Source organism: Zea mays, chromosome 5 (assembly GCF_902167145.1).
Source record: "Zea mays cultivar B73 chromosome 5, Zm-B73-REFERENCE-NAM-5.0, whole genome shotgun sequence".
In the NCBI taxonomy this organism is placed as follows: domain Eukaryota; kingdom Viridiplantae; phylum Streptophyta; class Magnoliopsida; order Poales; family Poaceae; genus Zea; species Zea mays.
In genome coordinates, this window is record NC_050100.1 from 119,259,193 (window position 1) to 119,331,281 (window position 72,089).

Below are 72,089 nucleotides of genomic sequence, written 5' to 3' on the forward strand. Positions count from 1 at the left end.
AGCTCTCCCTGGATACGCCGCCCTTCGGTGGTCGATGGTTCCGGCATCGCGCAGAGTAGTATTGCTGCCGCAGCCAGGTTCTGGCCGACCCCACTGGAAGCCAGTGGCGGCCTTGCCCTGACGTCGTCGGCAATGCGGAGCTGGATGCCCTGGGGTAGATGATGCGCTTCTCCGACTGAAGCTTGGTCTGCCCATTCCTGCCCGATGTTCCGTCGGAACGGCTCAAGTGTTCCTGCTCCCTCGTCGAGCCTGGCCTGCATCTCACGGATTTGCTCGAGCTGTGCGTCCTGATCCCCCGCAGGGACTGGGACCACAGCTAGCTCCCGAAGGATGTCAACGCGAGGCACAAGCCTAGGGGGATCGCCGTTTTCCGGCATACCAAGATGGTTGCCTTCACCGGGACTCCCTAGATCAACGTGGAAACATTCACGACTTGGGCCGCAGTCCTCGTCGCCGAAGCTGCGGCTACCATCGGAGCAATCGGAAAGGCAGTAGTCGCATGCGGTCATGAAGTCCCGCATGGCACTGGGGTTGCCGAGCCCGGAGAAATCCCAACAAAAGTCGGGCTCGCCATCTTCCTCGGAACCCGAGGGTCCGTAGGTCGAGACGGCCGTCAGTCTGTCCCAGGGCGACCGCATACGGTACCCCGGAGGGTTGGTACATGCCTCTATGAAGGCTTCCACCGAAGCGAGGTTGCTTGGTGGGTCGAGGCTGAATCCAAAAGGCACGAGATAGGAATCGGTCGGTACCTCTTGGTCGACGGGCGGTGACGAAGTCGCGTCGGGGGCGGACTGCACCGTTGTCTCGGGTACGAGGGCGACGCCCAGCGAGTCTTTCGCGAGCATGCTAGCATCGTTCGTCTGCTTCGGGTTGGCGTGTTGCGGGGAAACGGCGCTCGTCTTCGTCTCAGACGCAATGTCGAAGCCCGACGTGTCCCCCGCTGGGGCGCCGGCGTCGTCGACTTGCTCGACAGCCGACGAGGTGCCACCTCCTGCTTGGCCATGGTTGCCTCGCCTCCTCCTCCGTCGGCTGGGGAGGTGACAGGACAAACCCGAATGTTGTTCTTCCGCCACGTGGGGAAGACGTCGTTGATTCCGCCGCCGGCGGGCGGGCTGACGGCCGCCGTTGTCGCTGTCGCGCGGTGGAGGAAGGAGTATCATGTCGTAGCTGCCGTCGAGGGACATGAACTCAAGACTCCCGAAACGGAGCACCGTCCCGGGCTGGAAAGGTTGCTGGAGACTACCCATCTGGAGCTTGACGGGAAGTTGTTCGTCAACACGCAGCAGGCCCCTACCTGGCGCGCCAACTGTCGGCGTTTCGACCCCGGGGGGGTCCCTGGATCGACGAGTAAATTGTCGCCGCGTGTCCCAACCCAGATGGGTCGGCGCGAGACGGAGCACGAAGGGGGGAAGGAGACATGCAAAAGGGGAAACCCGCGGCCTTCGTGTTGTCCTGCGCCCAGGTCGGGTGCGCTTGCAGTAGGGGGTTACAAGCGTCCGCGTGGGAGAGAGAGAGAGCCCTACGCGCCGGCCCGTTCTCCCGCGCGGCCAACCCTCTCGTACGAGAGCCCTGGACCTTCCTTTTATAGGCGTAAGGAGAGGGTCCAGGTGTACAATGGGGGGTGTAGCAGTGTGCTAACGTGTCTAGCAGAGAGGAGCTAGAGCCCTAAGTACATGCCGTCGTGGCAGCCGGAGAGGTTTTGGCACCCTGTTCATGTGATGTCGTGGCCGTTGGAGGAGCGCTGGAGCCTTGCAGAAGGACAGCTGTCGGGGCTGTCGAGTCCTTGCTGACATCTCCTTGCTTCCATAAGGGGCTGAGAGCCGCCGTCGTCATGGAGCACGCGGGGCGCCATCATTATTTGTTTACCGGGACGAGCCAGATGGGACGCCGGTCTTGTTCCCCATAACCTGAGCTAGCTAGGGGTAGGGTAATGATGGCCCCTCCTATGACGTGGTCAGTCCGAGCCTTAGGTCGAGCGAGGCGGAGGCTCCTCCGAGGCCGAGGTCGAGTCCGTCTTCCGAGGCCGAGGCTGAGTCCGAGCCCTGGGGTCGGGCGAGGCGGAGTTCGTCGTCTTCCGGACCTGAGGCTGAGTCCGAGCCCTGGGGTTGGGCGATGCGGAGTTCGTTGTCTTCCGGAGCCGAGGCTGAGTCCGAGCCCTGGGGTCAGACGAGGCGAAGTCCATCTTCCGAGGCCGAGACGGGGGCCGAGCCCTAGGGTCGGGCGAGGCGAAGTCCATCTTCCGAGGCCGAGATGGGGGCCGAGCCCTGGGGTCGGGCGAGGCAGAGCTTCCTATGGCACCCGAGGCCGGACTTGGCTGCTGTCAGCCTCACTCTATCGAGTGGCACAGCAGTCGGAGCGATGCAGGCGGCGCTGTCTTCTTGTCAGGTCGGTCAGTGGAGCGGCAAAGTGACTGCGGTCACCTCGGCTCTGTCGACTGAAGAGCGTGCGTCAGGATAAGATGTCAGGCCATCCTTGCATTAAATGCTCCTGCGATATGGTCGGTTGGCAAGGCGATCTGGCCAAGGTTGCTTCTCTGCGAAGACTGGGCCTCAAGCGAGCCGAAGGTGTGTCCGTTGCTTGAGGGGGCCCTCGGGCGAGACGTGAATCCTCCGGGGTCGGCTGCCTTTGCCCGAGGCTGGGCTCGGGCGAGGCGAGATCGTGTCCCTTGAGTGGACTAAGCCTTGACCTTAATCGCACCCATCAGGCCTTTGCAGCTTTGTGCTGATGGGGGTTACCAGCTGAGATTAGGAGTCTTGGGGGTACCCCTAATTATGGTCCCCGATAGTAGGCATAATCAGTTGCCCTATCTGTTGCTTGCTCATCAGACTCATATAGTACAGTGTTGTCTAAGAAATAAAACTGCACACATGGAACCTTACATGATTTTCTATCAGATAATGTCTACGTGAATTGGCATCTAAAACCAACATGGATATTATCTGTCAACTAAATAGAATTTCGCTTAGCCTTGATCAATGCTTGCCCGTCTTAATCACATTTGATATGACTAGTATGATACATGCTATATCCACTAGAGAAGCAAATGTCTAGGAATCCCTTACCTACGATCTGAACTACCATATGCTTACTAAGAATCATCTCGCTTAAAGCAACCTAAAACTGAATTCCTTTCAACAAAACAATGCTTCATAGGAGTCAATGAAGGAAAATTCTTCAAACATAAAGATATGCTGCTAATGTGACGTGAAAGACCAGAAAGTGGTCCTATTCTAATTAAATCGCATCGAGCGTGCTTGAATCGAAAAGACTAGAACCACCGAGATGATCAATAAGACAATCACCCTTTGACATCAACTTTTCATTGTGAGCCATTAATAGATCACTTAGCCTTGTTAATGATGTGAAAACCAATTAGCCTTAAGTTGTCGCTACATCTGAAACTAGAGTTATATGCTTCTTGAAAGTCGCCTAGAGGGGGTGCATAGGAGGAAACTGAAATTTACAACTTTAAACACAACTACAAGTCGTGGTTAGCGTTAGAAATAAAACCGAGTCTGAAAGAGAGGGGAAAAACAAATCAACCAAAGAAATAGAGCGGATGACACGGTGATTTGTTTTACCGAGGTTCGGTTCAAAAGAACCTAGTCCCCGTTGAGGTGGTCACAAAGACCGGGTCTCTTTCAACCCTTTCCCTCAAACGATCACCTAGACCGAGTGAGCTTTCTTCTTAATCAAACGGGTCACTTAGACCCCACAAGGACCACCACACAATTGGTGTCTCTTGCTTTGATTACAAGTGCTTTGAAGAACAAGAATGAGGAAGAAGAAAGCGATCCAAGAACAAGAGCTCAAAGAACACGAGCAAAACTCTCTCTCTAGTCACTAGGTGTTTGGAGTGTATTTGGGACTTGGAGAGGCTTTGATTCTTTTGAATTGTGTCTTGTATTGATTGCACTAGCTCTTGTATTGAATGAGATGTCTGAAAAACTTGGATGCTTGGAGTGGTGGTGGTTGGGGGTATTTATAGCCCCAACCACCAATTCAACCGTTGGGGAGGCTGTCTGTCGATGGGCGCACCGGACAGTCCGGTGCGCCAGCCACGTCACCCAACCGTTAGGGTTCTGATGGTTTCGACCGTTGGTGCTTTGACATCTTGGGGCACCGGACAGTCCGGTGCCGTACCGGACAAGCACTGTTCACTGTCTGGTGCGCCTTCTGGCGCTGCTCTGACTCTGCGCGAACTGTCCACGCACTGTTCACGTTGCAGGCGACCGTTGGAGTCGACCGTTGCGCTCGCTAGCCGTTGCTCCGCTGGCACACCAGACAGTCCGGTGAATTATAGCGGAGCGGCTCTCCAGAAACCCGAAGGTGGCAAGTTTGAAGTCGTACGGCCCTGTGCACCGGACACTGTCCGGTGGTGCACCAGACACTGTCCGGTGCGCCAAACCAGGGTTCTCTTCGGTTTCTTTTGCTCCTTTATTTTGAACCCTAACTTTGATCTTTTTATTGGTTTGTGTTGAACCTTTAGCACCTGTAGAACATATAATCTAGAGCAAACTAGTTAGTCTAATTATTTGTGTTGGGCTTTCAACCACCAAAATCATTTAGAAAAAGGTTTAACCCTATTTCCCTTTCACTTTCTACTCTTAAGGGTCTTTCGCTTCGAATCTCGTGGTGAGATTCCTTTAAGGGGGAGGACTGTAACACCCCAGGTGTTTGTCACACGCTAAATGACAGTTTCGAACCTAAACAATTAATTTAGTGAGTATAAAAACAAGTCACATTCATTCCGTTTATCTTGGTAATATCAGAGATCTTGTGTGATTTGAATTATCTCGTCACAGTAAATAATGAGTCCGAGTCCCGCTCGACTAAATCATAAAGTAAATATGAATTCGAAGAATCAATCATATAATTTTACTCCAGACGAATTTAATAGAACTCGACGACATAAGTTATAGAGTAAAATAAACTGAGCAAATAAATTGAATCGAGTCCGAAGTAACCGAAACCGATTTAGTCATTGAATGTTTTGGACCCGTGTTCCAAAAACCAAATTATAACGCCGCATTTAAAACGCACTCGGTTTTCATAATCCAAGTCATGCAGGTTACTGGATTAACTCATGTACACAGTTATTAATCAACGTTGAAATAGTTAGCAGTTAAAAATATTGATTTCAATAATCCTCGCTTAATCAAACTAAGAAAAAATAAATTAGTGAAGCCCTTTGAGAGATTTGGGTCCAGCTCATTTAAGCCCATTTAGGATCTCCAAACCCTAACCCTAGGAGCCTTGTATAAATGGGAGTTCCTTCACAAATTTGGGGAAAATCCCTCTTCTCCCTACTAGCCGCCGTGCACATTTTGGCTCCCACCTCATGGAGTCCGCCAGCACAACCTTCTCATCTTCCTCGTTCACTCCGCCGCTCCTATCCTCACGCCAGGGACACGCGTCTCCTTCCCCTAGGAGCCGAGCTCCTCTCCTTCTGCCCATCCATGGCGCTCAGCACCTAGTGCCCCTTCTCCTCTTCCTTGGCGGCCGAGCGGAGCTCCCTCCATGGACGAGCCTCCGACCTTCCCCTGTGAGCTCCCTCAAGCCCAAGCGCAGGGCGCCCCCGCGAGCTCCATGGCCGCGCGCGCTAGGCCTTCTCCATCCGTGGAGCTCGGCACAGCTCCCTTGGCCGCGCCTCCATGCCTCTGCTTCATCTTTCCCAAACAATAGCTCCATGTCGAACCCCCTCACTTGATGCACAATCATACCGTTCTCCTTGGCCGCCGCACCATCCCACAGTTGAGATCCTCCAGCGTTGAGTTCCAGCAGCATCGCAGGATCTGCAGCCGCATCGTCCTCAAGCTCGACCCCAAGACGCCCAGTCGTGACCTCGTTCTTCACTGCTCCAATCGTGTCGAGCCATAGCAGCAGCCCTGCGATCTCTACGCCGCATGCACCGATCCGATTTGCGCAGCCCCGGCCGTGATTTCGTCGAAACCCCAGTGAGCACCTCGCTGTCCTAGCTGTCTCGTGCTCTCCGATTCGATTAAATGACTAAACCGTGCGTCGTTATTGCTCGCAGCCCACCATCGATGTCATGCCTCGCACATCGCGTGCTCCACAAAAATCCGAAGCCCATGACAGCACATGCGCAGCTCAAATCTTATCGATCAGGTTGTTGATGTGTATTTTACTCATTGCGATTTAGTTGATGATGTGTTTGTATGCGTGGGGTGATGGGAAAAATAAAGGAGATGGGTCGCTCGATAGTAAGGATGAAGTTAAGATGTAGTTTATGGTGTGAAGAGTGCGCCGATAAATATGTATGCCATGTGTGGTTGAATAGTTGATGCGAGTGATGAGGTAATAAAAATCCATCGACGTCACCTGTGCTTAATTGATTTTTGTTGTGCGGTGGGAAAAGAGTAAAGCGAAGAGTGTACTGGTTTTATACATGTGATTTGTGATTGTGGGAGTCGATGCGATTGAGAAGTATAATTGGTTTTGATGGAGTCACTTGTGTTGTTGATATTGATTTGATTGTATTAGTGGGTAAGAATGTGGTTCCATGGAATTCTATGCTCTATGTTTTAGAGCATAGAAGGATGAGATGCCTCTTTAGTTGATGCACTAAACAAGTAAAATTGATGAAGGGAATTAGAGAGCTAGTTAAACTATGCGTAGAGCTAGGTCTTGTTAATTTGGAACATAAGCGATACATATGTGTGTTACATGTGTGCTGTAACTCTAGTGCTCCAAAGGAATTAAAAGTACTTTGAGAGTCGTCTTGTTGGTTCTTATTTGGTTGTTTTAATTCTAATTAATTATAAAGTGTTGAAGTATTTCAAGTCTCAAGAACATGGTCATTTTAGAAGCTAAATAGGAGCTAAATTTTGATAGTTGTTGTTTTGGGCTGCATGTACTATTTTTGCCGTGCCATTTGTTTGATGAACTAAATTATGTTTTCTGTAGAGAAGTCATATAGAAAAGTTGTAGATAACTTTATTATCTTGCTTGTGTTAAAATTTGACAGCCATAAGTCTGATAGTTTAGGAGTTATGCGTCTCGCAAGTGCAATATCAGAATCTGTTCAGGTTCTGTCCAGATTTTAAAGATTGCACGATTCGACCCAATAAAATATAGAATCAGCTCTTAGTAATTATAAGACAGTTATAGTATATTTCATAAGCTTTCAAGAAAGTTATGGATCACTATTTTTGGTGGTCTAAATCTTCAGTTAGAGCTGTTTGAAGTAGGAGGACTGAATCTATCCAAATCTGGACAGCTGCACCTTCTTTGTATTGTTTGACTTTGTTAAGTATCGAACCAGCACGAGATGACTATAGATGTTTTGTAGATCATTTTATTATCTTTCTAGAAAGTCTTGAATCGCATATTTTGGATGTTTAAATCTCTAGTTATGGCCAAAACAAGCACGTGTTGTGCTGCTGTCCAGAAAATGAAACTGTGTAGTTAATCGCTTAGACTTACTTCGATTGGCTAAATAGACTTAGTTAGTTCTTAATTGACGAACACTTGCAGTTATTATACTTAAGTTAGCATGTGTCCATGATTAATGTGCTTGCCATTTCTTGTGTTATGTTGTACACGAACTAAGTATAAGTCTGTACCCCATGTCTTAAATAATATTAGATTCGCACGCCCTATGTTATAGAACTAGCTAGCGCTTGTGTATGAGATTTGTGATGTGTTGCTGTTTAAGTGCTTACTTCATTGTCACGTGGCACCATATGGTCTTGTGTCACTTTTATTTATGTATATGCATCATGCATCTCAATAGGTACGCTAGACGTGGAACACGTGGATGTGAAGGACGTGATGTTGGAGACAAACCCAAAGACGATGGACTGATCAAGGAGACGTTCATCGAGCGGACGTCGTCTAACAGAACACTAATGTAGTGTTTGATTCCAGGCAAGCCCCGACATCTATGTCCCATGGTTTGCAATAATTATTTTATTCACCTACCTGCCTATGATTGTTGCATTAGGTTGTAGGAGTTGTTTGGAAACAATTGCTGCATTTACCCTTAATTCTCTTGTTATCCATATCCTTGTCACCTGGGTAATTTAAGTACGCTTAAATGCTTAGACCCGCTTAGACGTTAGAAGTCAGGTGATTTCCTGTCACCTACAAGGTACTTGTGCTTACCTTATGCTTGACTGGGTAAAGTCATCGGGAAATATCAATGGATAATATGAAGTTAATATGAGACCGGACGGGATGAAGATAAGGAAACACAAGGCATGGAGGTCTTGGTGTCTACTTATACCCGTATGTGTCGATTAAGGACCGTACCGTTGTGGTCCCTCGAGTCATGTTGAACTTATGCTTATACACTTAGCTGGCTAGATAACTCATTCCGACCGTGAAGCCAGAATACTATTCCAGCCAGATTTGACGTTGCAGTGCACCTACTGGTGTGGTTGAGGAGTGACGGGGACACGACGAGATGACCCATGCTGGATGGTACGCCCTAACCCACTGGTAGTCGGGCGGTCCCTAGGTATGCTGGCCCCTATGGAATCCGCGATGTGCAGCGAGGCTGCTACTGGAATGAGTATGGTGGTGACCGTATCCCACGAAGTATTGTGGGTATGGTTTGTGTTAGGAATACCCCGCCAGCTGGTTAGTAATCGATTCGAATCGTCATCGCTCTTGGATAGTGAGCACTTGACTTGAGCTATCTCATCGTAGTAAGAACCACACCTAGAGAACCATGAGAATGGTTATATTGATATTGATTAATGACGATGACATGATTAATTATAATCAAGGGTTGGGTTACTCTTGCTTGTCTATTAATGATATACTTGCTGAATTTGAGTAATCACTAAAGCTATACTAGACATAGCAAATTGGCAAATGTCACTAGCTAATCAGGTGTTAACCTACATGTGCAGCAGGATAGGTAATAATGCTGAAATGCTAAAAGATGATTAATCATTATGATGCCCCTTAAGATGATAATAACTACATTAATTCATGTACTCTTCCAAAAGAAAAAGCCAGCTCCAGATAAAGCCTTGCATGATCCTTGGTGCCTTTTACTTTCTTATTTCCTGGTTTTGGACGGGTAAGTCTAACTGAGTACATTCGAGTACTTAGGGTTTATCCCACCATGTTGCAGGTGAAGATCTAGGCCTGCTGATGATGGTGAGTAAGTGCCGATGGGCTCAGCCTTCTATGCAATCCTCATCTCTGTTGTTTCTGGAGGAAATGTCACTGAGCTAGCTTGTATTTCAAAACTCTGGTTACATTTATAGTGTACAAAGCTATATTCTTTCAAACTAAGTTTTGTACTGACTCTCATTCCTTATTTGTAAACTTATTGTAATATTATTTCCGCTACCAAAAACTCCGGTATGTGATTGTGAATTTACTTGATCTACGATCTGAGTTGTGAGTTGATTTAATGAAGTCCTTCGGGATGCTCGGCGATCTACCGGATTTATATGGGCTCAAGTATGCAAACAACTGTGGAAGCAGATGTTTTTGGTACTTGTGCTCTTATAAATTGGGCGGTATCGTTCACAACCATCTTTTGTAAAATATCCCATCAAAAAGTTCACTTGGTTTTAACGCAACAACAAAACCACTAACAAAAAATTGTCTAATATCAGGTTTTTGGATTGTTAGAGAATTATGCATTTTCAGTTTTAATTTAATTTAATTTAGAAAACTAGTGTGATGTATGTGCCGACATGTATGTGCATGTGAGTATGAATACTCACATAAGCAGTAAACAACAGTTAAACATGCACAATTACTAAGAAGAATGTACCCTGTGGAGAGACCGATGCTCAAGGCATCAGTGGTTCCATTCACACGAGACATCTTGTGTGTATGTTCGATGTAGTCGTACGCAGTCGATGCAGACAGATGTACGCAGTGCAGTCCCTCGAACGGCGTCGGCGATGAGGAACATGATCAGCGCTGGTCGAGCGGACGAAGCGAGCAGTCGTGAGTACGCTCCCCAAAAACCTGATAGCCCGCACACCCGTGCAAGTGTAGCTCTGCAGACGACGATTTCGGAGTCCTGTTCTCCCACTTACTCTGTGTTCGCAGAAGGTGGGACAGGAATAGACGGTGTGCAACTCGTCTGAGAATCTGTTCTCGTGTAACCAAAAGCAGCCTCACCTGCTCCGTATTTGTACACGCGCAGAGGGAGGCGAACAGACAGTAACAGTCGCCATCAGAGCTATCGTTACAGCCAGCTAGAAACTAACGCTATTGGAGACATCCGTTACTAGTCGACGACCATTACAGCTCGTCCGTTACTAGCCATAACACAGGAAACGGCCAGTAACAGACGACAGTAATGGACGGTCATCACTCCAGGCAAAATGCACAACTGTTAGGAAGGAATATTCGGACCAAAGTCCGATCTGCCACTGCCCGGCCTAACCCGGCGGCGCGCGCGCGACAGTCCTTCAACATTTTCTCAACTTCTCAATAAATACACCAATGATACACATATTTAAGTTGATTGATTTGTACCTTAAACTTTCGGTATGATACTAAATTATTAGTACACTGTAGCATTAAAATGAGCCTGTAGCATTGATTATTATTGAATATTAATTTGGGACAGACCCACATTAATCCAACACATGATTCAAAATGTTAATCTTAAATATGTATACCGTATAAGTTTCTTTAGAGATAATTTTTTATTTATGAATTTTGAAGGCATTTATAAGCCTATTAAAGTTTTATACTTATCTTTTGTAAATTAGCCATTGATATATGTGATGCAAAAAAGTTGACTGATTTTTCTAACTTTAAATTCTTAAATTCTAGATTCGCCACTGATACTGATCAATGCACTGCAGCTACTGTGGGAAAATCGGAGCACAGCTCATGAATTACTGTTTATTTACCTGAGGAGAAGTTGCTGCCTCGATTAATCTCATCTATTTCAGTTTATTTATGTAAACCTGAGGCGTCCCGAGCATATCGGAACAGGCCACACGTGTTAGGCTAGAACCATACCCTCCCCGCGAATCCAACGGCCCGCGAAATGCCTCTTCCCACAAGCACGAATCATGAGGTGAGAAATGCGCCACGGGGTAAACACGTACCGAATTCAAACGGCCGCGGGCAATCCCCCAATTTCCAATTCCAGGGAGGGTCGCGAACCCTCCATTGGCCATTGCTCGATCTCTGTCCCTCTCGTCGCACCTTCGCAGCCGTCGTTCACCGAGGCCGCGGATGGCGAGGACTTCGGGCCCGCCGGGTCCCCCGGAGCCCGGCCGCCACGACGCGCCGATGCTGCTGCGCGTGCACGTGATCGAGGCGCGGGGCCTGCCAGCCATCTACCTCAACGGCTCCAGCGACCCCTACGTGCGACTGCAGTTGGGGCGGCGCCGCCCGCGGGAGACCACGGTGGTGAAGCGGAGCCTCAGCCCCGTGTGGGACGAGGAGTTCGGGTTCCTCGTCGGCGACGTCGCCGAGGACCTCGTCGTGTGTGTGCTCAACGAGGACCGCTTCTTGGGCGCCGAGTTCCTAGGGCGGGTGCGGGTGCCCCTCACCGCGATCATGGAGACGGACGACCTTTCGCTCGGTACCAGGTGGTACCAGCTCCAGCCCAGGAGCGGCGTCAAGTTCAGGAAGAAAAGGCGCGGTACACCCTACTTGCATCCGATCTTTCCTCTTGCATGCCATGGAAATCAATGCTTGATCTGTGTGATATGATTCAAAGCAGTCGAAACAGACACCAAGGAGTTGTGGGTAGGAGAATGGATGCTTGCTCTACACATGGATTACACCTCATGATAGGCGTGCTAGTGTGGTACCTGTTCAGGGAAATAAAAATCATAGGGCCTTGACTTTGATTCTGTTGTTTATAGCCAAGATTTTTTTCTACTTCCTATAGTCATGCGCCAATTCTTCCTTAGTCGAGAGATTTTCCATATCACAAGTCTTTGTCCCCAACCTGCAGCTGTTTGTTGTATCCCCATTCGGTTGAATGCCAAGGTTATTAAAACGGTAAAACGTTGGAATGCTTATGGGTGAAATTTTGACTTTTAAACATTTAAACAAAGTTTAAACGTAGTTTTAAACAACACAGGAAAAATACCAATACATCGTAATTTCAGACAATAATATGAAGTTAAATACCAAAATAGAGAGGTTAGTGGCTTACCAAAACTTCACCCATGAGCTGGATTGAACCTCAAAAGTAACTAATAGACTGGACCCAAAAGTAGCTAATGGTCTAAAATGCATAAAACACTGCGTTTTACAGTTTAGAACGCCAAAACGCTAAAACGTGGTTTCAACCTCTAATTAGAGTTTTGACGTTTAAAAACATCGTTTAAACGTAGTTTTAATAACACTGTTGAATGCTTTACTGTTGGGAAGACCCTTTCAAATTTCTGCAGAGCAAAATGCTGTGACGACTGAAGCTAGCATTATTCACTGTTCAATCATATTTCCTTGCAGGCGAAATTTGCCTGAGAGTATACTTATCGGTTAGGGCCACCCTTTGTGATGACGCACATCAAGCTCCACCGCAACTTATCGATGATATATCGTGCAGCTCACACAGGTCAATCGAAACTAATGAATCACCATTATCAGCTACTGTTAACAGTCTGGATATGTCAGCCTGTGCCAGCATGGATCGGACATCCCTCAAAAGTTCGGATGGCTTCAACCAAAGCATGACGGAGGTCCGAGGTCCTAGAAGCACAGGGCCACTATCTTGTGTCAGCATAGAGCAATCAATTCTTCTGGAGCCTGAAGAAGATGATGGCAGTGCCATCGTTGATACATCCTCAGTAGTGGAGGTCATGTCTCGGTACTTCCGGAAAACTGCTGATGCTACACATTCTGTAGCATCAGATCCTGTGTCCCTAGACCAGTTTCGAAGCACACAAATGAATTCTGAATGTCGTGAAAATGAAGAGGGTTGCACACTGCCTGAGGTCAGCCTTGATGAACTGCTGAAAAATATGGAGTCCAAAGACCAAGCTTGTGAACTGCCAGGAAACTTGCCTGGTGGTGTACTAATGGACCAATCTTACATTATTGCACCAGCTGAACTAAATTCTTTGCTGTTTTCTGGAACTTCAGATTTCTGGCCAGAAGTTTCTGAACTTCAAGGAACAAGTGGATTCAACATTGAGCCCTGGAAGCATGACAATAATGAGAACTGTTTAAAAAGAACAATAACTTATACAAAAGCTGCTAGCAAATTAGTTAAATCTGTTAAAGCCACTGAAGAGCAGAAATACTTGAAGGCAACAGGAAGTTCTTTTGCAGTTTTGTCTAGTGTTAGCACTCCTGATGTTCCCTGTGGTAATTGTTTCAAGGTGGAGATATTGTACCGTATAATATCTGGTTCCCAGTTGCCATTAGAACAGACCACACAAATTACTGTAAGTTGGCGTCTGAACTTTGTTCAGAGTACGATGCTGAAAGGAATGATAGAGAATGGAGCGAAACAAGGCCTTGCAGAGGGTTATTCACATTTCTCTGAAGTACTGTCCCGGAAAGTTAAAGTAGCTGAACTTGCCGATGCTAATACGAAAGATAAGATTTTAGCATCACTGCAGACACAGAAAGAATCGAACTGGAAACTGGTTGCTCGCTTCCTTGGAAGCTTTGCATTCATATGCTCTCTCAGTACAGCACTGTATATCACTACTCATCTTCATCTAGCCAAGCCTAATGTGGTGCTTGGCGGTCTTGAATATTTTGGCATTGACCTTCCAGATTCCATTGGAGAGATTGTGTTTTGTATTATTTTGATCATCCAAGGGCATAATATCATGAAAGTAGGGCGACGTTTTTTGCAAGCCTGGAAACAACGTGGTAAGCCAGTAATCATCTCTATGTGGTGGCTGATATTTACATGTCTTTCTGATGGCCGATCTAGGTATTCTGTAAATGCTAAGGAATTAATCCAAAAAAGAAGCAAATATTTTGTTTGCAGTAGTCCTTGTAAGATTGCCCTAGTCCTCTAAATGGCTTTACTAGAAAAATTATTTATCTTTAAAACTATTATTATTCATTTTCCTGTAGCTTGCAAATTATCCATTCCCTATGGACATGCATCTAATTTGCGTTTTTCTTGTCTCAACATTAGGTAGTGATCATGGGGTCAAAGCTCATGGAGACGGTTGGTTGTTGACTATTGCACTTATTGAGGGAAGCGGTGTAGTAAGTGCAGGTACACCTGGGGTTCCTGATCCTTACGTAGTTTTTACATGCAATGGAAAGAGGAAAACCAGCTCCGTCAAATACCAGACTTCTGAACCTAAATGGAATGGTAAGTGCTGCTTCTACATTATAACTTTATTGAATCCCACAAGTTAAAAAGGAGAGCTGGAAACACCTTCATCATCTTGACCTCTGAGATTTTCCTGATTCTTCGATTTTTCAACTTTACAGAAATATTTGAATTTGATGCGATGGACGACCCGCCAGCAAGATTGGACGTGGTTGTGCATGATTCAGATATACCAAACAATGAAACTCCTATCGGTCAAACAGAAGTGAACTTTGTGAAAAACAATTTGTCAGATTTGGGTGACATGTGGGTTCCTCTTGATGGAAGGTTTCCCCAAGGGCACCAGCCCAAATTGCATCTGCGGATCTTTTTGAACAATTCGCGGGGGACTGAAGTTGTTATGAATTATCTGGAAAAAATGGGGAAAGAAGTTGGCAAGAAGGTATGGGTTGTCCAAAATTTGATCTTGGGAAAAGTTTTCTGAATTTCTTTTAATGCTTGTGCAATGCATTCTTTTACTTAACTTGCATAACTGAATGTTCAGATGCACTTGCGCTCATCTCAGACAAATTCTGCATTCCGTAAGCTCTTCAGCCTTCCCCCCGAAGAATTTCTCATCGACGATTTCACCTGCCATCTAAAACGGAAAATGCCACTTCAGGTAATCAGATGTTCTGACTTGGAATATGTTGATTTGTCATTGATTCATTTGTTCTGGTACTACTGAAATTGTACTCAGAATAGTTAATACTCTCTCTGTCCCAAAAAATAAGGCATATATTTTTTTTGGAAAAGTCTTTGAAGTGAAACTTTGACCATTATTTTTTTAAAAAAATATGAAATCAACAAATGCAAATTAAGCATCATATTAAAGTATTTTTGAAAATGAATTCAAATATATAACATGCATACACTAAAAACATATGTTTTTTTGCTAAGTTATTGGTCAAAGTTTTAAAATGTTGACTTTTCTAAAAACATGCGCGCCTTATTTTTTGGATGGAGGTAGTAGTATTTTAAAGGAAAAATTTGCTCGTGGACATTGAGAACGGCCCCCTTTGCTCGTGGACACTGAAAATAGTGAGAGTTGCTAGAGAACACTCTGCTTTTTATTAAAGGTCTGTTTGGGAGAACTTCACTTCAAGAATTTTAGGTTCGTTCTAGCTTCTTTCATAAAATCAGGTCTTACTCCACGAGCTCTAGCTCTGAAAAAAAATTAAAACTAGAGGCCAACTTCATGAAATTCACAATACTCCTCTAGAGGTGCTTCACAAACAATGCTTTTATACCTCTTCATGAAGTTGCATGAAAATTACACACCATGACATCGGTTACCTAACATATCGCTTTAGTTCTCTCGTGACAACCCACTAATCAATTGTATTACAGAAGCTGGAGTCTATATGCAAGCCAAACACTACTCGAACCCATCTCAACAATTTGATGAAGCTGAAAAACTAAAGCTGATATATTTTAAGTTAAACACTCCCAAACAGTCCCTTAAATACTTAAACTTGGTGGTTACCACACCCAACAAAATATCTGTTTTCCAACCATAACTCATGCATGCTATGTTTTCTAGACATGATATTTTTACTTAAAGTGTTCTATGCATAGATAAGCCTATTCTTTAGATTTCAACTACTATTTTGGATACGGGATGCAGCTATTAAAATTACTGAGGAAGGAAAAGCTAGCCTTATGGATATTTCACTCATACAGTTATCTCGGGCTAGATTTCTACAGTAGATTACTACTACGATGTATCAGTTGGAATGAGAAATCCTAACCCTAGAATAGGGTTGAGCAGTGTATTAATAGACCAAATAACTGGGCCAGGCCCATTACAAGAGACGGGTATCTAACACCCCTGCCGCAGTCACAACTCTATCCTGTACAGATGTTGAGATTGGACCGAAAGTCTAGGAATACATTGGATGGCAGCCCCTTGGTGAAGATATCGGTGAACTGCAGTGTTGTGGGGACGCTGAGAACACGCGCCTGCTGTGACACGCTCCCGGACGAAGTGTAGGTCAATCTCCACATGCTTCGTGCGCGATGCTGCACGGGATTAGTGGAGAGGTAGACGGCGCTGACGTTGTTGCAGTAGACTAGGGTGGTGCGCTGGAGGGAGCTGTAGAGCTCGTGGAGTAGCTGGTGCATCCAGGATGCCTCTGCCCCCGGTGGATAACGAGCCAGCTCGGCTCGGCTCGTTTACGAGCTCGAGCTGGCTCGTTTAGCTCGCGAGCCAGAGCAGAAAAATAAAATGTACATAATAATTATTTTTTAGTTAATTTCAAACTAATTTAACAATAGAAAATAGTAATTATACTCATAATTTCACAAACCACATCAATATAACAACAAATTAGCACAATTCATCACTCATTAATTCACAATTCACATACATGTTCATCAGTTTAACCCATAATTATATTTGCATAGACCAAATTAACACATAGACATAATTCATTAATCATTAGTTTAATTCATAGGCCATTGACACCTCAGATATATATAACATATTCATCAATTATTCTGCAAATGATATGCATATAGTTTCGTTTTGCTGGAATATGGTAGCTCGTTTAGCTCGCGAGCTGGCTCGTTAACGAACCGAGCTAGGATGTTAGCTCAGCTTGTGAAAAAATTCAAACGAGCCGATCTGAGCCGAGTCGAGCTGACCATGAACCGAGCGAGCCAGCGAGCCACGAGCATTTCGTCCAGCCCTACCTCTGCCACGCCGTTGGCCACAACGCGGTACTCAGCCTCGGCGCTGGAGCAGGAGACGATGGACTGCTGCTTGGCGGTCCAAGAGACGAGGTTGGCACCCAGGAACACGGCATAGCCGGAGGTGGACCGGCGCGTGCTGTAGCCGGGCCTAGCAGCGTCGGTGTAGACCACAAGTTCCGACGTCGAGGATGGTCGGAGAAGGCCGTAGTCGAGGGAGCCCCGAAGGTAGCACAAAATCCGCTTGAGGGCGGTGAGGTGGGGCTCCCGTGGTGTGTGCATATGAAGGCACACCTGCTGAACGACGTAGGCGATGTCGGGCCGGGAGAAGGTGAGGTACTGGAGCGCGCCTGTCAGGCTCGGGTAAGACGTCGCGTCGGCGATTGGGAGCCCGTTGTCCTCAGAGAGCTTCACCTGAGTATCAACAGGGGTGGAGTAGGGCTTATAGTCGGACATGCCAACCCGCTCCAGAATGTCGATGGCATACTGACGCTAGTGCAGGAAGAGACCCTAGGGCCGACATTCGGCAGTGATGTCGAGGAAGTGATGGAGAGGCCCTTGGTCCTTCACCGCAAACTCCCACTGGAGGGCGATGATCGTGCGCTGTAGGAGAGCGGTGGTGGATGTCGTGAGCACAATGTCGTCGACGTAGAGGAGGAGGTAGACGATGTCCTCGCCCCGTCGGTAGATAAAGAGTGATGTGTCCGACTTGGCCTCGACAAAGCCGATGGAGGCCATGTAGGTGGCGAAGCGGCTGTACCAGGCTCGCGGCGCCTGCTTGAGGCCGTAGAGTGAGCGGTTCAGCCGGCAGACCAGGTCTGGGTTAGTGGCATCGACGAAGCCAGTGGGCTGGCTGCAGTAGACAGTCTCAGTCAGAGTGCTATGAAGGAAGGCGTTCTTGACGTCGAGCTGATGGATCACCTAGTTCCGGGAGAGGGCGAGGAAGAGGATGACGCGGACGATGAACTTGACGACGGGGCTGAAGGTCTCATCATAGTCCACTCTAGGGCGCTGGGTGAAGCACCGAAAGACCCAGCGGGCCTTGTAGCGGTCGAGGGAGCCATCCGAAGTCAGCTTGTGGCGAAACAACCACTTGTCGGTGACCCCATTGGTGTTGGGTGGACGCGGCACCAGGTCCCAGGTGTGGTTGGCCAGCAGGGCCGCGTACTCCTCCATGGCCCGATGCCAGTGTGGGTCAGCGAGGGCGGTGCGAACGGAGGAGGGGACCAGGGAGGCGTCCAGTGGAGTAGTGGTCGTATCAGCGGCCAGGATCAGCCTTTCGACAGGCCGAAGAACACCGGCGGCGCGGCGAGTTAGCATCAGGTGAATGTGTCCGGGGTCGCGGTGAATGGCGTCCGGGTGGTACACCGATGGCTCAGGGGCCGCAGGCGTGGCTAGCCCACGGCGATGATAAACGACGGCCGGGTCGGCGAATCGGGCTGCGATCGTTGAGGGGCCCGGGTCTGTGGGTGCCGACGGAGGAGTGCTCCCGCGGCGGTGGTAGACGAGGACGGGGTCAGCGAAGTGGTTCCCGCTCGTCGATGGGGCTGGAGTAGCCGAGGCCGCGCGTTGCGCAGGCGTGGTCGGCGGGGCCGCGTGTGGCGCAGGGGGGTCGACGGAGCCACGCGTGGCGCAGGCAGGGTTGACAGGGCCGCTCGTGGTGCAGGCAGACGTGCGAGCAGGGGCATCAAGGCCACGTGTGGCATGGACGGGGTCGATGGGGTCGCACGCGAGTACGGTGAAGTTGCGCGAGGTGCTGGCAACGGTGCGAGGCGAGGTGCTTAGGAAGGATGGGTACTCGGATCAGACTCAAGGAGGGAGTCGAGATCGGTGGGTGGGGAGGAGCCAGCAAGGTGAAACATATCTTCGTTGAAAACGACATGATGGGAGATGATGATGCGCTGAGAGGTGAGGTCAAGACAACGATACCCCTTGTGGTCAAGAGAGTAGCCAAGGAAGAGGCAGCGAGTGGAGCGTGGAGACAACTTATGGGGAGCAGTAGTGGAAGTGTTAGGGTAGCAGGCACATCCGAACACTCAGAGGTGGTCGTAGGACGGGGTTGTGCCGTACAGGGCGAAGTAGGGGGTGGGGTGGCTCACCGCCTTCGATGGGAGACGATTGAGGAGGTGGGTGGCGGTGTGCGGGGCTTCTGCCTAGTAGCTAGCAAGGAGAGACGCCTGGAAGAGAAGGCAGCGGATCATGTTGGTGGTGGTGCGAATCATGCGCTCTGCCCGGCCATTCTGGGCGAAGGTGTAGGGGCACGAGAGATGCAACTGAACGCCACTGGTGAGGAAGAATGATCGAGAGGTGTGGTTGTCGAACTCGCGGCCATTGTCGCACTGCAGTGCATGGATCGGGCGACGGAACTAGGTGGAGACCTAGGCGAAGAAGTGAGTGAGGGTAGTGAACGTGCCGGACTTTAGCCGAAGGGGGAAAGTCCAAAGAAAATGGGAGTAGTCGTCCAGAATGACCATGTAGTATTTGTAGCTAGAGGCTGAGGACAGGAGACCTCCAGAGATCACAGTGGACAAGATCAAAGGCCTGAACAGCCCTGGACATGGAAGTGGAAAAAGGAAGACGGGAGTGACGGTTGAGCTGATAAGCATGACAGAGGCGCTCAGAAGAGCCCCGAGTTTAGGATATGTCTGAGTGGCTGGAAAGCAGGGACATTACGTCAGGTTCAGGGTGCCCGAGGCGACGATGCTAAATGGCGAAGGAGGTGGTGGTAGTAGCAAGAGAATGTGATGTGGAGGTAGTAGTAAGTGCAGGAGATGAGGCTACTCTAGTGGGGGGAGTTGAGGGCAAGTGAAGAGAATAGAGGGGGTCGGAGCTGTCACAGCGAGCGATCACAACATGTGCGGGAAGGTGGCGTATGGTGAGCCCCAGGGGTCGAACTCCATAGAATAGTGGTTGTCACTAGTGAAGCGACGAACCGAGAGGAGGGGATGAGTCAGACCGGGAGCAACAAGGACGACAGAGAAAGGATGTGAGGGTGTGGTGGATGGCAGTGGAATAACGAACTAGTTGTGGGAGTAGTGTGGAAGGAGGCTCCGGAGTCGACCACCCAATCGGTGGGAGAGGGAGACAGTGGGGAGGCTGCAGGGTGCGCGGAAAGAGCCAGAGGAGGAGCTCTGACGTGGTTACTAGGAAGGGAGGGAGACAACGGGGGCCCGATCGCAAGGGAGGCGATCACAACACGTGGGAAGATAAGCGGTCCAGGCATGTGACGACCCGCCTGAGGATGTAGCTCGACGCAGTCTTGGACAACAGGATTCCAGGCCGGATCGAAGGACACAAAAGTGCCCAACACAAGTTGGCCATCGTAAAGTAAGACGCGCATAGTGATCCCGGCAGAACCAGGCGGAGCTAGGAAGGAGGGGGTGCTCGCATCCAGTACGAAGGTGGGGCCGAAGGGGCCAGGGGCCATGGGAGCAGTGGAAGGTACAGGTGCTGCAGTCAGAGGAGTAGGGGCAAGGACGGATGGGGATAGGTCGTACGTGGTGGCGCCGTAGGAGTAGGGGATGGGTACCGCCATGGAGGGAGCAGTGCCGCGCCGAGCGCACGGAGGCGAGAGGCAAGGAGAGGACGACTGAGGCACGAGTGAGACGCAGTCGGCGAGGTCGCAGGCCTAGGGACGATGACCGAGCATGGAGAGAGCAGCGAGGCAAAGACCACTAGCGAGGTGGCTGGGTGCTGCAGCTGCTTCGGCGATGGGCGGCGGCGGTGGAGCTGCACAGGGTGGGGAGAGGGCCGCCTGCTGGGCGGTATTGCACGGGGCGAGGGCTGCACGGGGCAGGGGCGCGACAACTGGGATGGAGATGGTCGAGGCTGCGCGCCGAGCGGAGGCCGCGCTCCAGCGGGAAGGGACCGCGCGCTGGCGGGGGCAGGAACCCAAGGGGGCCGCACGTGTGCTGGCGGGAACAGACCGCGCGCCGTCGGCAGGGGACCCACGGGAGAGGCGGCGGCCTGGAGATGGTCTCGGCAGGGCAGATCCGGCGGGTCTGGACGCCCGACGGCGTGGGGAGGCGCGACATCGCGACGACCAGCGAGTGGCGCGGCTGCTGGCTCGACCTGCAGCGCCACGTGCGACCTCCAGCGGCTGGACGACGGCGGCTGGCGTCCTAGCTCCCACGCGGGGGGAGGGAGGGTTAGGGGAGCAGCAGGGGGGAGGAAGGGGAGGGCTGCCAGCCGGTGTCCGTAGAGATGGCCGGGGGTCGGCGACGGCTGTGGGGTGGGGTGGGAGAAGGTAAAACTGGCTCTGGTACCAAGTTGGAATGAGAAACCTTAACCCTAGAATAGGGTTGGGCAGTGTATTAATAGACCAAATAACTGGGCCAGACCCATTACAAGGGATCAATATCTAATATATAGACCTCTACTAGATTGTGTGTTGTATTGCACTGAGTAGCAGGATCATAATATATAGACCTCTACTAGATTGTGTTCCACCTTATTCATAGAAACAATGACCAAGGAGTCAATCAGGGAGATCTCACACTAAATAGGAAACAACCATATAGAAAAGAATCACCCATTAGTAGGCCTGGGCAATCGGTTAACCGTTTTTTTCGGTTCGGTTTTTCGGTTTTTTATAAATTCGGTTTCTGGAAAACGGTAACCGAAACCTCCTACGGAAAATAAAAAACCGAACCTTTAGTTACCGATTTTTTCGGTTCGGTTTTCGGTTTAACCGAAAAAACCGAATAGAATAAAACTGTTACGATGTTGTTATACAACTTAGTCCATCCTGGAAATATAAAAATGTGAATACACAATACAGTCATACAAATACACAATACAAATGTTTCCCTGGTTATACAAATACAACTTAGTCCATCCTGGTTATAAAAATGTGAATACACAATACAGTCATACAACTGAGCACCAGAAGATCCAGAGTGATTTGAAAAACCAGAGTGCTATGGCACTGCATAATGGACCAATTGGTATGCCCCCAATGCTAAAACAGGTACCTTTTCTGAAGTTTGGACCTTACATAACTGGAAAATACTAAAATTTCATTTCTGATAAGACACGCACATATATTCCTAATAGACCAACTACTACTCTCCCAGTGCCAACAATGGTTATTATTCTTGGACTAAAATATGTTTCCACTTTTGAACAATGGACCCGGACTAAGCAAGATGCCCAGAATGACCAAAAGCTCTTTCTTCCATCCTCCACTCCGCAGCTGTCATCGCCACAACTACCTCCTGTTAATGAAGAAAACAAATCTTGCTATGAAAAACAGTCACTCAAAATTATAAGTGCTAATGTACCTATCTGGATTAACACATTGTGCAAAACAACCTATGTTTTCAAGCGACGAATCATTAAAATTTAAAAGTAAGCTTTAGGGGAACAAAACTATCCAAAAAGGAGTCAGAACTTACACCAAATACTTCACATTATATGTTTCTAAGTGCCCAGTCAAACTTAAAAATGTCTATGCTGAAGAAAGCACTCAGGCAATGGCAGTGACAACTCTGGAATTAGGTAAAGACAATTCTATCAGTGAAATTCAGATTATATAATAACAAACTAGTAGTAAACTAAGTTACAACTTGTTTAATCATGAGAACACAAACTTTAATCATGAGAGCAGTAAAACAACCATGCACATAATAGCAACACATACCTTAATCATGAGAAATAACATCTGAACTTGGTTTGGTTATGGATTTACTTTTAGCAGCTTTCTCCATAGCCTTTGCATCATTATGTTCTGCAATTAATTCTGAAATACAAGATAAAAACAAATAAAAGTGTAAGTTATTTGCAGGTAATAATGTAAACAAGTTAAAACATATTCACAAAGAAGTAGACAAGCTTGCCTTCTTCTAGTTTAGTTAGCTCTTCCACATCTTCCTCAATGTTGATTAGAGTTGATCGTCGCAACCAATCTTGTGTACAAATAAGAGCTTGGACCATGAACGGAGTTAGAGAGGATCTAAAATCATCTAAAATCCGCCCACCTGTACTAAAAACTGATTCGGATGCAACCGTTGATATCGGAATTGCCAACACATCACGAGCTATACATGCCAATATAGGAAATCTAGATTCATTCACTTTCCACCATGCAAGAATATCAAATTTGTTGTTGTCATCTTCATTGTCCTCACTAAGGTATTTGTCAATTTCAGATTTGGTAATGCATATGGAACCACTGCCAACCTTCATCTTTTTAGCAATCAACGATCTCATCATTCTTCCCCCTCTTTTTTGAGTTTGATCTTCATTAACTTCTGCCATCGAATCATCATTTGGAGAATACATGCTTCTATATTCTTCAAACAAATCATAGAAACATTGCCTCACTGCATTCCAAACATTTTCTCCTTTTTCCTCACCAAACATTTCCCCAATTGCTAACTTGGTGTAATTAGATAGCTTGTACCTTGGATCAAGAGCTGTGGCAACAAAGATGAGCAAGTTCATGTTCTCCTTCTCCTTCAACTTGCCCTTTCCCCTCCCCTCATTTGCATTCTCATTGTCATTCTCATTGTCATGCCAATTTCCCCAATACTTGTTATACTTATCCTTCATTCTCGTAGCCATTGTTTGGCGCAAATAATCGTCACTATCAGCCCATTGTCGTAGCAGCATCTTCACTTCACCAATCTCATGAAAGTACTAATTAGTTGTCATAGTTAGTTGAGTGGAAACACGAAGAGTGATATCATAAAAATGGCCAAGAAATTCAGCCATCTTTTTTGCATTTTCCCAATCATCTTCAAGTGGAATTCCATAACCTTTGTCTCCACATAACTCAATAGTGTAGGTTGGATCATCTTCCTCATATTTTGCAAAAAGCTTTCTCATAACTGATTGCACTGTGTAAGATAAGATATGTTGAATTCCACCTAGTGCAAACATCTAGTTTCAAAAAAGCACTGGTTTGTACATTCTCCTCCTCTGCAATTTTCTTAAACTTTGCCAACCTAGAAGGTGAATTCTTAATAAACCTAACAGCAGCCCTTACACGTTTAACTGAGTCATCCATTTCTTTTAATCCATCAGAAACAATCAAGTTAAGTATATGTGCAGCACACCTCATGTGAAGAAACTTGCCCATAGCAATGCTAGTTTTTTTTTATTATTCATTTGTCTTCGAACATAATCAACACCAGAATCATTAGAGCTAGCATTATCAACTGTAATTGTCATGATTTTAGTAATCCCCCATTCAACCAAACACCTCATAATGTTTTTTCCAATATCATCACCTTTATGACCCTTCACTAAGAAAAAACTAATAACCTTCTTGTGCAATTTCCAATCAGAATCTATAAAATGTGCTGTTACAGCCATATAACTATCTTGTTGTTGAGAAGTCCAAGCATCAGTTGTAAGACAAACTCTTTCACATTGTTGCTTAAAAAAGGTTTTGAGCTTTGCTTTCTCTTCAAAGTATGTAGACACAGTGTCTCTAGTGAGGGTTCTTCTAGATGGCACATTCCAACGTGGGCAAGCAATTGACATAAACTTTCTAAAGCCTGCCTTTTCCTCAGTAGTGTTGCCGGCGGTCAGTGCTGATTCCTTGGTGGCATTAAGGACCTATATTATAGTGGCCACACAGACACAAATAAACATTTGAAGCAAAAATCACTAAAAAGAAGAGAACACAGAGACAAAATCAAACCATACTTCATTAGAGGACTGCTCCGTTGGTGTTGACATAGGACTGCTGTGTGCGAATGGCGAGCCTGGTGGTGAACTAGCGAGTGGCTGACTGCCTGGTGGTGCCTGGTGGACGAGGACGCTGGACGCTAAACGGTGGGCGCCGGTGGTGGCACGCAGTGCCGCGGTGGTCGGCTAGCCGCCAGGCGCCCAGGCGGACAGGCAGTGTCGCGGTGACTCGACAGTGGCCAGCGGTGGCACGACTCGACAGCGGCTAGCTAGGGTTCGGCGTGGCGTCTCCGCGTCTGGGCTCTGGGCGATGCCACGATGGGCGATGCCGCGATGGCGTATTGGCGTCTGGGCGATGCCGCGATGCGTGATGGCCTGAATGCCTAATGGGCCGGCCGATAGGGAATGGGAAAATATGGGATGGCCCATGTGCTTCCGGTTCGGTTTAAACCGAAATTAAAAACCGAACACCGAAATTAGTTCGGTTTCTGCAGATTGGTAACCGAAAAATAATCTGGTTTTTTCGGTTCCGGTTTTTTGGTTTCGGTTCGAGTTTTTCCGGTTTCGGTGTTCGGTTTTCGGTTTTTATGCCCAGTCCCCATTAGCACATAATCAGGGGTAACCAACCAACGACTGATAGGGAAGTGTATCACCTAATTAGGGTACCTAATAGGGAAGGAAACCTCCTAAATATGGAAGGAAATAGGTTGTCTAACATATAGTATTAAATTGATGATTTATTGCCAATTATAGAAGCCGACACAAATTAGCAACAATTACCTACAACTGTTGGTCTACACCATTAAACTTTATTATTTCAAGCTCTTATTTTTACCAGCCATGATTTAATGATATACACATCCTGTGATTTTCCCAAGAAGTTTAGTGTTCTACAAATATATGAAAAAATTAATCATGGCTAACTTTGTCTATCTATTTATAAAGAGGGGCAAAATGGTCATTTTACTACAAAACAATATTTTTACTGTACAGTTCTCATCATGTAGAGTATAGAAGATTTTATAGTAATTTTAAGCACTTACATGATTTTATATCTATTTTGTAAAAAAATATTGGCCACAGTGTCCACCAGCAAATTTGATAAGAAATATAATGTTGTCTAGTAAATCTCACTATTTTCAGAGTCCACCAGCAAAAACATATCATTTTCAATATCCTGTTGCAAATTTTCCCTATTTTGAAATGTGTTTATTTTTATCATCCAATATATATTTCTATACCTGATAAGCTTGCATCGTCGCATCATTGACCGGGGGCCCGTCGTCCTCAGAGAGCTTCACCTGAATATCGACAGGCGTGGAGTAGGGCTTGCAGTCGGACATGCCAGCCCGCTCTAGGATGTCGACAGGCGTGGAGTAGGGCTTGAGGCTATAGAGGGAGCGGTTAAGCCGACAGACCAGATTCAGGTGAGCTGGCTATAGTAGACAGTCTCCGTCAGAGTGCTATGGAGGAAAGCATTCTTGACGTCGAGCTGATGGATCGCCTAGTCCCGCGAGAGGGCGAGGGAGAGGACATCGCGAACGGTGGCGAACTTGACGACGGGGCTGAAGGTCTCGTCGTAGTCCACTCCGGGTGCTGGGTGAAGACCCGAAGGACCCAACGGGCCTTGTAGCAATCGAGGGAGCCATCTGAAGGCAGCTTGTGGCCAAAGAGCCACTTGTCGACGTTAGTGCTTGGAGGACACGTCACTAGGTCCCAGGTGTGGTTGGCCAGCAGGGCCGCGTACTCCATAGCCCAACACCAGTGTGGGTCAGCGAGGGCGATGCGAACGGAGGAGGGGACCAGGGAGACGTCCGGTGGAGTAGCGGTCGTATCAGCGGCCAGAATCAGTCGATCGACGGGCCAAAGGACACCTGCGACGCGTCGAGTCACCATCAGGTGAATATGCTCGGGGTTGCAGTGAATGCCGACCGGGTGGAACACAGGCGGCTCAGAGCGGGCCACCGGGATGTCGGGGGTCGCGGGCGTGGCCGACTCACAGTGGTGATAAACGACGGTGGGGTCAGCGAATCGGGCCGCATTCTTCGAGGGGCCCGGGTCCGTGGGCGTTGAGGGAGGGGCGCTCCCGCGGCGGTGGTAGACGAGGGCAGGGTCGACGAAGCGAGTAACGCTCATCGACAGGGCCGCGCGTGGCGCAGGCGGGGTCGACGGGGCTGCGTGTGGCGCAGGCATGGTCGACGGGGCTGCGCGTGGCGCTGACATGGTCGACGGGGCCACACGTGGCACAAGTAGAAGTGACGGGGCCACGCGCGAAGGCATCGAGGCCGTGCATGGTGCGGGTAGAAGGGCGAGCGGAGGTGATAGAGCCACACGTGGCGCAGGCGGGGTCGATGGGGCCGTGTGAGGCACTGGAAAGGGTGCGAGCGAAGGCGTTGAAGCCGCGTGTGGCACGGGCAACGACGCAATGCGAGGTGCCTGGGGTGGATGGAGAGCCGGATCAGACTTAATGAGAGAGTCGAGATCGGAGGGTGGAGTGGATCCAGCAAGGGGAAGACATCTTCGTCAAAAACAACGTGACGAGAGATGAGTATGCGGCGGGAGACGAGGTCAAGGCATCGATACTCCTTGTGGTCGGAGGAGTAACCCAGGAAGAGGCAGCGAGTGGAGCGGGATGCTAGCTTATGGGAGGAAGTGACAGAAGTGTTGGGATAGCAGGCACATCCGAAGACACGAAGGTGGTCGTAGGAGGGGGATGTGCCATACAGAGCAAAGTGGGGAGTGGGATGGCTCACCGCCTTCGAGGGGAGGCGGTTGAGGAGATGGGTGGCGGTGTTCAGGGCCTCTACCCAGTAGCTGGCAGGGAGAGACGCCTGAAAGAGGAGGCAGCATATCATATTGGTGGTGGTGCGAATCATGCGTTTGGCCCGGCCATTCTGGGAAGTGGTGTAGGGGCACGAGAGACGCAACTGGACGTCATGGGTGAGGAAGAAAGAGCGAGAGGCGTTGTCGAACTCGCGGCCATCATCACACTGGAGGGCACGAACCGGGCAATGGAACTAGGTCGAGACCCAGGCGAAGAAGTGGGTGAGGGTGGTGAATGTGTCGGACTTCAGGCGAAGAGGGAAAGTCCAAAGAAAGTGAGAGAAATCGTCTAGAATGACTAGATAGTATTTTTAACCAGAGAGGCTGAGGACAGGAGAGGTCCAGAAATCACAATGGACAAGGTCAAAAGGCTGAGCATCCCTGGACGTGGAGGTGGAAAAGGGAAGACGAGAGTGACGACCAAGCTGATAAGCATGACATAGGCGCTCAGAGGAACCCCGGGAATTGGAGATATTTGAGTGGCTGGAAAGCTGAGACATCACGTCAGGTCCAGGGTCTCCGAGACGACGATGCCAGACAACAGAGGTAGTGGTAGTAGCAAGAGCATGGGGGGAAGCTACGCTGGTGAGGATAGTGGAGGGCAAGTGAAGAGAGTAGAGAGGGTCGGAGCTGTCATAGCGAGCGAGCACGACACGCAAGGGAATGTGGCGTATGGTGAGCCCCCAGTGATCGAACTCCATCGAACATTGGTTGTCACTAGTGAAGCGACGAACCGAGAGAAGGGGATGAGTCAGACCGGGAGCAATAAGGATGTCGTTAAGGTGGAATGGTCCCGGAAGAACCGATGCACCTACTAAGGTGACCGGGAGAGTGGACCCATTGCCCACGACGATAGAGGGAGGATGTGAGGGATGTGGAGGATAGGAGTGAGATAATGAGCTAACAGTAGTAGTGTGGAAGGAGGCGTCAGAGTCGACCACCCAATCAGTGGTGGGAGAGGGAGGTGGTGGCGGCAAAGGTACGGTGTAAGCGGAGAGGGCTAGAGGAGGTGCCCCGACCGAGGCACTAGGAGGGGAGGGAGATGACACGGGCTCGACCACTAGGGATGCGATCACAACACGTGGGAAGACTAGCGGTCCAGGCACATGACGACCCGCTTGAGGGTGGAGCTCGACGCAGTCCGGAGAATAGGGTTCCAGGCTGGATCAAAGGACATGAACGTGCCCCGGATGAGCTAGCCATCGTGGAGAAGGGCACACACAACAAGTTCGGTGGAAATGGGCGAAGCCATGGAACCGGCGAGGGTGGAGACAACACTGGTAGTAGTAGTGCAACTGCGCGAGTAGCCAGGAGGAGGATGGCAGGCGAGGGGATGAGGTGCGTCGAGGAGGGGAGGGGAGGCCCTGACAACGTGCGCGACAGTTGCTGCCGCGACGGCCGCGGGATGGCGAGGAGGCCAAGCAGGGTTAGTGTGCCCTGGGGGTGGCTAGGGCGGTGGTCGAAGGGGAGGGGAGGCCCTGACGATGTGGCGACGGTTGCTGCCGCGATGGCTGCGGGATGGCGGGGAGGCCAAGCAGGGGTAGTGTGCCCTGGGGGTGGCTAGGGCGGTGGGCGTAGGAGGCCGGGCGGTGCTGCTGCTGGGATAAGACCGTCGCGACCGCCGGGGACGGGGCGCAGCCGCCGTGGCACAGGGGGGCCGGCGGGCGGCGACTAGGAGGTGGGAGGGGACATTGGCGGCTATGGGCAAAGGAGGCGCGGCTCTCCGACGAGCTAGTCAGCCTCGACTCGAGCTGGCGACGCCGGCAACGTCTGAAGACATGGAGGCGGCGGGGAAGTGGGCCGCGATGGATAGGGAGCGCGGTGGCCGCCGCGAGCTGTTCGACCGCAACGGGGAGGGCCGAGACGAGTGCGACGGGCTGGAGTCGGGGCGGCGGCTGGACGGCGGCCGCGTGGATCCAAGGGCACCGATGACTGGGGAATCCGGGCGGACACAAGAAGGGCACACGTAGGCCGGCAGTGGGGCATCGGCGGCGACTGGAACCTTGGAGCCGACGGCGACTGGAACCTTGGAGTCGATGGCTGTGTGGGAAGGGAGGGGAGAGAGAAAAGTGTAACCTAGCTTTGATACCATGAGGGAACCCCTAACCCTAACAAGGGGTTGGATGATGTATTAATAGACTGAGTTAGTTGGGCCTGACCCATTACACAGGGTGAGAAGTTAAATACACGGGGTAAACCCCAAACCCTAAACGGGTACTCTAACAGTAATTAGGCCAATCATGCCTGCCATATGTGACTTGGTAGGCAAGGATCTCTATTGATTTGGTGCTTTTTATATATCTTAGACGATCCTTGCATATATTGTACACCCCTTGTACCTCTACCTTCAATCCATTATAGAGCAACTCATATTTTATCATGGTATTTTGAGACCTAGGTTTTCCCTACCACTTTCACTTTCCTTCCTAGCCCTGCCGCCATGCCCTAGAAGATCCAATCTGCACCATGGCCGACTCGGCACTGTTATCCTCCAAATGAAGCGTGCCCTGGACGAACAAGCCGTCACCGAGTCCGCTTAGGCTACCGCCGCTAGGAGGAGCAGGCAGCCTTGCTTGAAGCGCTCTCCAAGGCCCAAGGTCGTCTCTGCCACTCGTGTAGTTGACGTTGGAAGAGATCCGGATCACACAATGACAAGGGCTAACACACCCATAGTTGACACACGCCCTTTGAACGCAACGAGGAACGTAGCGGTTCGATAAAATGATCTAGAGACCGGTTAAGCAAACCGATATTGATCCTATTCTTCGCAGTAGATTCCCGAACATCTCTTGCGAAGACCTATCGGGGAGGAGCATGTGGAGGTTGTTCTAGGATCGGCAAGGCCATCTAGAACGCCGCCATATCTTGCATGGAGACATGACGAATATCAAGATATAGAGTAACACAGGGATAAAAGGATAGTAGATGTATTTTGATCTATTGAATGTTGGATACCTTAATTGCCAATGACCGTCTCATATATATAGAAGGGAATGGTCTTATCCCAATAGGAAACAACTCCAAAATACGTGCAACAAGTTTTCAATTTTAAAAATTGACTTAGAAACGAATTGGTTCATAGACTAGCAAAAGTCGGCTATACTGAGTTTCACGGGGAAGCCGACCACTATAGTCGGCCGAATAGAGGAAGCTAGCCTAGGCGGGTTCTAGGGGCAACCTAATCAGCATTAGATACACAGCCTGGCCGTGTAAAGGGGGATGGTTGACTTTGGAAAGATTACGCCATTTCCTTCCTAGGATAATTTTGCGCGTCAACAATGTTCCACAATCACTTTTGATGATGTGTTGCAGTCTAGTACTCACCACAATTTCTTATCTTATTCCAACCTTTTGTATCTAGTTTTTGTCATATTAATCAAGAACTGAGGTAGTTATCATTTTTCATAGGGGCGCCTCTTTCTTTCCCCAAGAATAACTGGATTCTATTCCAATATATTTGGTCGAAAAACCAAGTTTTTCTTCCTTTGGGAAGATATCGAAAACATCCAGGTTGTTCCACCAAAACTAGCAACAGTTGGCAGTCCATCATTGATGATCATCCTTTGCAAGGATAGAGGTCTTGAAGCTAGGCATGGCGCCAAAGCACTGGATCCTCAAGGGAGACTAAAGTTCCATTTTCAGACATTTGTTTCATTCAATGATGCTCACAGGTATGAGGTATCATTCCTTTACCCCCTTTCTTTTCATTCCATGATGATCTGAAGATTCCAAAGAGATATGAAACCCTACTGTACATTTGTTTAAGGTTATTACAAGCTAAAGTTTTATAGATATGCTTTATCGATCATTGTATCACTCAAATAGATAAAGTGCCTTTAAATGTGTATTGCCATTAATGCTATACAAAATTTTTGTTTCCTGAGTTCTGAGACCTAACCGAACATCTTCAAGAATCAACACAATTTGACATGACATACATAAAAACATGGCAGAAAAAAGTTCTCTATTTTCTTCACATTCAGTATAGTGAGTTTTGTTAGAGAGGAATGAAAATGGCAACTTGTGTATTCCATAGGGTGCAAAGGGCAAAAGTACATGAGGTAACTTATTGAGAGAAAATCCTAGATTCTAGAGAAAATATATTATTAGAGAGAAAATATAGTATACACACTAACACCCCCCTCAAACTCATAACAGATCAACAACACTGAGTTTGGAGAGAAGAAAACTATGTAGAGCTCAAGTATGGCCCTTGGGAAGCAAATCAGCAAGCTACAACTTTGAAGGCACATAATGAAGGGAAACCACATGATCATGAACTTCAGACCAAACATAGAAACAATCGATGCCAATGTGTTTAGTGAGCTGATGCTTCACCAGATGCTGAGCAATACTAATGGCACCAATACCATCACAGTGCACAGGCGTAGAAGTAGTGAGAGAAACCCCAAAGTCATCCAACAACCACTGAAGCCATGTCACCTCAGCCATCACACAAGCCAAAGCACACAACTCAGCCTCAACACTGAGCAACAACAGTCTGCTTCTTGGTCTTCCATGAAACCAAGGAGGACCCAAGAAAGACACAATAGACAGAGATAGACTTGAAATCCGAAGAAGAATAAGCATGGAGCTGAAGTGAGGGTGTGCTATAAAAGAACTGACGACGGCCAATCAATCAATGGTACCGCAAAGGTAGAGAAGGACATGAAGAAGATGACCACAGTGGATGCTACTGGGAGCAGACATGAACTGACTTAGAATGTGGACGCTGGCGAAGGACACTATGACCTTGGATGCATGGGACTAGAAGGCGGAGTAGCTGAAGGCGCTCGACACCATGCTGCTCATAGAGGCAACAGAGCGCTGGGCCAGGTGGCAGCACTTACGGCGCGCTTCGACGAGCTCGCTGTTGCCGATGAGGTGTCTGTGCTCTGGGCGTGCCTTGCCGTCGTCCAGGAGTCGCTCACGGACGCAGAGTTGCGGACGGCTCTTGAGAACGTTGCGAGGGTGACACGCGACTTGAGGCGGTCGTCGCTGAGATGGAGCGGTAGCTGCAACTGCTCCATGAGAAGAAGGCAGCTGAGGCTTGCCGGTTGAAAATGGAGGACGAGGTGAAGGTAAAGTTGGAGGAACAAGAGGTCATGAGTGCTATGGAGGCAGCGATGGATTTGAGGGTGTAGATTTTGGAGTCAGAGCTAGCTGCTGCCCTATCTAGGATGAGGGAACCGAAGGCTAGGGTATTGGCTAGGAGAGAGAGTCTCATTTGGTGAATAAAGAAAACGATAAGAGCCAATCACAAGTCTTGGCAGCCAACAACAAATAAAGCTCGTCTCTTGCAGATGTTCAAAATCTCAGGGTTGAATTGAGCACATTGGTGAAGGAGTAGCTAAGGCATTTGATGCTGAAATGGCTAGGATCAATAGTCAATTGGAGAATCTAAAGAATAAGGTTGAGAAAATCTATGCTGACAAGGAAACAACTGAGGGTTCCACTAGTGAGAAGGATGGTGACATCAGGAAGCTGAAGCCAGTCTACTTTGCAATTGAAGATAGGGAATGCCACAATTGTTTAAAAAAGGGGCACTTGAGTTACAATTGTCCCAATCCTGTTGTGCAAATCACCAATTTTGGTAACTTTGCCAACCATGCCCACATAGGTGAAGGTACTCAGGAACATGCTCTTACATACTCATGTAGGCATCACAAAAGAGTGGGTCATAGATTCAAGAGCATCCAAGCATGTAACGGGCATACTCAGTTCTTTCAAAACTTACATTTCACATACACATTTCGAGTTTGTTCAAATTGTTGATGGCACATCTCAATGAATCCATGGTGTAGGGTCCATAGAGTGTACACCATCTTTTAGCCTATCAGCAGTCCTACATGTCCCATCTTTTTCGTTCAATCTCATTTCTATAAGTTCAATCATTGATCAATTCAAGTGTACAGTAATTTGATGAAAACTCTTGTGTCTTTCAATAGAAGGGGACTGGGAGAAGGATTGGGACTGAAGTCAGGCGTAATGGGTTGTGGTTCATCGGTCATGATTAGTCAGCATTGAGAGTAGTTGCTGAAGGGGATATGAAGGAAATTCTGCTACTTCATTGTCGGTTAGGACATATATCTTTTAAGACCTTAAGTTGGTTGTATCCTGATATGTTTAAGGGAGTGGACAAAAGTAGGCTTGTATGTGATGTATGTAAGCTTGACAAGCATACTAGATCCATCTATCCTAGTATTGGTCTTCGTAGGTGTGAACCATTTATCCTAATACACTCAGATGTTTAGGGGTCCTTGTTCAGTTACTTCTGTGAATGGTGCTAAGTGGTTTGTCACCTTTATTGATTGTTACACCCGTATGGCTTGGATCTATATTCTTAAGCATAAAAATGAGGTGTTGCAATGCTTTCAAAACTTTCATAATTTGGTTGCAAATCAGTTCAATGCAAGGGTTCGAGTCATTAGGACTTTCATAATAATGAGTTCAGATCATATATTTCAGATTAAGGAATCATTCATCAAACAACTCGTCCTAGAACTCCACCTCAGAATGGTGTAGCTGAGCGGAAAAACCGCCATTTGTTGGAGGTAGCAAGTTCTCTCATGTTTTAGATGAATGTACCTAAGTACTTGTAGAGTGAGGCAGTAATGACAACCACATACCTCATCAACCGAATGCCCTCAAGGATACTTGATACAAAATCACCTGTTGAGCTCCTGTTGGGAAACCATAACTTTAGAGTTCCACCCAAGGTCTTTGGCTGTGTTTGCTTTGTAAAAGATCATTGACCTATGGTGAGCAAGTTGGATACTCAAGCTATCAAGTGCATTTTTGTGGGTTATGCCTCTACTCAGAAAGGATACAAGCATTGGGATCATATTGGTAGGAGACTCTTTGTGAGTATGGATGTGGCATTTCGTGAGGAAGAACCATACTACACAAGAAAGGTTGACCTAGATAATTTTCTAGAGGACTTCTCTACGGTTAATGGAAGTGACCTAGGAGAGAGAGGAAGAATGATAGTGGCCAGCAATGATTTCAAGTCGCCTGGTCGCTTGGTTGAACCCTGGGACCGACCAGGCGACTAGTCGCGATTAGGCGACGTCCAGAGCGATCAGGGGTGAACCCAGAACAAAACAAGAATGAGGGCACACCTATAAGGATGGACACTAAAATATTAGAGCGAGAGCATCTTAGTTATGCTCAGCAGGGGACTTAATGGTGAAAATCTAGACACTAATACTTGCAATAAAGAAATGAGCGGGGGCCTAGGCCCTCACTCCCTTATATGTAGGTCTGCCCCTAAGAGCAATTAGTCGACCCCTAGTCGGTCCCTAGTCGTCCTGGACCTTTTATACTAGTAGTTATACTTATATATATCATATAAATTAGAACAAACAACCATGATATACAAAATAACAGATTGCTTAAGAAATAAACCTCTAGAGACGTCAGTGATATGGACCTCTAGAGCAGCCACCAGCAGAGGGACGAAGGCAGGATTTAGGGCTTTAGATAGCCTTAGGGTTTTGACAGAGGAGAGGAGAGGCAGAACTTAATGTTCCTGTAGATGGGCAAAAAACATTGGTCTGTAGCCCAACACAAAAGTTCAAGCACCAACGACTAGAATCTGGAAAAGTAGATGATTAATCGCCGTTAACGTTGACTAGTCAGACGATCTGGACAACCATGTTCCCTAATCGAGTCGTCCTGTTAATCGGCTATTAACAGGCGACCAACCCGACTAATCACGATTAGTCGAACAACGACTTGCAACCATTGGTGGCTAGGATGATTGTGGCCAAGATAGTGATTTGATTAGTGAGACTTCAGGAGGGGTGATTGTTGGAGGTATGGTTCCACCAGAAATGAGGTAAGTGATAACTACAGAGTTATTGAGTACTCATGAAAGAAGTGGTGATGGGGATCATAATGATCCAATTATTAATAGTCAAGACGAGACAGAGGATGATGAAGCTGTGATTGTTGGTACAATCCCGTGTTCTATTGGGGGCCGAGGTGAATGAGAAGTAGAGGGAGCAATGACCTATAGTGTACTATCGAAGACTAGCTAAGAAGCAGGGGGAGCAACCACTACCTGAACAGCCACAACCTGAACAAGTTGAAGCTCCAGTACCATACCTCTCTTCAGACTCCTCTCCAACACCAGTTGGTAATGTTGTTCCCCTTCTAAACATGTAGAATTACCTCTTGCACAAAGAAGAGATCCTAGAGTCAATGCTAGAAAACCTCCTTCTCGTTATGGTTATGAACATGACATTGCTAAGTATGTCTCACACTCTAGTGTCTCTCCTGCATATAACATTTGTTACATCTCTACAAACATTGTCTATTTCGAAGGATTGTAGGTGTGCTAAACAGGACCCAAAGTGGAAGGATGCCATGAAAGAACATCTGCTTTCCCTTCAAAAGAACAAGACAAGGGAACTTGTTCACCTTCCAGAAGGAAAGAAGGCGGTGGAGTGCAAGTGGGTCTTTACAGTAAAGTAGAGTCCTGAAGGAAAGGTTGACAGGTACAAAGCAAGACTGGTGGCGAAGGGATATAGTCAGACATATGGGATTGACTATGATGAGACCTTTGCACCTGTGGCAAAAATGGTCATCATGAGGACTTTAATCTCATGTGTGGCCAATTCTGGTTGGCCGCTTCATTAGCTGGATGTGAAGAATGTATTTCTTCATGGTGTAGGAAGAGGTCTATGTGGAAATTCCACTTGGGTTTGCAAATGAGCAGACTGCTGGGAAAGTGTGCAAACTTAAGAAGTCACTCTATGGCTTGAAGCAGTCTGTCAAGGGCGTCAAACCCCTGACTGGCCGGACCATGGCTACGTAGCTCGCAACCGTCGTCCGTCTTCTCCGGTGAGGATAACCACCTCAACCGCAGGCTTGAGAGAATAGGAGTGTATTAGAGTTTATTGCTTGCCTCCTCCCTGTGGTTTACAAGGATATATATAGCCCTCATAAGAGTTTATTGCTGCCGGTCGTAGTGGAGCTTCTGGGATGCCTGTGCCTCCTCTAGGCGGTAGCGTACATCAGCTAGGAAGGCCTCGCGAGCTTCCATGTCCTGGGCGACGGCGGCCACCCGCGTCTCCCCTGGCTCATAAGAGTGGATGGAAGGAGGGTCATGGCCATATACCACGCAGAACGGCGTGTCCCGGAGTGAGGTCTGGTACGCTGTGTTGTAGGTGTACTCGGCCTACGACAACCAGTGCAGCCACTGTCGGGGACGATCTCCGGTGAAGCAGCGCAGGTACATCACGATGACGCGGTTGGCAGCCTCCGTCTTGCTGTCCGACTGTGGATGGAAACCCGACATCATGTGCAACTTGGTGCGCATAAGCCGCATGAGCTCACACCAAAACGTTGAAGTGAACACCGGGTCGCGGTCGGAGACGATGGACTGCGGAACGCCATGGAGGCGAACAATATCAACGAAGAAATCCTGCGCCACAGACTTCGCCATGTACAAATGCGCGAGGGGGGGGGGGGTGAAGTGGCAATACTTGCCGACGGAGAGAATGACCGTCTTCCCGTTCACCCTTGGTAGCGCTTCCATGAAGTCGAGACCGATGTCGGCCCTGACCGCCGCGACATAAGCAGCCTCGCTGGGTGTAGATGCTCCGACTTGTAGGACACAACAGCACAAATTCCTACACCAAACAACGGCAGGAGCAGGCGTCAGCCACGATGTTCGTGGACCCGGACTTGTATTTGACGGTGAAGTCAAAGCCCAACAACTTGCCGACCCAATGGTGTTGCAGGATCGTGGCAAGTCGTTGGTCGAGCAGGTACTTGAGGCTGTAGTGGTCCGTCTTGACGGTGAAGCGACGCCCCCACTGGTACGGCCGCCAATATCATAAGGCCTAGATAAGGTCGATGAGCTCCCGCTCATATGCGGCGAGCGAGCGATGGCGCGGCGCCACCGACCTGCTAAAGAACATGATGGGTGGCCAACCTGGACCAACGCCGCGTCGAAGCCATAGGTCGACGCGTTGCACTCGATAACGAAAGGCTTGGCGAAGTCCGGCAGTGCCAGCACTGGGGTCGATGTCACCGCCCCTTTGAGGGCACTGAAAGCCGTTGTTGCGTCGTCGTTCTAGGGTTTAGGGTTGTGAGAGGAGCAGCGATGGTGCCGTAGTTGTGGACGAACTTCCTGTAGTACCCCGCCAGGCGGAGGAAGCCGCGCACTGCCCGTGCCGAGCGTGGTTGAGGACAGTAGTGGATGGTGTGGACCTTGGCCGGATCCATGGCCACCCCTCGCGGATATGGTGTGCCCAAGGTAGGCGACAACATCCACGCCGAAGGAGCACTTGGAGCGCTTGACGAAGAGGCGATGCTGGCGAAGGACCGCGAGGACAACACAGAGGTGACGCAGATGGTTTGCCCAGGAGGCGCTGATGGTAGACGGATCGGAGGTCGAGCTTGGTGAAGAATTGGGTGCCATGGAGTTCATCTAGGATCTTGTCAGCGACTGGAATGGGGAAGGTGTCCTTGATGGTTATGGCGTTCAGCGCACGGTAGTCGACTTAGAACCGCCAAGATCGGTCCACCTTCGTGACGAGGCCCAGGGATGAGAACGTAGAGATGCTGCGCTGAATAATCCCCTAGTCCAGCATGGACGCACATTGACGCTCCAATTCGTCCTTGTGCAAACAGGGTATTGGTATGGTCGAACGGCCACCGGTGGCGCCCTCGGCACCAAGGTGATGCTGTGGTCACGACTGCGCGATGGCGGCAGGTTGTGCAGCTCATCGAAGACGTCGTCGAAATCCACCAAGAGCTCCTCGAGGAATGAGCTGCTAGCAGTGGTCGTGCTCATGACCAGCGCACGAGGGCTTGCCAGCCACTGCCAGCAGAAAGCGTGGTTCTGATATGTGAAGGAGACCGCGCGGTTGCTGAAATCCCACACGATTGGGCCGAGCATGGCGAGCCACCGGGTGCCGAGGACGACATCGTATCGCCAAAGGCATGACATAGAGATCAGCGGGGAACAAGGTGCCACCGATTGTAAGCGGAATGTCACGGATGACGCTAACGCACATGACGCGTTCGCCGTTGGCGACCATAACCGTGAGGCAGGTTGGTGCTGTAGAGGCAGTCTGGTCCGAAGGGTAGCGGCCTCTAAGATGAAGTTGTAGGTGCTACCCGAGTCCAGCAAGGCGACGAGGGATGCGAATCCGAGCTCGACCCCCAGTTGCATCGTGTCGTTGATGCGACCCTGGCTAGGGCCTGGCGTCCTCAGGCCCACGTCCTCGACGGTCTCCGTGGCCGCGCCGTCTTCCTCCTCAAAACCATCGAGGAGGAACAACCGCTTGCACACACGATTGTGGTCCCTGGTGAATTTTTCATCGCAATTGCAATAGAGCCCGAGATGGCGGCACTCTTCTTGTTCCGCCTGGGTGAGGCGTTTGATGGGGAGGCCCTCAACGGTGATTGTCGCGGAGGTGGCTGCTTTGGCACTCGGCGGCGCGGGTAGAGCCAGGTGGGCGGCTGGACTCAGTAGCCGAGGGTTGGGCGACGCTCTGGGGGCCGAGGCGGTATACTGCTCTTGCAGTTCGAACTGGTAGGCCAAGCCCATGGCTGCGACCAGGGACTGGGGGGTTCTGTATCCGGACGTTGATGCTGAGCAGCAACCGGAGACCACCAGTGTATATCTGGACCCTCTGCGCCTCTTCAAGCGGACCAGCACGAGGGTGGAGCGCCTGGAACCGATCTTGATACTCGGCGACCGCGCGGGGCCGAGTGCAGCGGTGGCCCATAACGTAGGTTCAACAAATCCTTGAATTGACGCCAGGACGTGGTGCCCTCGTCCGTCTAGATCTAGATGTACCACATCTGCGCGCCCTCCTCCAAGTTGTAGGAGGCCATCCAGACCTTCTCCTCCATGATCCGCTGCTGATGGAAATACGACTCATAGCGATTGATGAAGATTAGCGCGTCGGTTTTCCCGTCATAGCGGGGAAAATCCATCTTTTGGAACTTTGGTGGTCGGTCATGGTGGTGCTGCCCATCGTGGCCACCGTGGCCGCTCGATGAGGAGGTGAGCTTCTCCTTCTGGAGCTCGGCCATAGACAAGACGCCACAGTCATGGTTAGGGTCTCGATCATCTTGGTAAGCTCGACGGTGTTCGGTTCAGACATGGTTGAAGTCAGTGGCGGACCCAGGAATTACAGACAGCCGAGGCGAGGCGAGATTATCAAGTGCTAATAACCATAGTCCATAGATAATTTCATATCAAAAGACATGTACAAGTTCAATTGTTTTAAGCCATTTCTTTTCAAGCAAACATAGAATATTGTAAATGTCTATATTTAGAAAAAAAAACAAAGGAACAAAATAAGAAAAACTTACTAGAGTAAATGTCCACACAAGAAGATCCTGCAACATAGAAATTTATACACATTAAATATTTTTATGGAGTTACAATGATACATTTGTTTTTATCTAATGAGATGTAAAACCAAAAGTCTTAAACATACCACTAATTTCTACCACAAGGTAAATTCATTTTTCTTGTCTTGATGTTTTGGAATCTTCGCATGATTGTAACATCATCAAGACCCTTGAATATCTCACGCTCCGTATAGCACACCATCAAATGATTGAACCACTCATCTCCAATCTTATTGCGTAATTTGGACTTAATAATTTTCATGGCTGAGAAAGATCTTTCAACAGATGCTGTTGACACAGGCAATATCAAAACCAACTCAATTAATTTGTATACCAATGGAAAAACCAAGTGCTTCCCCGTTTCAACCATCTTTATAGCCAAACTTGCTACATCTTTACAAGATGCAAAAGCAGCATGCCTTCTAACTTGTAGTATATAAGTCTCAAGTTGGCCCCTTATTAAAGAACGATCACTATTAGAGAAATCTGCATCATAAATTTCAGCAAGCCGGAAGAGCTTATCGGTGTCAAACTTGGAGAAATTATTCTTTGGATCAAGACATGAAAAGCATGTTAAGATCTCTGTAGTTGCTTCATTAAACCGATGATTCATATCAGCAATGATTTGATCAATTGTGACATAAAAAAGCTCAACACGGTAGTGATGAAGATTTGTGATGATAAGCCTTTCACGCCTTGAGCGGCTTCTACATGGTATCTCATCATCCATATTTGGCACTAGAACACATTTTGCTTCACAAAACTTTTTGACCTCATCAAGAAAGTCTTCCCAACCATGATCCCTCAAGGCAATCAATTGATATTTCACATCATCAACTAAATCAATGGCATGGATAATATTTATATCCTTCCTTTGCAAGACTTGTGAAAGATCATTTGTGATAGAAAACAAGTTACCCATAAGCTTTAAAATGAAGACAAACTTAAAATTCTCCATTTTTTCAATCAACCCTCCAGCTGCAGACGATATGCGTCCATCCCTTTCAACAATCCCAAGCACTTCTATGACAGAGTCCCACATTAGCTCTATACGTAGCAAAGTTTTTTGATGTGAACCCCACCTAGTATCACCAGGCCTAGTAAGGTTGGTTTCCTGTAGTTGTCCCCTTCCTGTACTTACCTCACCACTATCAAGTAGCAACAGAAGTCTTTCATGATGATGTTCTACCAAAGCTTCTCTTCTCTTACAAGATGTACTTGTAGTGGTCACAATTAAAGAGACATAATCAAAGAAATCTCGAATAGAAGAGCAACAACTACAACTGAGACAACCACTAATTGCAATTGATGGGCAAAGCAATGGACATATGTAGCATATGGATTTTCCTCTAAGATTTTCCTTTGCAAGCCATTAAATTCACCTCTCATATTTGATGCACCATCATATCCTTGTCCTCTTATCTTCGAAATTGATAAGTTGTATTTGTCAAGAAGAGCAAGCAAAGATACCTTTAGTGACTCGGATGTGGTATCAATGACATGTTGTAGTGCAAGAAATCGTTCCACAACCTTTCCTTGATTATTGACATACCTACAATAACAATATGGAACAATTTTAGATGCATACAAAATAATGAAAAAGGAAATACATTAAGAAGTAAGTACTAACCTCAACATTAATGCCATTTGCTCTTTTACGGATATATCACGAGACTCATCAATTAGTATGGAGAAATGCTTATCACCAAGTTCTCCCATGATCACATCAGTGACCTCTTCCGCACAACATCTTGCAAGATCTTTTTGAATTTTTGGAGAAATCATTTGACAATTCAAACCACCACGGTTGAAAGAATGTCTCACTAATTCATTATGTTCTTTGTACCAATCTATCATCTCTAGAAAATTACCCTTATTTAGAGAGGACGAGGATTCATCATGCCCACGAAAAGCCATCCCTTGTCCTATAAGAAACCTCAAGCACTCTAGAGATGAAGTCAAACGCGTCTGATATAATTCTTCAGCTTCTCTAGTTGCACTTGAGAGCTTACTTGATATACTTTGCCTTTGATTTTTAAAATCATCGCATTGTTCAACACATTTGTTGTGACCACTATTTATACCACCAACATGCTCAGGCAATGATTTATATGCCATCTTCCAATTGTTAAATCCTAGTTTATTGAATACATCAAATCCATGAAATTCTGCCCTTCCCGGTTCCTTGAAGAGAAAACAATAGAAACAAAATGCTGCATCCTTGGACACACTATATTCTAACCAATCAAATTTCTTATACCATGCTTGTTGAAAAGCCCTACTAGAATCACCAAATTTCTTCTTAGGGAAATTAACAATAGGTTGTGTTGGTCCCTTCAATATGTATGCCCTTTTAATTTGGTCACGAATCTCTGGAGCATACTCATGTATAGGTTTTCTAAGTGCAGGATCGCTTACAATCTCATCCAAATTGATCTCGTTGCCACCTCTAGATTGAGCTTGTGGTGGGTTTGGTTGTGTTGCTATTGCACTTTGACCTTGTGGTGCAGACAATAAACTTCTATCAACCAAGAACCTCCTCATTTTCTTCTACAAATTTGATAGAAGTACACAATTAAATATAATCAATCTGTAGACAACAATTAATAAAGATGAAATCACAAATTACAAGTTACAGTTAGAAATTCAAACCACAAGGTGATGGAGGTGGACTGGTCACTGTTGAAATCACAACTGTGTTGTCTGTGTATGCTGCTGGGATCCTGGCCTCCTGGGGACCTGACTACCTGAGCACTTGACGCCTGGAGCCCTGGACAGATGAGTAGATGACAGGAGAGATGGAGCCATGGAGGTAGGGGCGTGCCGGCATGGGGCGGTCAGCGGTGGCGGGTGGCCGATGGGCAGCACCGCAGCAGGCTGGGTGCCTAAGCCGCTGAGCAGGGCAGGTGGGGCAGTGGCGCCGTCGGCCTGTCGCGGCTAGGGTTGGCCGGTTGGAGAACTTTTTTTGATGCTTAGGATTGGAGACTTGCAGCAGCACCTGGGGTCTGGGGCCTAGGTGCGATGTCCGGTCTAGCTGAGCGGCCTGGGCTGGGTTTGTTCCAGAGAAATGGGCTGGCATTTTTTTGGACTTACCTGCACTGACGGTGGCGTGGCAGCCCAGGCATCGGCCTGTGGTGCCTTGGCACTGGGTCCGCCATTGGTTGAAGTGATTGACGTAGCGGCCAATGGTGGCGAGCTGGGTGGGCTGGGTGGTGGCGTAGCAGTGGGGAGATGTTGCGGCGGCGGAGCGGATGAAGACGAGGTACGCCGAGTAGCCGATACCAGGTTGTCAAGGACGTCGGGACCTTGGGTAGCTGGCCCTTGGCTTTGGAGTTCGTAGCCACGGTCTGTCTTCGCCAACGAGGTTTTGTCCCTCTGTTGTCGGCTTGTTGCGAGAGAGACGGGAGATTAGAGATAATGATCTTGCTTGCCCTTCTCAATATGTGGTTACATGAATATATGTGGCCTAGGGCCTTAACCAATCTCTCCTAGACTTAAGGAATAAAAATAGAAACTAACCACTCTTTCCAAACTTAGTCACACAGGGTGGCCTCCTCCTGCATGCGCGCAGCGCGTTCTGTGGCTGCGCACGTCACGACGGTGCCTGTACATGCGCCCCCACTTGACAGGTGCATCGAGACAAGACAGATCAGTCCCCTCCCTATGAAAGGCAGTAGATTCAGAGATGTGGACCTAGGTATGGTTGAACCTATCATACCAGCAAAATACTCAAATAATAAGTGATGCTTTTTTTGAACGTAATGTCAGGAGCTCTGTCTCTCAACTAAGAAGAAATGAATTGACCCAGTTTTAAGGAAAACCGGGCCCAAAACCTTTACAAGGTGCCCAAGTGACCTAAACGACGATAGCCCCATACATAAAGCCCATTCAGAGTCATCGTTGCCGAGCACAACACAAAGGATGGGCAGCTCGACTCCCCAAGACAGGCAACACATGACCAAAGGAAACCTGACGACGTCTACACCCACAACACCAGCACAGGAGGAAGACCGCGGTATGTCGTCGTTGCCAAGCGTTGAGACACCCCACGTGAGGCAGCTTCGATTCTTCACCAACGAGACTTCCAAACAAGATCCTCCGCTCCGCCCCCCGCATACGCCCAACCTCCGAAGCAGTCCAGTCCACGACGAAGAAGTGGGGTACGGCACACGTCATCGTTGCCGAGCCACATCCTCTAACTTAGCAACTTTGACTTCACATTGCAAGCCCGTACCTCCACCTGCCTACCGAACACCAAGAAGCGAAAGCAACAACCGAAAGGCGACATCGTGGTCGAGACGAACATCAAAAGCGACGCCTTCAAGAAGGGAGTGACGTCGAGGACGCCATCGTCGCATGTCCGAGATGGACCAGGCTTTTGCCCATGGAAGACAGTGCTGGAGAATGTGACGCCCTCAATAGGGGAAGCGACGCCCACAGGCATCACCGTCGCCGAGGCTTTCGCCCAAGAAGCCCCCAACACAATGTCAGGCCAAGACCCTGGTCAAAGCAAGCAACCTCCATCGTCGCCGTTGTCTTGACACCTCACACAAACCCTTCTAGAGGGGCGACGACGCGTCGGCTACCACAACAGCCGCAAAGATGCGTCAGTTGCCATCCCCTCTGGCTGGGCACACGAAAACCGAGCAACACCAAGCCACGTGCAACACACTACCAAGCGTCGGAGCCACTGCCGCCGACCCTGGCAACCGCGATCTCCGAAGCAAGCAGACACTAGACGCGAGTGCCACGCAACTCGCCGTCGGTAGCACATGGCGCTGCACTCCCGCCGGCCAGGTCTGAAAGGAGCAGCCGCAACGCCGCTGGTCGGCCGTGCCATTAACGACCCACTGAACACTCTGTTGCGCCTGGGCCCGACAATGACACCGCCCTCGTCCTCCTCGGCCGGTTCCGCCAAGTTGTAGATGCTAGCACCAGGAAAAGCGGGCGAGAGGAGGCCGTGGGATCCACACAGGCAAGGCGGGCACCAACCCGATGCGCCCCTTGGCCACCGCCGCCCTAGATCTAGCCCGCACATCTTCACCGGTGCCAGCACAGCAGCACCCGCACCGCCAGCCCGCCGCTCACTAATGCGGTACTTGCCGGCAACACTTGCCATGTCGCGGGGACCACGCAGCCGCCGCGCACCCGTCCGACCGTGCATGGAAACCGACACTTGCACCAGCCACCACGACCAAGGCAGACCAGGGAAGCCACGGATCCGGTCCCGAATGGACAGTCGTCCACCGGGTAGCGCTGCTGGAAGCCACCACGCCACACCATCGAAGACGCCGCCCCAACCCATAGTCGCACGACGCTCCCATCGGTCTTGGAGGTGAGATCTGCGCTAGTCCCGGCCGATCCGACCAAGGACCCCCGGAGCAGGCCCCCATGGGTACCGGTGATTGGAGCATGCCCCCACGGGCATCGGCGAAAGGGACCAGAAGCACACACGACACACGGAGAAAAACACCAGCGGAGAGAGGGGAGATGGCCCCGCCGCCGCCATCCTTGCCCTCTGCGCGGGCATCTCGGCCACAGGCTCAGCGGCTGTGAGGATGGAGAAGTCCGGTGTTGGAGGGTTGGGCGGCACGGACAGGATCCGCCCGTGCCGCCCCTGGGCGTGCGACACGGGGGACAAAAAGCTTTTCCAAATAATAAGTGATGCTTATCCTCTATAGATGTAGCAATATGGTCCCTGTCCAGCAGTTTGGGTATACAAATTTTTTCCTTCCGGAAGCATGCTTGTTTATGGAAGAAGTGCTCGCATCTCCATCTTTCAAGAATCTAACTATAGATCGGAGGCGAGCGGTTGTCCTTTCAAGGGAGGCAAGAACCAAACAGTGATGTTTTAGTTCATATCTCAACCAATTTTAATCATGGGAGAGTTGTCAGTGATCTTGGGCAACTTCAACTTCTAAATGATGTCGAATGTCACGGGCAAGGGCCAATTGGGATCTGATATGGCCGACTTGTTTCTAACTCTAAGATTGCAAGGCCTAGCCGGTCTTTTTAATTTGATGGAGAATCGCTCGAGCGGACAGCAGCATGAGACCTGTTGGTTCCAGGAGAGTTGTACTATATCTAAAAAACCGAGGGCTGATTTGATGACCAAGGAATTGGAGGTATGCATTGCTATTCAAATTTGAATATCACGGGGATTCCTCTCATGCATCCCCTCCAATTCTCTGGTTACCAAATCAGCTCTCAAAGTGAAACATCCTTTTATCCCTTACTCTATCCATGAGACCCAAAATCAGTGAGCAATGATCCGACATTTCAGAAGCACAACTTTGGAGAATATTATCAGGATAGGTATCATCCCAGTCATTAGTGCAGAGACAAGCATGCCAAGACGCAGACGTCGTATTGGCAACTTTGGAGAATTTGTAAGGAAGCCTATTTTAAAATAAGCTCCAGACACTAATACTTCTCTCTAAACTATATGAACGTTCATACACAATTAAACAAACCAAATCAAGTCATCCTACCAAAATTTTCTAGAACAAAAATAGTGTATTCATATTAATTTATTTTATATTGTTAAGATCTCTTAGCAGTAGCTTGATATATATTGTTTGGTCCCATTCTTCCATTATTGTTACAATATAAGCTTGCCTTGTCAAATAGTTATGTTAATGTATCAAACAACTTTTTGACAGAATTATTATGGCAATTTGGAAATTGCGGTCATCAGGTCTGGAACAAAAAGGTGAGGTGATTGATAAAGAACCTGAACTGAAAGAGAACCCTTATGAAGAAGGTTCTCTATTGGCCAACGAAGATGTAAAAATGTCAGAAGTCTACTCGGCCGTTCTTTCTGTCGACGTGAGTCTTGTGCCTTGCCAATGAACACACATCTAGAATGTCATAAATGCACTCTCAGATGTTTCTGTTGGCATCTCAAATTCTGTATTTGCAGGTCAGTGCGTTAATGGAGATGTTCTCTGGAGGTCCACTGGAACACAAAGTGATGGAGAGAGCCGGTTGCGTCGACTACTTAGCTACAGAATGGGAGCTGCTAAACCGTAATGTATACCAACGTCATATAAACTTTCGGTTTGACAAAAGCTTGTCAAGATATGGAGGGGAAGCAACGACCACTCAGCAAAAGTATAACTTACCGAACCAAAATGACTGGATTGTCGAGGAGGTGATGACCCTCCAAGGTGTCCAGCATGAAGATTACTCCAGTGTAAGATCATGAAAGCAGAGCTCGATGAAAGCACTCGGATGTTTTACTCAAATTGTCAGGTAATAGTTGCTGCTTGCTGAAATTGCAGATCCAATTGAAGTACCACATGACCAGCACGCCCTTGAGACCAAACAGCTGCAGGATCAAGGTTTTGTTAGGGATTGCCTGGTTGAAGGGCACTAAGCATCAGAAGAAGGCTGCAAAGAATGTCATGATGAACTCCGCCAACAGGCTGAGGGAGATCTTTTCAGAAGTCGAGAAGGAGGTCACATCAAGGAAAGGTAACCCTTTTGAAAACCAACTGATTCCTCATACCAGTAAATAAAATAATAAATTGCTGAAGCAACCCTCGTTGAAGACACAAACGATAAATGCTCAGAGGAACTTCATCCCATACAAGTAATGTACTTTAATGTCTCTGATCTGGAACAACACTAATATTGACTTGTATTTGTGAAATGCAGTTCCAGCTTCAGGCTAACTGGCGTAAAGTGAACATGGATTGATTCAGGTAGATTAAAAGATGATGATAGCAATTGTCAGCTGGGGACATGCTCAACAATAGTCCATTAGCGTCACAGTTTGTTTCTGTTAGTTCTTGGAACCCTAGGATAGGATCTCACTGAGTTCCTCTGTGACCGTCCAATTACATAGAAATAGATGTATTCTACCTGATCTAGTAACGCAAAGAGAGGATAAGGAGAGTAGAACTTCATACCTTAGGGCCAAGGTGAGGGGCGGCACTAGTCATCCTGGTCGAGTGAGAGAACGGGATCACTGGTGTCTAACACTCCTCCCTGCGTATTAGGAAGCTGAGGTGGCGCATCAGTGGCAGGTGCAGTGAGGGCACTGCGCTCTACCGACGCCTTGGAAGGGCGGATCCGGTCTCTAGGGCACAGGTCTTTTTTTTGGAGGTGTGGCGGCTAGAGTCAGTTAGAGGTAGGGTCGGACGAAATGCTTGTGTCTGGTTGGCTCGCTCGGTTCATGGTCAGCTCGTTTAAATTTTTTCACGAGCAGAGCTGATATTTTAGCTCGGTTCGTTAATGAGCCAGCTCACGAGCTAAACGAACTACCACATTCTAGCAAAACGAAATTATATGCATATCATTTATGGAATAATTGATGAACATGTTATATATATGTGAGGTGTCTATGACCTAATGATTAATGAACTATGTCTATGTGTTAAATTGGTCTATGCAAATATAATTATGGATTAAACTAATGAACATGTATGTGAATTGTGAATTGATGAGTGATGAATTGTGCTAATTTGGTGTTACATTGACGTGGTTTGTGAAACTACGAGTATAATTACTATTTTCTATTGTTAAATTAGTTTGAAATTAACTAAAAATTAATTATTATATACATATTATTTTTTTTCTGCTCTGGCTCGTGAGCTAAACAAGCCAGCTCGAGCTCGTAAACAAGCCGAGCCGAGCTGACTATGTGACTCGTTAATTTAAAGAGCCGAGCCGAGCTGGCTCGTTAGCTTAACGAGCCAGTTCAAACTCGGACCAGTCGAGCCGAGCTAGCTCGTTATCCACCTCTAGTTAGAGGCAAGAATTGTTGGCTTATGTCAGCATCCTGTCTCAAATAATATATTATCTATTATCAGAGGCCACAACCATAGAATGCGCTCCAAGTCAGGGTGCAAGTTGTTAGAGATGGAGTGTGGCTCCATCTTCCTTGACCGAGCAAGAGAACAGGCCTAACATTTTTCCATTTGTTCTTTGCTTTCTTGTTCTTTTAACTTCCCATGTTTCATCTTTTGACAAGTTAACACATTAAGACCAATGCATTATAGAGACCAATGAAATGCCACCAAACTCATTGACGTTAACATGCCCACCTGTCTCTAAGTGGAGTAGTTTTCTCTATAATTGTTCTATAGCTCCTTGATCTAGAACCATAGACTTTCATTTAATCAAATGTCCAATATGTGTTGTTTAAACATGTTGGGCGGGAGACCTTTTGTGAGCGGATCGGCTAGCATTTGATGGATTATGATATGCTCAACTTTAATAGTTTAATCTTGGATATTCTCCTTAACAACACAACACTTAATATCAATAAACTTGGTAGCACCATTTGATTTGTTGTTGTAGGAGTAGAATATTGTTGGCTCATTATCGTAGTATATTATAAGTGGCATTTCTATGCTATCATCTACTCTCAATTCGAGTACAAATTTCTTTACCAACAATGTCTGCCTAGTTGCCTCATATGTTGCTATAAACTCGACATACATTGTCGCCGATGCAATGACTATCTGTTTATAACTCTTCTAAGAAATAACCTCCTAGCAAGTGTGAAGATATATCTAGAAGTGGACTTTATGTATCAACACGTTCTACCTAATCGACATGTGAATGCCCAACCATCTCAAGAGAACTAAATCTTCTATATGTAAGCACGAGATTTGTTCTTTATAAATATCTTAGAGCCTTCTTAACTGCTTTCAAGTGTTGTATTCCTAGATTTATTTGAAATCTATCAAGCACCCTGGTTGTAAATGCTAAGTCAGAACGAGTACAAATTTGAGCATACATAATGCTTTCAATAGTTTGAAGCATGTGGTACTAACTTCATCTGTTTTTTCTCATATTTATTCTTGAGACATTAATAATTCTCAAACTTATTGCTAGGGATGTAAATGGTACAAATATTATTCGTCTATATTTGAATTTGATCTGTCTAAGAGGACTAAGATCTAATCTGTATCCGAGTCCGGGTATTCAGTATCCGATCTGTATTTGATCTATATCCATATCCATACACTCAAAGTTCGATATTTAAGATGTTAATATCCATTCAAAACTTAATTGACATAACTCGATAATATTTGTATTCGATTTGAATCTAAAGAGAAAATATGAAAACAAATATGGAACTGTATTTGATTTGATTACATCCCTACTTATCGCCCTTGATTATTGGCATAGGCGAAGCCCTACACTTGTGCTTACCATACCTCTTTACTATGTTTCCCATGTATGCTTTCTGTAAAAGTCCTAATATTTATCTATCTATATCTTTGTGGATTTCTATTCTAAGCATATATGGGGCTTCTCCCATGTCGTTCATATGAAGATTTGAGGAAAGAAACTTTTGTTTTTTTCAATAAGTTCTTATAACTCCTAGCTAATATTATGTAATCTACATTCTGAATAAGGAAAATATATTTTCCATTCTTGAACTTTGCATAAATACAATTATCCTCATTTTCCTCAGAACCATATTTCTTTATATTTTCATCAAACTTGAGGTACCACTGCCTAGAAAGTTTGGTTTAATTCATAAATGGATTTTCTTAAGTGGCATTCCATACTTTCTTAAGTGTCATCTACATATAGAAGGAACTTGCTCAGAATATATCAGTGTGCTATTGTTGGGACTATGCTTCGTCGCCGAAGGTCTTGTAGGAAGAAACAGCTTCGGCTGAAGCTGCCCGCATGTGATGACCGAAGGTTCCTCTTCATGAAGCTTCGGAATTACAAACCGACATAAAAGTAGAATGACCTTTTAGTCCATAAATGTTTGAGTCGCTGTTGTAATCCCTTGTGAGGGGCATAATTGTAATTCCTCACAGGCTGTGTTCCATGTCTATAAATAGTGAACAGTATTCCTTTACTGTTCACGGATTCTGGTAATAGTGATCGCGCCATTTGGGAATCAATCTTTTGCCAAGGCAAAGGTACAATTGTATCCAATGCTTAAATGTATTAAATCGATATAATATGAAAGTAATGTTATTCGTTTATAATTTATTCACCTTTGACGCTTCATATTTTATATTACTTTATTCAATCTATTAAGATTCAATTACGAAGATTAATCTTTGTAATCATATTTTCTTAAACCTTCGTCCAAAGTTCATTAATCCTTAAGGGAATAATGCTTCGTTGGACGAAGGGCATTAACACTTAACATTTTATGTTGCCTTGCTCTTAATTCATAGCATTTGAGAACAAGTCCCCAACATTGGTGCCCACCTCCGGTGAACTCACTTCCACTTTCCTGAGACAATGGCTTCGTTCAAGAACCAAGCTGGAGCTGCTTCGGCTCCGAAGCTGATTCTCCCGATAACAGGCGGTTCATGCTCAGAACCGGCTAACAAGAAACAGAAGAAGGAGGCACAGAGAAGAGTACAACATGTTGGAGTGCAGGGACCCTTCATCAAGTCAAGATGGTCCCACATTCCAATCACCTTCTCCCAGGAGGATCTTCAGCTCAAGGATTTTCCTCATAACGATGCTATGGTTAATTCTTGTGTTATCAAAGGGTTTCTGGTCCACAATGTCTTGGTTGATACAGGCAGTGCAGCTGATATTATATTTGCTAAGGCCTTCAGACAAATGCAAGAGCCAGAAGATAAGATTCATGATGCTACACACCCTCTCTGTGGTTTCGGAGGAAGACAGATTGTAGCACTGGGCAAGATCACCATGCCAGTGACCTTCGGATTCATCAACAACACCAGAACTGAGCAAGTCGTGTTTGACATTGTTGACATGGAATACCCTTACAATGCAATTATTGGTCGTGGCACCCTCAATGCTTTCGAAGCAATTCTTCATCCTGCTTACCTTTGCATGAAAATACCTTTGGATCAAGGACCCATTGCTATTCATGGAAGTCAGGAAGCTGCCAGAAGGGCCGAGGGAAACTGGACTGACTCAAAAGCAATCCATAATATAGATGGAGCTGAAGCTTGTGAACAGTACAAATTCAGAAGGGAGAAAGCAGCTTCGGCAGATCAGCCGAAGCCCATGCTCTTATGTGAGGACTTAGCAGAGCAGAAGGTGCTGTTGGGCTCCCAATTATTCGAAGAACAGGAGAAAACCTTGATAAGGTTTTTGTTCAACAACAAAGATGTTTTTGCATGGTCAGCCAATGATCTTTGCGGAGTTAACAGGGATGTTATTGAACACTCGCTCAATGTTGACCCATCCTTCAGACCCAGAAAGCAGAGGCTTCGGAAAATGTCTGAAGACAAGGCCGAAGGAGCTCAGAATAAAGTTAAAAGACTCCTCAGTGCAGGAGTTATCAGAGAAGTAAAGTACCCAGAATGGCTAGCTAACACTGTTATGGTAAAAAAGGCCAATGGCAAATGGCGAATGTGTATCGATTTTACGGATCTCAACAAGGCCTGTCCGAAGGACGAATTCCCATTGCCAAGGATAGACTCCTTAGTTGATGCAGCAGCTTCGTCAGAACTTATGAGTCTTCTAGATTGTTATTCAGGCTATCATCAAATTTAGATGAAGAAGGAGGATGAGCCGAAGACCGGTTTCATAACCCCTAGTGGAACATATTGTTACCTTCGGATGCCTGAGGGGCTCAAGAACGCTGGAGGAAGTTTCAGCAGAATGACTGCGAAGGTTCTTCAGTCTCAGATAGGCAGAAATGTGCTAACTTATGTTGATGATATCATTGTAAAAAGCACGAAACAAGAAAATCACATTGCTGATTTGCAGGAGACCTTCGCCAGTTTTAGACAAGCTGGTCTAAAGCTGAATCCAGAAAAATGTGTCTTCGGAGTAAAGAAGGGGAAATTTCTTGGATGCTTGGTTTCAACAAAGGGAATTGAAGCTAATCCAAGTAAAATCGAAGCTATACTTCGAATGGAGCCACCAAATACAAAAAAAGGGGGCCCAAAGACTGACAGGGAGACTGGCATCTCTCAATAGATTCATATCCAGATCAGCAGAGAGAAATTTACCATTCTTCGAAGTGCTGAAATCAGCCGAAGTCTTTCAATGGGGGCCAAGCCAACAAAAAGCCTTCGAGGAACTGAAGCAATATTTGATAGATTTAACAACATTAACTCCACCAACACCAGGGGCTCCTTTGTTATTATATGTGGCAGCTTCGCACTCAGCGGTAAGTGCAGCACTTGTCCAGGAGAAGCTTGATGGCCAAGTCAAGAAGCAGGTCCTAGTATATTTTGTATCTGAGGTTCTTAGTTTATCGAAGAAAAACTATACAGAATTGGAGAAGGTGTTATATGCTGTTTTGATGGCATCCAGGAAGCTTCGGCATTACTTTCAAGCATACAATATTGTTGTTCCTTCTTCGCAACCGTTGAAGGATATTATGAGAAATAGAGAAGCTACTGGACGGGTTGGAAAATGGGCTGCAGAGCTCAATGAATTTTGCATTGATTATGTGCATAGATCTTCGATCCAGTCTCAAGCGTTGGCAGATTTCATTGCTGACTGGACGCCAGGGGCTCAGGATGAAGAAACGAATAAAGATACCGGAGTATGGACAGTGTTTTGCGATGGGTCTTGGAGAACCTTTGGAGCAGGAGCAGCCGCTGTGTTGGTCTCACCATCTAAAGTTAAAACTTGTTATGCGGCAAGACTCGATTTTAGTTGTACAAACAATATTACTGAGTACGAAGCCTTGCTTTTGGGCCTTCGGAAGTTAAAAGCAATGGGAATCAGAAGGGCCATTCTTAAAACTGATTCCCAGGTTGTTTCGGGTCATATCGACAAGAGTTGTAAGGCTAAAGATCCGAAGCTTGAAAAATATCTAGACACGGTCCGAAGGATTGAGGCTTCCTTCGAAGGATTTTCTGTCAAAAATATCCCTCGAGGACAAAATGAGCATGCTGATTTGCTAGCTAAGTCAGCAGCACAGGGGCTGCCCTTACCTTCGGATGTGTTCTTCGAAACAATAAAAGCACCTTCAGTGGAGCTTCTTGAAAGAGCAGTCCTCAATATATCTCCTGTTTATAGTGAAGACTGGAGAACTGAGATCATCTCTTACCTTCAGGGTAACTTCCTTTCAGATGACGAAACTTATAACAGGAGGATAGAGGCAAGAGCTCGTCCATATGTTATGATAGAAGGGGAGTTGTACAAGCATGGAGTTTGTGCTCCATTACTCAAGTGTTTATCTAGAGCCGAAGGCATAGAATTAATGAAAGAAATACATGCAGGCCTGTGTGGATCTCACATTGGATCTAGGCCGTTACTTGGAAAAGTTTTCCGTCAAGGGTTTTATTGGCCGAAGGCAGCTTCGGATGCAGAGGAATTAGTTCAAAAGTGCGAAGGTTGTCAGAAATGTGCAAGAGATCAAAAACAACCTTCGTGTCTAACTCAGCTAATACAACCCATCTGGCCATTGCAAAGGTGGGGTCTTGACTTGTTAGGTCCGTTACCACCGGCCCAAGGAAACTTAAGATATGTTGTAGTGGCTGTGGAATATTTTTCTAAATGGATTGAGGCAAAGCCTTTAGCCACAATAACTTCGGCCACCATTCAAAAGTTTTTCTAGCAGAATATTGTTTGTCGTTTCGGAGTACCAAAGGCCATCACTGTAGATAATGGAGCATAGTTCGACTCCGAAGCTTTCAGAGAATTCTGTGATCAAATTGGCACGAAGATCCACTTTGCATCAGTCAGGCATCCGGAGTCAAATGGACATGTTGAAAGAGCCAATGGCATCATAATGACAGGAATAATGAAGTTAATCTTCAATCAACCCAGGGGAAAGTGGCTAGATCAATTAATCAAAGTGGTATGGAGCCACAACACAACAATATCAAGGTCAACAGGCTTTACTCCATTCAAATTATTGTTTGGTGACGAAGCAATAACTCCGGAGGAAGCTAAAACTGGATCAATAAGAGTAGTAGCTTCGGCAGAATCAGATCCTGAAGCTGATCATTCTGTGGAAAAAGATGCTATAGAAGGGATCAGGCTTCAAGCTGTGGAGAACATCAATAAACATCAAGCCGAAACAATCAAATGGCGTGATAGAAAGGTTCGGCTAAAGAATATTGAGCCAGGGCATTTGGTGCTTCGAAGAGTGGCTAACCCAGATACAGTGGGCAAGTTGCAATTGAAATGGGAGGGACCTTTTTTGGTAGTATCTTCGTCAAGACCCGGTTCGTACAGATTGAAGGATATGGACGACAACGACATTCCTAGATCTTGGAATGCGGATGAGCTTCGGCGATATTATGTATAACTTGATGTAATTTTTTATATTTTTTCTTTTCTTTCATGGCACCCTTTTCCTTTCTGAAGGGGGAGAAAGGTTTTTAATGGGGCCATCACATGTAATTTCCTTTTTTAGCTCTATAAGAGCAAAATCCCCCAAAGATGTAAATGTAAAAACTGAGAACGCACCATCGAGTGCCGGAAAGAAACAGGGAAGAAGCTCGAAAGCCGTCCCTAAGGGGATGCGGAGCACGACGAAGCTACTAAAGAAGTCGCTCCAAAGCGGGCGCAGTGTAAGTTTTCTGCTCAAAAGTCGTTCCAAAGGGAATGCAGAGCTTACAGCGAAAAGTCAACGCTGATACCGCCAAAAGTAAAAGGCGAAGAAGCTCCTAAGGGAGGCTTACAGCGAAAAGTCAACACTGATTTCGCTGAAGTAAAAGGCGAAGAAGCTCCTAAGGGAGGCTTACAGCGAAAAGTCAGCGCTGATATGTGATTGTTTCTAAGGAAACAACGGTTGTGATTATGGCTTCAGATATGTGTTTGGACATTCATTTGCACACTACATTACATCATAACATTTGCATTCATAAGCATTCATCCAGGCATATGTAGGATAAACATCATCATAGCATAAGTGGTTGCTTCGAAAAAAAAGGAAAAACTGTTTTTTATGCTTCGATGTGTACGAAAAGAAGGGAAGGTGTTTTTTTCGCCTTCGGCTCAAAAAGACAATTTCGTCCACATCAAAGCACCTCATACATTAATGGAAGGGTAAGAGCATATTACAATGTATGAACAAAATTCATTAAGAACTGTTTAGCCATATTTACAAAAGTTATTTCAAAAGTTTCTTGAGTTTTTCTACAGTCTACTTCTACTGATCTTCATGGGGGCCTCAGCTTTGGCGTCATACTCTTTAAGCATCGGTCTCGGCTTCCTCATCCTACATGAATTAAGTTGTTGTGAGTCAAAACCAAGTTTGAAGGAGAGGGTAAGCACAAGGTATGATTTCTTACTGGTTCAAGATGACTCCGAGCTTCGTCTCCAGCCTTTTCTCGCCCGCCTTTTGTCCATATCATCTTTACAAATCTATTAGAAATGCTTCGGGCGAGGTCAGGAATATCATCTAAAATTGATGGTGATAGAGTGAAATTGGGTCTATTAACAATTTTTCCATGGTCGCAGCCAGCTTTCAGAAAAGCTGCAGCAGTGCCCCGAGAAGCTACCCAGGCACAGAAGTCACCGTGCCCGGCTATAACTTCGTCAAGCTCATCAATTTCACCCTCAATATGTTCGAAGGTCTTTGGTAAATCTTCAGTTGACGGGGTGAACTTCTCACTGCTAGCCCCGACTGAGTGGAAAATTTTTCTCAGTCGTTGAATACATTTATTACTAAACTCCAAACATTTGTCTTGAAGGCTTGCCAATAATTTTTTCAAATCTGAAATTTGTTGGGCTTCGGCTTCAAGCTTCGCATTAAGTTCTTGCTTTTCTTGTTCAAACTGTTCAGATTGGCAGAGAAGCTTCGTATTTAATTCTGCTATTTTAGCTTCGGCTTCTGCCAATAAGCCTTCAGTTGCCTGAAGCTCGAAGTTCTTCTTTTCAATAGTAGATGATTGCTCTTTTATTTTGCTCTCTAAATTTTCAATTATAACCTCGTGTTTTTTGTCTTCCAGATCCTGCTGCATTTTCAAAGCCTTACTCAACAGCATACTCTGCACATAAACAACCTTCGTTAGAAATGTCTTCATTATTAAAAACAATAAAAGTCAAGGGAAAAGTAGTTCACCTTGAAATTGGAATAAAATAAACTACCAACGATATGTTGTCGTCGGTAGCGACTAATATCCGTTTCCAGCTTCGGAAAACCGATGCTCTTTGATAGAGTACCGATAATCTTAGCTCCAGTCTGATCCCGGATACAGCCTAATTTTTCATCGTCAATACCCCCGAAGAGGATTGCTCCTGGTCTGTATCCGCAAGATTTGGCATATTCTTTAAGCTCTTCTATTTTGGTTTTTGACAATTCTTGTCCAACTAAATTTTGAAACATGAAGGTTTCGTCCTCCGAAGTATCGTCAGCTATTTCCTATCCTTTTCCAGACACTGCGGCCATGGTCTCTTCAGCGGCAGTAGTAGCTTCTTCTGCGGCCATGTCTAGCAGTATTTTGTCGATATGTTCGATTGTGGTTTCCAAGTTCAAATTTTCGGGCGAGGTAGCTTCGGTAGCCGCGATTGCCGAAGGTGCGACCTCAACATTTAATATTTCCTCAGCCGCTGGTGTCTTCTGAGCTGAAGCTCTCGGTGGTGTCTTGTCAATAACTTCGGTCACTGCGATGATTCTTTGTCTCTTTGTTTTAGTTGTTTTCTTCGTTTTTCCGGGCTCCTTTTCCTTCTGAAAAAGCTTTGTCAGTTGAGGTCCTAATGGACTTAGCTTCACAGGCAGGGATTCAGTGATTACCTTCAAAATCTCTTCCACGTCAGTGGCAGAGTGTGATGCGGGAGTCTCTTCTTCGTTGGATACTTTTCGCTTTGGAGATGATACTTTTCTCTTCTTCGGAATATTCTTCTCTTTTGGTAGTTCTTTCTCATCTTCATTTAAAGCTTCGGCTACCCTTTTCCTTTTTCGGCCTTCGACACCTTTATTCAGTTGTTCGTAGTCAGGGTATTCAAAACCCAAGGCGTCCAGCACTCGATTCAGTCTTCGCTTTGGACGGGTACCGAAGGCCGCAGTCATCAACTGATCTTCTTTTTTGGAGTAATTACCGAGTATTTCATTGCACATTATTTCAATTGTGCCCAGCCACTCTTGGCAAGGTGTTTTAAAGTATTTCTTAAACTTGTAATAGTAAGGTAACCGCACAAGTTCCCCTTCTTTCTTCTCTCCCTCTAGCTTCGGCATTTCCCATTCTTTTAAAGTAGGAAAAACCCTGAAGGCCAAGAACTCTTGAACCAGGTCTCTTGTGCCGATATGCTCTGAAATAATTTTGAACTCAGCCAGTGCAGCCCAAGTGGGACCTTCTAATGACATTTGGCATCGCGGTCTTGTTTCTCCGAAGATCAATTCAAGAGGGCTTTGTACCAGCTTCTCTTGGTCTTCGTCAACCTTCACATAAAACCATTCCGACTTCCAGCCTGCCGGCCATTTGCTTCGATAGCTGATTACAGGAAACTTTGTGGTTTTCCGATAAGCAAAATTATAACAACCAAAGTTATCATGCAATCCATCTTTTCTAGCCTTCGTCTGGTAGTGCAGCTCATGAACTCGACAAAAGCTGTCGGCAAACGGCTCCACCGCTTGGCTTCGGAGGGCCCAGATATAAACACTAAGCCTAACAATAGCGTTAGGAGTCAACTGATGAAAGTAGATCCCAAACTTCTTCAATACATCTGCAATAATCCCATGGAGGGGGAATCTCAACCCAGCCTTTAGAAAGCTTTTGAAAATGACTATTTCATCCTTCTCCGGCTTCGGGGTAGTTTCTTCCCCCCCGAAGCGAAGTAGCTTCTTCTGACTCTCATTGAAGTAACCCGACTTCACCATCTTAGAGAGATCAGCCTTAGAGACAGTCGACTTTCCGAAGTCCAAGTGGCTGGGCTTACTCGGCATGGCAATCTGATAATCATCTTCGGAATCAGTTTCCTCAATGTCTCCTTCTTCCGCTTCGGCGGTTATTACCTGTTCTGTTTCAACAGTGGGGATTTCTTCCGAGATTACCAGTCCGGATCGTTGCATTGCTTCGGAGATGGGAACAGTTTCCGATCCTTCAGCTTCGCCTACCTCACGCTCAACCCTAGCAGTAGAACGCACTCTAGCCATTTAATTCTGGATTTTTTGGGAACTAAATACTTTTCTTCCAAAGCATTTTTCTTCTGACGAAGTAGGCTTCGAGCTGGAGCTTCGTTTGATTTCGAGAGTCAAGCTTCGGCTATGGTTAAAAATTTTGGCAGCAAAACAGTGCAAATAGCAATGAATGCTGTGGTAACTTCACACCTACTCGTCTGTTTATATAGTGATGCAGGTAAGAAGGTGAATCACCAGGATTTTTACACCAGGCGAACAGCTGCTTGCACCCGCTGCGCGGTGGATCGCAGAGACCAAATAGTAACTCTGCAAGGTGGGACCGCTATGCGCTCGGAAACTGAATCGTTTCTCGACAACGAGCTCAGGGAAGGTGTTTTTTGGACCTTCGGCTTCCCGAAGCCTAAGATACTTTTTTCACGGATCAAGCTCGTTACGAAAAACGATCTAGCACCGCAAAGGGGCTACTGTTGGGACTATGCTTCGTCGCCGAAGGTCTTGTAGGAAGAAACAGCTTCGGCTGAAGCTGCCCGCATGTGATGACTGAAGGTTCCTCTTCATGAAGCTTCGGAATTACAAACCGACATAAAAGTAGAATGACCTTTTAGTCCATAAATGTTTGAGTCGCTGTTGTAATCCCTTGTGAGGGGCATAATTGTAATTCCTCACAGGCTATGTTCCATGTCTATAAATAGTGAACAATATTCCTTTACTGTTCACGGATTCTGGTAATAGTGATCGCGCCATTTGGGAATCAATATTTTGCCAAGGCAAAGGTATAATTGTATCCAATGCTTAAATGTATTAAATCGATATAATATGAAAGTAATGTTATTCGTTTATAATTTATTCACCTTTGACGCTTCATATTTTATATTACTTTATTCAATCTATTAAGATTCAATTACGAAGATTAATCTTTGTAATCATATTTTCTTAAACCTTCGTCCAAAGTTCATTAATCCTTAAGGGAATAATGCTTCGTTGGACGGAGGGCATTAACACTTAACATTTTATGTTGCCTTGCTCTTAATTCATAGCATTTGAGAACAAGTCCCCAACAGCTATGTCTTACGTTTATGGAATGCTGATATTATGAATTTAACTAAGGGAGTATTTGGGATTGCTCCAGCTTTGCAAAATTTGCTGAAGTTGGTAGAGCAGGTCATTAGGCGCTCCAAAAAATCATGGATCTAGAGTTGTGAACCTTTAGAAGACATTTAGATAAGTCTGTTTGTTTATTATTTAGATTTAAAATATTTTTAAAGCTATTTAAATTTATATTATAAACTATAGCTCCATGCTAGAGCTAGAACTTGGAGAAGTCCCAAAAAAGCCCTAAGGCTCTCATTTAATTCCAACACTTTAACTCTAAAGATCTTGCAATCATGATCATAATGATTGAGACAATATGTGTTGATTCTTGTGATAGTTATTATACACACATGACCATAAAGAATGTTGGTCAATATATAGCCATGATCCACTATGTTAATTAAAAACTTATAACGTCTCAAGCAAAAAAAGGTATTATTAGAGTCAACTATTACTTACATGATCACCATTTATACTTAATAACAGAAGCATATAATAGAGAAACCTATCTCAAGAAAACTCAATGTTTATCTTATTTATTTCTCAGCTCTTTTCTCGGAAGCACTTAAATATTATATAATACTTAGTGACTTACTAACATGAAATCATGGGTCAAAACTTATCATCTTATGCCCAAAGAATGGGCTCTTTTTGACATAACATGCTATTTGTGGGTATAGATTCATGGAAATTCATGGCTACAAACAACCACGAAATGGCGAAAAACCATATCAATGCCCACTACTTAATGATATCATGAATCAAAAAATTTCGTTGGTTCCATATAGACTTGCAAAAACTTAATTTGTATACAAGGCCATATAATCACTTGAAATCAACTTTGGTTGGCCATCAAATGAACTTAATAAGCCTGTAATGAAATATCCTCAAAACCACAATATTGTCATCACGGGAACCTACTACGGGTCGTCTGGTAGCCAACACACGATGAGCCGAGAGGTGCGCTAGTGCGGTGGTTGTCCCACCTGATTGTGGCTCCGTGTACAGGGTTCTAGGTCTTCAACCCGGCATGACCCGTAGCCAAGAAGGGTGTGTTCACGTAGGTGATTCGCTGTGCAAATGCACAACTAGTTAAATGTCAAATTCTAGCCAAATCACATGGACTAGCATGTGCTAGTTGCACCGATCAGCTCCCTCGAGTCGATTTTCATCTTTTTGGATCGACTATAATCATAATTAATGAACATAATCGCGCATTGAAAGCAACTGGCGAGGGAAATAAATCTGCATAAAGCAACCGTGAGCCGATTGTTTACTCTAGAGCAACACATGCTACGTGCATAGCCAAAGGGATAGCAATAGGCTAAAGAACCACCATTATTACCCATGTTGTTAACCAAATCTAGGGCTAGATAAATAGTAAACCATCTATAGGAATATCGTAGATCTAATCTACAACATGTATCATGCTGGTGAACCTAGGAACATTCTCTACTAAGAGCCGATGATCACGCACGTGAACATGGATCAGTGAAAGTCGCCTAGAGGGGGGTGAATAGGCGGAATCTGAAAATTATAAACTTAAGCACACACTACAAGCCGGGGTTAGCGTTAGAATTAAATCCGAGTCTGAAGGAGAGGGGAAAACAAATCAACCAAGAAATAAAGTGGATGAACACGATGATTTGTTTTACCGAGGTTCGGTTCTAAAGAACCTAGTCCCCGTTGAGGTGGTCACAAAGACCGGGTCTCTTTCAACCCTTTTCCTGTCTCAAACAGTCACTTAGACCGAGTGAGCCTTTCCTTAATCTCCCGGGTCACTTAGACCCCGCAAGGACCACCACACACTTAGGTGTCTGTTGCTTCGATTACAAATCACTTGAGAAAAGAAATGAGAAAGGAAGAAGGCAATCCAAGAGGCAAGAGCTCAAAAGAACACAAAATCTCTCTCTCACAAGTCACTAAGTGTTTGAGATGAATTGGGGACTTGGAGAGGCTTTGATCTTTTGAATTATGTCTAGGATTGAATGCTAGAGCTCTTGTAATGAATGTGATACTCAGAAATCTTGGATTCTTGAAGTGGTGGTGGTTGGGGGGGGGGGTATTTATAGCCCTCAACCACCAAACAACCGTTGGGGTAGGCTGCTATCGATGGGCGCACCGGACAGTCCGGTGCGCCAGCCACGTCACCCAACCGTTAGGGTTCGGGAGCATTTGACCGTTGGAGGCTTTGTCCTCTAGTGGCACTAGACAGTCCGATGCTGCAACGGACAGGTCCTGTTCACTGTCCGGTGCGCCTCTGACCTATGTTCTGACTTCTGCCGTGCACTGTAGCGCTGTCAGGGGCACTGTTGCAGTCAACCATTGTGCTGGTAGCCGTTACTCCGCTGATGCACCGGACAGTCCGGTGGCACACCGGACAGTCCGATGAATTATAGCGGAGAGCGCCTGAAGAAACCCGAGAGTGGCTAGTTTGAGATTGTACGATCCTAGTGCACCAGACACTGTCCGGTGGCACACCGCACAGTCCGGTGCGCCAGACCAGGGCATACTCGGTTTCTTGCTCCTTTGTATTTGAACCCTATCTCCAATCTTTTATTGGTTTGTGTTGAACCTTTATTCACCTGTAGATCATATACTCTAGAGCAAACTTAGTTAGTCCAATATTTGTGTTGTGCATTCAACCACCAAAATTAATACTGGGAAAAGGTTAGCCCTATTTTCCTTTCAATCTCCCCCTTTTTGGTGATTGATGCCAACACAAACCAAAGCAAATATATAAGTGCAGAAATGAACTAGTTTGCATAATATAAGTGCATAGGTTACTTGGAATTAAACCAATTTATAATTTCACTAGATATGCATGGATTGATTTCTTCTATTTAACATTTTGGACCACCTTTGCACCACTTTGTTTTGTTTTTGTAAGTTTTTTTGGAAAACATTTTCAAAAATCTTTTGCAAATAGTCAAAGGTATATGAATATGTTTGCACAAAGCATTTTCAAGATTTGAAATTTCTCCCCCTATTTCAAATGTTTTTCCTTTGACTAAACAAAACCCCCCTGAATGAAATTGTCCTCTTAGTTTTCAAGAGGGGTTTAATAGATACCAATTTTGAAAATATACTAATTGAAGAAATTGCTTATCACAAGATACCAATTGAAAAAACAAACTTTTGTGAAAACCAAATAAATCTTCATTTTGACGAAAATTTTTGAAGTTGGTGGTGCGGTTCTTTTGCTTTGGGCTTAATATTTCTCCCCTTTGGCATTCGTCGCCAAAAATGGAGACTCTTGAGAGCCCTATTTACTTTCTCCCCCATTGGTACAAGTGAATATGAGTGAAAAGATTATACCAATCGAAGAGTGATGTGGAGTGACGACGAAGGGTAAATGATACCGTTAGAGTGGAGTGGAAGACTTGTCTTCGCCAAAAACTCCATTTCCCTTTCAATCTACGACTTAGTATAGAAATATACTTGACAACACATTAGTCGTACCAAATGAAAGAGATATGATCAAAGGTATATAAATGAGCTATGCGTGCAATGTTTCAATCAAAATTCCGAGAATCAAGAATATTTAGCTCATTCCTAAGTTTGCTAAAGGTTTTCTCATCTAATGGTTTGGTAAAGATATTGGCTAATTGTTCTTTGGTGCTAACATAAGCAATATCGATATCCTCCTTTGTTGGTGATCCCTCAAAAAGTGATACCGATTGTCTATGTGCTTAGTGCGGCTGTGTTCAACGGGATTATCCGCCATGCGGATTGCACTCTTATTGTCACATAGGAGAGAGACTTTGGTCAATTTGTAGCCATAGTCCATGAGGGTTTGCCTCATCCAAAGTAATTGCACACAGCAATGCCCTGCGGCAATGTACTCGGCTTCGGCGGTAGAAAGAGCTACTGAATTTTGTTTCTTTGAAGCCCAAGACACCAGAGATCTCCCTAGAAACTGACAAGTCTCTGATGTGCTCTTCCTATCAATTTTACACCCTGCCCAATCAGCATCTGAATATCCTATTAAATCAAAAGTGGATCCCTTGGGGTACCAAAGTCCAAACTTAGGAGTGTAAACTAAATATCTCATGATTCTTTTCACGGCCCTAAGGTGAACTTCCTTAGGATCGGCTTGGAACCTTGCACACATGCATACAGAAAGCATAATATCCGGTCGAGATGCACATAAATAGAGTAAAGATCCTATAATCGACCGGTATACCTTTTGATCTATGGATTTACCTCCCGTGTCGAGGTCGAGATGCCCATTTGTTCCCATGGGTGTCTTGATGGGTTTGGCATCCTTCATTCCAAACTTGTTAAGTATGTCTTGAATGTACTTTGTTTGGCTAATGAAGGTGTCATCTTGGAGTTGCTTAACTTGAAATCCTAGGAAATACTTCAACTCCCCCATCATAGACATCTCAAATTTTTGTATCATGATCCTACTAAACTCTTCACAAGTAGATTTGTTAGTAGACCCAAATATGATATCATCAACATAAATTTGGCATACAAACAATCTTTTGCAATAGTTTTAGTAAAGAGTGTAGGATCGGCTTTTCCGACTATGAAGCCATTAGTGATAAGAAAATCTCTTAGGCATTCATACCATGCTCTTGGGGCTTGCTTGAGCCCATAAAGCGCCTTTGAGAGTTTATACACATGGTTAGGGTACTCACTATCTTCAAAGTCGGGAGGTTGCTCAACATAGACCTCTTCCTTGATTGGTCCATTGAGGAAGGCACTTTTCACGTTCATTTGATAGAGCTTAAAGCCATGGTAAGTAGCATAGGCAAGTAATATACGAATTGACTCAAGCCTAGCTACGGGTGCATAAGTTTCACCAAAGTCCAAACCTTCGACTTGTGAATAACCTTTGGCCACAAGTCGGGCTTTGTTCCTTGTCACCACACCATGCTCATCTTGCTTGTTGCGGAATACCCATTTGGTACCTACAACATTTTGGTTAGGACGTGGAACTAAATACCATACCTCATTCCTTGTGAAGTTGTTGAGCTCCTCTTGCATTGCCAGCACCCAATCCAAATCTCTTAGTGCATCCTCAATCCTGTATGGCTCAATAGAGGACATAAAAGAGTAATGTTCACAGAAATGTGCAACTCGAGATCTAGTAATGTCACACCCGGCTTTAAGGAACAAAGCCAGGTGCATCTCATACATGCGCCAAGAAGACAACATATATAATAACAGAGTGTATAGAGACAAATGTCACAAAACATCAGAGTATTTATTACATAGCGGAAGACTTATTACAAAATAAAAGATAAAAGTAAAACGAACTAAGGATCGTCGGCGCCAATGTCAACTGAGAAACGCCACCTAGATCAGATCGAACTCCTCGCCTTGTGGCTCCTCCTGAACCACCTGTTCTTCTCCTGTGGGGGGGTGTGAGACAGCAAGAGTGAGCTCACACATGATCATAGCTCAACAAGTTGTGGGGAATAATGTGACATGAACTCACCAAAGGTGGGAGCTCATGGAGTGTAAGGCTTATCAAAGAGAATGGTTAAAGCTGAGCATTGCTTTTAAGTAGTTGGTCAAAATTTTATTAGCAATTACTAAGTGTAAGTAAATACCAAACCTTAAATAAAGTAATAGAACAAATTAATAATAAACCCATGCATATGCAAATGACAAAATTGAATTTAAGTTCCATAATTTAAACATCAGAGAGTCCTGAGCTGCTCATGACCGTGAGCTCGGCTAGTATACCAGTTTTACACTCTGCAGAGGTTGTACCCTTTACCCACAAGTCATGTTACCCATCTGCCAAGGGGTCGCGAATCCCATACACCTCTACCTAGGAAGCGCGGCAGGGCAACACTACGAGGCCTTTACAAAGTTCCACTAGCTTCCGAAAACCCGCTACAGTTTATAGGAAGTTCCAATGCAAGGTTCCTGGCTGACCGCCATCGCAGCAAAATCAACGAGGGACCTCCCTACACTGACCACTCCCCTACTGCCCTTGCCCCTTTCGGGTAAGGTAGTCTTCCACTAGCTTTCCTAATTAGTCAGCCAAGGGCGTCCCATTAAACCCTTGTGGTGGCACGTGGTTCTCAAGTTAAGCTCTATGTTCCAATTAATATTAATGATCTCAACATGAACATAAATAGAATAACAAAAAGAATTGGAACATAGAGGTAATAAATGATTATCCCAAAACCATATAAAGCAATAGCAAACTACCCAAGTGATTCAGGGGTAAACAAGGTAATGAGATAAACAATCTAGGGTGACCTATTGGGTCCCATCAAAATTAACCTATGCATGGATAAGTGATATTAAAGAACATTATTGGGTAAAAAGTGGTCAAGGGCACAACTTGCCTTCAATGAGCTCCTGCTCAGCTACCTCTACTTGTTGAACCTCAGTTTCCACAGTGGCTTGCTCGTCTACTCGCATCAACACAATACATACACAGTATAGCATAAATTAACATCACATCAAACATGCAAATAAAATACACAGTAAAAATCTACACGTTAAAATGAAATTCTAGGAACAGAAATCATAATTTTTGGAGTTATAGATTTTAAGTTATGGATTTTCAAAGGTTTTATGAGTTTAAAATAGGATTAAGTGTGGGATTAATTTTCTTACTGTTGTCATGATAAAATAGAGACTCTAAGTGTTAGAGAATAAAATTATAAAAATTTAGAAAGTGAAATGGACTAATTTGGAGCAAGTATGAATTTTCTATGAATTGTTGAAGATTTAGCACTTATTTTTGTATTAAAAATACATTTTCTAATTCATTTATTCATTTTAACCTGTCACTGGACTGGGCCACCATTTCTGTGAACTACAGGGGCTTCGGAGTAAAACTCCGCAGACACAGAGCACAGCTCTCGTGGATGGCGGGTTGATTCTCTAGAAGCCCGAGGGCTCTTAAGCAAATTTACAGAGACAAAGGGGTAAGGGCTGACTTCGGCCGTCCGATGGAGGAGGAATGGCCCAGATTAGATCACCAAGGCATTCAAACGGTACACAACTTCTACGGTTGGATCTCAATCCGACGTTCAGCAGATAATACGGCTAAGGTCACATCCTGACCGTCCGATCTAGAGTCTGTGGCTCAGATTCAAAGTAGCCACGACCTACTCACACCCGACCGATCCTAACCCAACGGTCCAGATCCATTCGCACGAAAGGGTACGCGACTTCTAATCTCCATCGTTCGCTCAGATCAAACGGCAGAGACGCCATCTTCCTCCTCAATGCCGACGGCGAGGCCACCCCAGAAACCCACGGCGGCGCACAGGTTCCGGCGAACAACGATTTCGGCCCCCAGTGGTTCATATCGCAATTAACTTCACCTACGCAATGCGGAGTTCAAAGCAAAATTAGTGGCGAGGTTCTCACCCAGAATATTGTTGTAGGTGAGGCAGTCCGCGACGACCCGGGGCGCGGTGCTTCCCCCGCCGTCCGCCGTGAAATTCCCCGCGCTGCGACAACGCCAATCAGCCGTGGCGAGCTCCCATTCGTACCCAGTATGGCCCGGCGATGTTCCCGCGCCCGCACCGGACTGCTGTGCCTCTTCTCTCTCACTGACGGCGGCGCTGCTTCCAATACCTCACTGGTGGCGACGATTTTTTTGTTCTGAGGAAAGAAATCCACGCGAGAGAGTAGCAGAGGGGAAGAAATAGGTCACGGGAGCTCCCCTTTATCGCCCGAGGTCCGAGTTTGTTAGGATTCCGAAATCCTAGCTCTCACCCGTGGTGCTCGCGATGCGTCCATGGTGGAGGTCCGTGTCGCGCGGCAAGGAGATCGCTTCCAAAGATTTCGTAGACTTCTGGTAGCGAAGATCTCGTCCGATCCAACGGTACTAGCCCAGCCGTGGTGAGCGGAGGAGGGAGATGAGGTGGGCGGATGGAAGAGACACAATGCCCAGGTCAAATTGCTGCTGTGCGGGGAAAGAGGAGATCGATCCGACATGTGGGACCCGCGTGACATTGATTGAACGCGCACGCAACGCAGAGAGAAGGGCTGTGCAGTGGTGTTGGGGAATGGGCCGGTTCCAATGAATTGGGCCCAATGCGCAGGATGTCCCCTTTTATTATTTCTTCTATGTTTTCCTTTTTTTTTCTCTTTATCTTTTGAATTCGAATTTAAATTCAACTATGAATGTGAATTTTGTACTCAAAGTAAAGGTAGATCTTGATCTTACTAGTATGGATAAAGTTTACATTTTTATAAATTTTGTTTTGTATTCTATAGTATTTCTTTTCTTCCTCTCCCTCCATATTTTAATTTCCACATTTAGGTCTAAATTCCCACTTTGAGTATCAATGTCTTTTCTATAGATTTTTATTATTATATGCACACACAAAATAAAATTCTCAGCATGATGCACATATTGTCTTAGGGTCATTAGTTAATTAATTACTTTTATGGTAATTGTTCACAGGTATTAATGAATAAAGGTAACATATATAGGGAAAATAACCTCATTTCTTATGTTCTTACAAATTTGGGTATTACAAGTAATTACCCACTTATGAATGTCACCGAGAATGGAGTTCACGGTATGATCTCTTTGAATTGCTTGATGGACTCTTGGGTGTGGCGGTCTTTGACCCTGAATTTCTTGCTCATCTTCCTTGTCTTTATCATTATCATATCCCCCTTGATCATTATCCTCCTCTTGAGGTGACTCATCTTCTTGATCTTCATTTTCATCATCTTGAGCCTGATCCTTGTCTTGGGTAGGTGGAGATGTTTGCATGGAAGATGACAGTTGATCTTGTGCTTGTGTGGGCTCTTCGGATTCCTTAGGATACACATCTCCAATAGACATGTTCCTTAGCACGATGCACAGAGCCTCTTCATCATCTAGTTCATCAAGATCAACTTGCTCCACTTGGGAGCCATTAGTCTCATCAAACACAATGTCACAAGAAACCTCAACTAACCCAGTAGATTTGTTGAAGACTCTATATGCCCTTGTGTTTGAGTCATATCCTAGTTAAAAGCCTTCTACAGCCTTGGGAGCAAATTTACATTTTATTCCTCTTTTAACAAGAATAAAACATTTGCTACCAAAGACACTAAAATATGAAACATTGGGCTTTTTACCAGTGAGGAGTTCGTATAATGTCTTCTTGAGGATTCGGTGAAGGTAGAGCCGGTTGATGGAGTAGCAGGCGATGTTAATTGCCTCAGCCCAAAACCGGTCCAGAGTCTTGTATTCATCAAGCATGGTCCTTGCCATGTCCAGTAGAGTTCGATTCTTCCTCTCCACTACACCATTTTGTTGAGGTGTGTAGGGAGAAGAGAACTCATGCTTGATGCCCTCATCCTCAAGGAAGCCTTCGATTTGTGAGTTCTTGAACTCCGTCCCATTATCGCTTCTTATCTTTTTGATTCTTAATCCAAACTCATTTTGAGCTCATCTTAAGAATCCCTTTAAGGTCTCCTGGGTTTGTGATTTTTCCTGCAAACAGAATACCCAAGTGAAAGCGAGAATAATCATCCACAATTACTAGACAGTACTTACTCCTGCCGATGCTTATTTAAGCTATCGGGCCGAATAGATCCATGTGGAGTAGCTCCAGTGGCCTGTCCGTTGTCATTATGTTCTTGTGTGGATGATGAGCGCCAACTTGCTTTCCTGCTTGCCATGCGCTACAAATCCTGTCTTTCTCAAAATGAACATTTGTTAGTCCCAAAATGTGTTGTCCCTTTAGAAGTTTGTGGAGATTCTTCATTCCAACATGGGCTAGTCGGCGATGCCAGAGCCAACCCATATTAGTCTTAGCAATTAAGCAAGTGTCAAGTTCAGCTTTGTTAAAATCAACTAAGTATAGCTGACCCTCTAACACTCCCTTAAATGCTACTGAATCATCACTCCTTCTAAAGACAGTAACACCTATATCTGTAAAAAGACAGTTGTAGCCCATTTTGCATAATTGAGATACAGAAAGCAAATTGTAGTCTAAAGAATCTACAAGAAAAACATTGAAAATAGAATGGTCAGGTGATATAGCAATTTTACCAAGTCCTTTGACCAAACCTTGATTTCCATCCCTGAATGTGATAGCTCATTGGGGATCTTCGTTTTTCTCGTAGGAGGAGAACATTCTTTTCTCCCCTGTCATATGGTTTGTGCATCCGCTATCAATTATCCAGCTTGAGCCCCCGGATGCATAAACCTACAAAACAATTTAGACCTTGTTCTTAGGTACCCAAACAGTCTTAGGTCCTTTTACGTTAGAAACAAGCACCTTGGGTACCCAAACACAAGTCTTGGAGCCCTTGTGTTTGCCCCCAACATATTTGACAACTACTTTCCTGATTTGTTAGTTAAAACATAAGAAGTTTTAAATGAAATGTTAGGCTCATTTGATGCAATAGAAGTTTTCTTTTTAGGCATTTTAACATGAGCAAAATGCCTAGAACTAGAAGCCTCATTCTTATACATAAAAGCATGGTGAGAAACAGAGTGAGATTTCTTAGCATGAATTCTCCTAATCTTATGTTCGAGATAATTAGCAGGATATAAAATATAGCCGTCATTATCCTGAACCATGGGAGCCTTGCCCTTAACAAAATTAGACAATCTTTTAGGGGCATTAAGCTTGACATTGCTTCCCTGTTGGGAACCAATGCCATCCTTAATGTCATGGCGTCTCCCACTATAAAGCATGCTCCTAGCAAATTTAAATTTTTCATTTTTAATTTCACGCTCATTAATTTTAGCAGTTAATTCAGCTATATGATCATTTTGTTGTTTAATTAAAGCAAGGTGATCATTTATAGCATCAACATTAACATCTCTACATCTAGTACAAATAGAAACATGATCAACGGTAGATGTAGATGGTTTGCAAACATTTAATTCTTCTATCTTAGCATGTAATGTGGCATTCTCATTTCTAATACAGGAAATAGATTTTTTGCAAACATTCAATTCGTCAATCTTAGCAATTAGACTAGCATTTTCATTTCTAAGATTGGAAATTGAATCATTACAAACATTTAACTTTTCAACCTTAGCAATTAAATTAGCATTCTTAGTTCTAAGGTTAGAAATTGATTCATGGCAAATGCTAAGCTCCTTAGGTAAATTTTCACATTTCTCTACTTCCCGAGCATAAGCATTTTTCAATTTAACATGCGTTTTGTTTTCTTTAATAAGGAATTCCTCTTGGCTGTCTAAGAGTTCATCCTTCTCATGAATGGATCCTATCAATTCATTCAATTTTTCTTTTTGTTGCATGTTAAGGTTGGCAAAGAGAGTAAGCAGATCATCTTCATCTTCACTAGAACTACCCTCATCACTAGATGCGGTATATTTGGGGGTGGTTCTAGATTGTACCTTCTTCTTTTTGCCGTCCTTTTCCATGAAGCACTTGTGACCAACGTTGGGGAAGAGGAGTCCCTTGTTGACGGCGATGTTGGCGGCATCCTCGTCGGAGGAGGAGTCGGTGGAGCTCTCATCGAAGTCTCATTCCCGACACACGTGCGCATCACCGCCGTTCTTCTTGTAGTATCTCTTCTTCTCCTTCTTTTTCCCCCTCTTGTCGTCGCCCCTGTCCCTATCACTAGACATTGGACATTTAGCAATAACATGACCGGGCTTACCACACTTGTAGCACACCCTCTTGGAGCAAGGTTTGTAGTCCTTCCCCCTCCTTTGCTTGAGGATTTGATGGAAGCTCTTGATGATGAGCGTCATCTCCTCATTGTCGAGCTTGGAGGCGTCAATGGGGAGCCTACTTGATGTAGACTTCTTTCTTCTCTTCCGTCGCTTTGAATTTGACGGGTTGCACCTCGGGTGTTGAGGTAGCGCCTTGCTCCAAATTGACAATATGTTTGGAGTTTTTGATCATAAGTTCAAAGCTCACAAACTTGCCATTTACTTCCTCGAGAGACATCTGTTTATTTCTAGGGTCTCCATGGATTAGTTGCCCTTGAGTGGGATTATGAAAAACAAGTGATCTAAGAATAACCTTGACCATTTCATGGTCATCCCACTTGGTGCTCCCGAGGTTGCGCACTTGGTTGACCAAGGTATTGAGTCGTTTATACATTGCTTGTGGCTCCTCTCCTTGGTTGAGAACGAATCGACCGAGCTCCCCCTTGATCGTCTCCCGCTTGGTGATCTTGGTCACCTCATCTCCTTCGTGTGCGGTCTTTAGGACGTTCCAAATCTCTTTGGCGCTCTTTAACCCTTGCACTTTATTATACTCCTCTCGACATAAAGAGGCAAGGAGTATAGTAGTAGCTTGGGAGTTAAAGTGCTGTATTTGGGCGACCTCGTCTGAG

At 46.0% G+C, this 72,089-nt stretch overlaps 1 protein-coding gene and 1 pseudogene across 1 annotated transcript; one reads left to right on the forward strand and one right to left on the reverse strand.

Annotated features, from left to right (window-relative positions):
• Nucleotides 1–11,013: 11,013 nt before the first annotated feature.
• LOC103626820 (C2 and GRAM domain-containing protein) lies at nucleotides 11,014–48,113 on the forward strand. The gene is made up of 10 exons (XM_008647169.3): nucleotides 11,014–11,602; nucleotides 12,424–13,797; nucleotides 14,072–14,254; nucleotides 14,377–14,657; nucleotides 14,760–14,876; nucleotides 30,812–31,074; nucleotides 46,447–46,612; nucleotides 46,707–46,979; nucleotides 47,068–47,260; nucleotides 47,444–48,113. The coding sequence occupies exons 1-10, from the start codon at nucleotides 11,191–11,193 to the stop codon at nucleotides 47,458–47,460; spliced, it is 3,279 nt and encodes a 1,092-aa protein (XP_008645391.1). The 5' UTR covers nucleotides 11,014–11,190; the 3' UTR covers nucleotides 47,461–48,113.
• Nucleotides 22,789–46,447, reverse strand: LOC118472048 (zinc finger MYM-type protein 1-like; annotated as a pseudogene).
• Nucleotides 48,114–72,089: the final 23,976 nt, after the last annotated feature.

What these genes read in the sequence shown, in the direction of transcription:
- LOC103626820 (XM_008647169.3), top strand. Translation starts at nt 11,191, where the DNA reads ATGGCGAGGACTTCGGGCCCGCCGGGTCCCCCGGAGCCCGGCCGCCAC. An exon ending in TCATTCAATGATGCTCACAG is followed by an intron (nt 31,075 to 46,446) that starts GTATGAGGTATC and finishes ACTTTTTGACAG; the next exon opens with AATTATTATGGCAATTTGGA. An exon ending in CGGCCGTTCTTTCTGTCGAC is followed by an intron (nt 46,613 to 46,706) that starts GTGAGTCTTGTG and finishes CTGTATTTGCAG; the next exon opens with GTCAGTGCGTTAATGGAGAT.